Below are 72,089 nucleotides of genomic sequence, written 5' to 3' on the forward strand. Positions count from 1 at the left end.
CAGTCCTATTACACTTGCATAGCTTTCGTTGGGCAACACCCGGTGTGCTGGCCTTGCAGGAGGTGGGGGAGGGTTTGAAATATTATCATGAGGCGGTCGGCCTCTCCTTTGTGCTTGAGGTTCGGGTTGAATCTCATCCACGTGATCATCATCTACCTCCTCCCCCAATGGTAAATTTCCAAGGGCTTCGTTGTTAAGATCCATTTGGTACCTAAGAGCAATTCACACACAAATTAGAAAAATGGAAGAAAAGAAAAACAAAACACACAAATACTCAGATATATAGCTAAAACCGTTTAACTCCCCGGCAACATCGCCAAAAATTGATCGGGTCCAAGCCTGCACTACCATTAAGTAGCAAGGATGGTCGATGCAGTTTTACCCAACAAGGTCGGGATCGAATCCACAAGGAGTTAATTTGTTTGGAGTTAGGTTTATATCCATGTCTAGATGCGGGTTTTGCTCTTAATTACACTTTCACAAATGGTTGGTCTTGTTTTCTACTTCTACTTCTATTCTATATCATGCATTATTTGAAACTAAGTACAATGTTTTTGTTGTTGATTTTCAAGGGTTTAAAGCAACTAGGGTAGTGACTTCTACCTAGGTGGATATTTAATGGGTAGCAAGAATCTAGGACAATCATGTGATTAATTAGGGTCGTAATATAGCTATCACACCCGGGTACTCACTCGGTACCTCTCGGTAGGTTGAGTGATTTTGCCCAATTTGGCTTTGTCAAGTCCAAATGGGTATTCATGCAATTCAAGTGATTTTAGCTCAAGTTGGGTATTACTATCTCTAGGTTTAACCCTATAATTGAGGCTATCAATTTCTTGAATTCACCCCAATTCCTTGTTATTCTAGTTTTCGTAGACTTAGTCCCTCTTTCTCAAGTAGAGACTAAGTCATAAAGGCATGAATCAGTGTTTGCAACCACTAATTCCATAGTTCTAACAAGAACTAGACTAAATACTACTAACTCGTACACATTCAAATCCTAAAATTCAAACCCATCAAATACCCACACTAGGGTTGGGTCACAACCCTAGCTATGGATTTAGCTACTCGTGGAAATAATAGAAATCAAAGATGAAATAAAGATCAAATCCATAATAATAGATTAAAATATGAAAAGCTAATGTTAAAAGATGAATCTAATACAAAATTGCTCAAAATGGAATATCCAACCGTCTCACATGCTCAGCAAAAATAAAACTTAACCTAAAAATGTCAAAAAGATATATTTATACTAAGCTGAAATTTTTGGACAAAGATACCCCTGCGGAGGTTTCGCGGCCGCGTAATTCTTACTGCGGCCGCACTTTTGCTTTCGCGGATGCATAATACCGACCGCGGTCTGCATTTTTGACTTCTGGATCTGGGCTGAGGTTTGTTTCGCAGGCTGCATAATTTCCATCGCAGCAGCATAGTTGATTTTCGCGACCACGCAATTCCACTACGGACCACACTCCTTATTTTTGCTTGAAATGTGAACTTTCTGAATCTCAACCACCACGGTCCGCATAATTCCAATCGCGACCGCACATTTCAGGCACGAACCTCGCTCAACATTTGGCCTTAAAATGCACTCTCTTGTTCTTCACATTGCGGACCGCGTATTTGTGGTCGCAATCGCATTGTGGCTTCCGCGGCCGCACAATATTTGTACGGTCTGCAGTTCAGATCTTCTGGCCCAGTCTTGATTTTTGTTCTATATTTGACTCCTTTATGAGTTGATTATGCCTTCTTTGGCTCAATTTGATCAATTCCTGCAAGCAAGCACATTACATCAATTTCCGGGATTACCTTTACGCATTTTAAGCCCAAAATGCAAGTAAAAGAGACAAATAATGGTTAAAATCCCCACTTATCACTCACACGTAGGCATCAGTGCAAATTGGCCGTCAATCTCGAAGGCAACATCCGTGGGGATGTCCAATCAGCCGCTCAAAGCACACAAAGTGGCGAAGATGGCGGGATCAGCCTGCAGGTGATCTTCGAAATGTTGTAGGCTCAGCAGGCAGCGATAGCTCAGCTCCAAAACTAGAATCACCCACCAAGTAGGATCGAGCCCAAGTCATCCAAGGAAGTTGTTCACAGGGTTGAATCGGTTTCCAGGAAATCGAACGAGAAAGAATTGGAGACCAATCCTGCAATTATGAAGATGCTCGAAGAATTGACAAAACGGATTGAGTTGGGGGAGAAGAAGATCGAGGAAAACGACAACAAGGTGGAAACTTACAACTCTAGGGTCGATCAAATCCAGGGGGCACTGCCAATATTGAAGGGATTGGACTCCAAAAAGTTCATGCAAAAACCCTTCCCCTCAAGCGTTGCTCCAAAACCGATCCCCAAGAAATTTTGCATGCCCGAGATTCCTAAGTACAATGGAACAACTGATCTGAACGAGCATGTCACCTCTTACACATGTGTTATCAAAGGGAATGACCTAGAGGATGATGAGATCAAATCTGTCCTGCTAAAGAAATTCGGAGATACCCTGTCAAAGGGAGCTATGATATAGTACCATAATTTACCACCTAATTCTATTGACTCATTTTCTATGCTTGCATATTCTTTCGTAAAGGCATACGCCAGGGCCATCAAGGTTGAAACCAGGAAATCAGACCTTTTTCAAGGTAAGGTAGAAGGACAACGAAATGCTTAGAGAATTCGTGTCTCGATTCCAAATAGAACGGATGGACTTGCCACCGATCGCTGATGATTCGGCTGTTCAAGCTTACACTCAAAGACTCAATGTTCGAAGCTTAGTGGCTTCATAGCAGTTGAAGCAGAATTTGATAGAATACCCGGTTGTTACTTGGGTCAATGTGCATAATTGATATCAATCAAAGATCAGGGTCAAAGACGATCAACTTGGGGCTCCTTCCGGGTCCGTTTATCCTATCAGACCCGTCGATAGAATCAAGAGGGATATTGACCGAGAACCGAGGTTGAACAGAGATCGATATCAGCCGTATAATGGAGATCGTAGGAGTAGTGGATCTGGGCAAAATTCAGCACAAAATGAAAGCAGAATTGATCGAGGCCAAAGCTCTCAAGGGCTCATGAGCAAGAACAACTTCGACAGACCTATCAGACCTAAAGAGGCACCGCGATTATCGGACCTAAAGAGGTTATTTTATGAGTTATTTTAGTCATATGGTAGTTGAGTGTTATGTGATAAGTAGGGTTTTTTCATCGCTTATTTTCTCTCTTTTACTTGTGTTTTAGCTCAAAAATGCTTAAAGGTATTCCCGAAAACTAATAGAATGTGCTTGCTTTAGGAGTGTTGCAATATGAGCCAAAGTAATCAAAATCAACTCATAAAGGAGTCAAAAGTGGACAAGGACCAAAACAAGGCAAAAAGGCCTACAGTGTGGACCGCACAATATTGTATGCGGCCGCAAAACAAGGAAAGAGCCATGTCAGTTTTTCTTCAGAGTATGTGGACCGCACAAATATTGTGCAGCCATAGAAGAGGAGATTCAGAGAGTTGATTTTGGGCAAGCTGAAGATATGTGGACCGCACTATAATTGAGCGGCCGCAGGATGACAAGTGCGTCCGCACTCACAATTATGCGGTCTGCAGAAGAGAAGAATTAGAGAGCTAGGTTCAAGTCCAAAGACAGGGAGTGCGAACCACGCTATAATTGTGCTGACGCAGAATCAAGACTACGGCCGCACTCATAAATGTGTCAAGCCATGTCTATTTGTGCGGACCTCACACATTATTTGCGGCCGCACAACCTCCCATGGGCATTTTCGTTAGATATTTTTAGCTTACTTAAATAGAAGTTTTTGTCATTTTTAGGTTAAGTTTTATTTTGGGAGAGCACCTGAGCCATTTTTCTTTACTGCTTTGAATAATATTGTACTAGATTAGCTTTTAAACATTAGATTTTCTTTCTCTAATCGATTATTATGCACTCTATCTTAATTTCTTCTTTAGTTTCTTCATTTAATCATGAGTAGCTAAATTTCTAGCTAGGGATGTGGCATAACCCTAGTGTAGGCACTTAATGGGTGTTTGATTTGGGACTTGTTTGTGATTGAGTTGGTGATATTTAGCGTAGTTCTTGCTTGAATTCAAGAATTAATGGTTGCAAATATTGTTTCATGCCTAATTGACTTAGTCTCTACTTGAGAAAGAGAGACTAAGTCTAGAAAAACTTGGCTAACAAGAAATTAGGGTGAACTCAAGAAATTGATAGCCCCAATTAAAGGGTCAAACCTAGAGATAGTAAGACCTGACTTGAGCATACATCACTTGTTTTGTGCAATACCCATTTAGACTTGAGAAAGCCAAATTGGGCAAAATCACTCAAACTACCGAGATGTATATAGTGGGTAATTGCATGTGATTGCTATATTACAACCCCGACTAATCAAACTTGTCGTAGAGTTTACAACCCATTAGGTAACCACCTAGGTGAAAGTCACGACCCTATATCTTTTATCATTTTAAAAATAACCAAAACCAAAAAATATTATCTTCTAATTTTATAATTGCAATCAATAGCTTCAAGTAGAAATAGAAACAACAAACAAGAATGTGGAAGTGTAATTTGAGACACATCATACAATTACACTAAATATATACCTAATCCCAATTCTAACTCCATGTGGATTTGACCCCAACTTGTGTTGGGTTTTTATAATTACTTCGACTGCCTCACTACCTATATTTGTAGTGTGAGTTTGGGCGACATCATTATGTTTTAAAGTCAAACAAGTTGTGAAATAAAAGTTGGCAAGTGTCATCACAAGTTACATTCATAAATATGCTGAAAACTAGGTAAAATATAGCTAGCCTTTTCTCCTAATATACTTGGAATTATGGGATGAACCACCTACCAAATTGAATATCTATCAGTCTAGATTCTATTTTCGATACGACATTGGAGTAAAGAGATATTTGTATTTTCGCGAGACCGCGCAAGCATTTGCCAATGGGACCCACTTACGCGGTGGTCGACCTACTTCACTTTAAAAATATTTTGGACGCCTATGTTTTGCTCATTTTCGACTCAACTTCGTCTCCAAACTCCTCCTTACCCTCCGAAATAGGTACCATAAGGGTTTGAAGGGGAATCCATGTGATTACACCATATTTCAACATCAAAAGTTAGTTCTAGTGAAGAATAACACCTCTTTGAGGTTGTGCTGTCATTGAGGATAGTTGTGGGCTGTGTTTTGCTTAAATTTCAAGTAGTTGCTACTGGTTTAGGTATGTATAATACTCTACTACATGTTCTTGAAGTTGTTTGTATGTTGGTTTCTATATTTGAGCAAGATATTACAAGACAAAACTTGAAATAGTTTGAGATGTTATTGTTCTTAATGGACTGTTTTGGAAAAGTTGTTTCCATAAAATTTAAATGGTTGGAAACCTTGAAAAATGACTTTTTTATGCTATTGTTTTCATGAATATATTGTCTAAATGTCAAACTTACTATTGGTATTGTGAATAAGAAGATAAAGGACAACATAACAATGGAAAGTTGTACTTGTTATTGTTGATTATTGGGTTGTTTTGAGTGTGAATTAGGTGATTAATAGGAGGTTGGAAATCCTATGATTTTACTTAGTATCATGCTGGACATGTTGTTAAGTTAACTAATGTATGATAATGGGATTGAAGGGCACTAATTGGATGTAGCCATTTCAAAGTCCTGTGATGGTCCTCTTCCTCATGATGTTGCGCACACATGTAAATATTGTACATAGCTCAAAGCAATACCAATCAATGCGCAAATGTGTTATTCTTCACCGTCCACGCTATATCACTTCTCTTGAGCATGCGATTTGCCATCAATTTCTCTTATGAGACCTTTGCATGTAGACATAAAAACCAAGAATATGTATCTTCCTTGTGTATCGTAGTTGACAAATATGGTCGGCAGTCCCTCCCAAATAATACCAAACAGCTCATAAAATCATTCAAAAACATGTGACCAGAGTTGATAAACTTGGGTAGTGTATGCTTAATCCGGTCAAGTTCCTCCATTATGCATTGATTCATGTATTTCTTGCTTGTAGTAACATAATTAAACTAAAGAAGCAACAATCATACCAAATTAGCCTCCAGTTGTCTTGATATTGCATGACAACATTGAAGAACAAATTGGGAAACCTTGATTCTAAATGTCCAGTTGTGGTTGCCTTCCATCTTGATATGGTACACCTACAAATTATCAATAGCATACAACATCTGCTAGGGCAAGGTTTTTGTTCCAGTTCATGCTCTAGAATGGCAATTAGTGTACTAATTCCCTACCCTAGCAAGTCTTCTTGATGTACCACCTCCATGCTTGTGCCTATCCTTGCCTCCCCTCCCATGGAATGAGTACAAAGTACTAATACCACAAATTGAAGGTTAGTCAAAAGATAAGGCATGGACACAATATCTTTTCCTACGAAAAAAAATACAATATTGGTAAAAAAACAACCACATCATGTTCTCCTCCCTAAGGACTCGAATAAGGTGGTCGTGTGTACTGCCAACAGCCTTCTCCTCCATCATTGTACTCCTCACTTCCTAACTCCTTAAAACTTTTATTTTCAAGTATGGACATTGGAATTTGTCATCATTTACAATTCTTCTTCCTTGAATATCCAATTGTGTGAAACAATCACACTCAATAGAACCATAGTCAAGTGCATAATTGATAAGATGATCTTCTAGTTTGTTTCCTACCTTAAATATGTGTGACACCCTAGCATTACATGCCTCTAATATCTTCTTTATTTCCTCCACATATCAAATAATCACCCATGGTGGTTTCCAGTTGACCTCAATAACATTTTTAAGCATCATAGAATCAATTTGCAACCAATAGTGAGTGATGTGGTGTTGAGAACAATATCTTAGGGCCTCCAGAACAGCCAATGCCTCAGCCACTGTATTTGTAGTCTCCTATATTTCCTGTCCACGTGCATATACCACATCTTCAAGCTCATTTCTCATACAAAAACCAATAGAACTCCTACCCGGATTCTCCCTAAATGCCCCATCAGTATTACCTTTAACCCAGCTATCACTAGGAAATTCCCACTGTACCTTATGGACCTTCAATTTAAGAGAATAGTTCTCCATCATATGCAACAAATCTGGCCACCTATGCGGTACATGTTGAAGCCTAGGTTTCCTAACTTTGAAAAGAGATTAAATAGTAGAAGAATCTTGATAAATGACCTACTAATAGTCATAATGTCTCCATGCTTGTAACTATTTCTCCTCTTCCACAGTTCCTACATAATGATGCAACGCAAAGCTTGAAAGATTTATTTAAGTCTTGGTATTATCTGGACTGTCCAGAACTTCACCACTGCTTGGTGCAAGTTTAGACCTTCTAGTGATAAACAAAAGAAATAAGACCATACCGTTGAAGCTGCAAAAGACTTGATGAACACATTCCCCCTGTTTCCTTATTTGGATTTACACAACAGTAACAACTAGAAGGCATGAAATATCCCCACCTTCTAAGTGTATCATCATGTGGTAATTTTCCCTTCCAAACATTCCACATGAAGAAAAGATATCGTAAATGGTAGTCCCTTCACCCATATGTTCTTGTAAACAATGATAAAGTCTTTTCTCCTTCTTAGGTACTCCCAGGAAGACTTGATACTAAACTCACCCTTGTCTCCAACATCAAGAAAGGTTTATCTAGGTCATCATGAAGTACCAGAGAGGATTAACATTCTCCAGAATGTGCACTGCTAGGTCTTCTAGTAGTATCTCCCTTAATTTGTCTTCGCCTCAAACTTCATCATATACCACATCATATATTTTGCACATTGTCTCATCACAATAAAAATCTGAAGGATTAACAAATTGGTTCTTGTTTCTCCAATCTAGGTATAACTCTTATTTTGATTCCACGTATTTTGCTATATCCGTATTTTCGTTCATAGTTCGTATCCGAATTGAGGTCAAGGATTTTTATATCAATTCTTGGGTTGCATTTTGATTATCTTCAAATAAAAAAATCACAAAAAGCTGTTTTTCGATTGTTCTTATTTGATTTCCAGAAATAGAAAACCATCATTGTTCGTCTCTTATATTGTTGCGACTAATTTTTCAAACACGAATCAAAATTAAAATTATTCTTTTGATTATTGACTCTCTGTGTTAGAATTAAGATTGAAGTTTGATGAAGATGAGAGTTAGAGAGAAAATAGAAGCTACTGCTAAGAGATAATCTAGGGCAAAAGAAAAAAAGATTTTTCATTCATAATCTGGAATGTTCTTTACAAGACCTATGTATAACACTTAACTCACGTGTAGACAAAATAAGATAACTTAGGGGGTATTGGGAAAATAGCCAAGTGTATATATCAACTCTCAAGGGGCCTAACTGCAAAACCTTTAAACGAAATACTTATTGATTAATAATAACTAATATAACTACCAACAATTCCTCATAATCTTCAATTCACATCAGTCCTCCCTTATTAAGTTCTTCCTTGTCCTCAAGGAAGAAAAGAAGGAAATCTGATCTTCAAGGCTTGATAATCTTCCCAAGTAGCCTGATCAGCTGATAACTTCTCCGACTGAACTAAAACTTGAGCAACTGCTTTATTTCCTTTATGCACCATCCTCCTGTCATGAATCTTGAATGGTTGAGGGCAGTAAGAGCTGGAAAGTTCAATCACAGGTGGGTGAGAGATGACTGCGGGTAACTTGTGACAAGGTTTAAGCTGTGATACATGGAATGTGAAGTGTAGTAAGAGCTGAGTAGGTAAGGATAGTTTGTATGCTACAGAACCTATCTTTTGTAGAATCTGGTATGGTCCATAGTATTTGGCTGAAAGTTTGATGAAATGATGACCTGACATGGTCACTTGGCTGTATGGTTGGACATTTAGGTAGACCCAGACACCTTCTTGAAAGACTCTATCTGATCAATGCTAATTGGCATGTTCCACCATCCTATGGTGTGCCCTTGCAATGTGATACCTCAGTAGTTGGGACTTGAATTCTCTAGTGAGTAAGCTTCTGTAAACTTCTTTAAGGGATGAATCTCCAGCTACATATGGTAAGTGAATGGGTGGTGGTCGACCATAGAGTTCCTCATAGGGGGTTACTTGAATAGAGGTGTGAAAGGTAGTGTTGTACCACCATTCTGCCGCAGCCAAGTAGATGAACCAATCCGTCTGAGAGTCTGAGCAAAAACATCTTAAGTAAGTCTCCAAACACCTATTAATCACTTCTGTGTTCCCATCTGTTTGGGGGTGATAGGAAGTTGAAGTGTTAAGAGTCACTCCCAACATAGAAAATATCTCTTGCCACACCTTACTAGTGAAAATTAGATCACTGTCACTCACTATATCCTCGGGCATTCCGTGAAGCTTATAGATGTGATCAATGAACAGTTTTGCAATATCATAAGCTGAATATGGATGAGATAGACCCACAAAGTGAGCATACTTAGTTAGCCTATCTACCACAACCCAAATTACAGTTTTCCCTTTTGACTTTGGTAAACCTTCTATATAAAGTCCATGTTTATACTTCCCCAAGCTACAACTGGTATTCTTAAAGGCTGCAAAAGGCCTAGGTATGGTGAGTTATCATATTTGTGTCTCTGGTAGATAGCACAATCTTTGACATATTGCTAAACATCATCTTTCAAACCCTTCCAGTAGAATAGGGCAACTATCTTCTTGTAAGTGTGATCAATCCCTGAATGTCCTCCAATTAGAGAATCATGCCAGAGTTGCATGATGTCTTTCCTTAATTGCATATCAGGCCCGATCACCAGTTTCCCTTGACTTTTCAATTGCTCATGTACATAAGTGTAGCCCTTACTCTCCAACTCCTTTGCTTCCAGAGTTATGATCATTTCTTGTACTTCAGGGTCCAAATCCCAACTTTGCATAATTAGCTTAAGCAGATCTGTCTTAACTGTGGATAAGGTCATAACAGCCAACTCCACTAAGGGTAATCTAGATAAGGCATCAATAGCCTTGTTTTCCTTTCCCTTTTTATATTCAATGTTGAAGTCATATTGCATAAGCTTTGTTATCCATTTAAGTTGGGATCCAATGTGTAACTTCTATTCAAGTAAGAATTTGAGGGCCTTCTGGTCTATTTTAACAATAAATGTCCTGCCAGTTAAGTATTGAGACCATTTGCCCATAGCCATGACCAATGTTAGTAGTTCCTTGTCATAAACTGAAGGCAAAGTGTGTTTTGAAGGCATAATGCCTAGAGTGTGTCTTGAAGGCAGTCTTAGGTATGTCTGCCGAAGCCATTCTTATCTGATGATATCCAGCTCTCAAGTCTATTTTGGAATAGACTTGAGACCCACCCAACTCATCAAGCAACTCTTCTATCACAGGAATAGGAAATTATCTTTTACTGTCACTTTGTTCAAGGCTCTATAATCCACAAACAACCTCCATGAACCATCCTTCTTCCTAACTAATACCACTGGAGAGGCATAGGGGCTCGAACTGTATTGAATTAGTCCCTGATTCGTCATTTTTTGAACCAGCTTTTCAATGACATCTTTTTGAACTGGTGAGTACTTATAAGGTCTGGAGTTCAATGGAATGATTTCTTCTATCACAGGGATGTGGTGATCAAAGACACCTCTAGAGGGAGGTAATTGCTTTGGTTCACCAAAGATCATCTCATATTCTTCCAACAACCCTACAACTGGGGCAGAGTCACACCCCTGCTCATGTTCAGGTGTTCCTGTCGGTTCAGCTTCTGCACACATCACCTTGACCATAAAGAACTATGATGTTTCCACTATCATCTTACTTAAGGATTTAGCATCAACTGTTTTGAACTTTTGTTGAATGCCCTGTAAAGTCAACAGTTTTCCTTGATATTCAAACTCCATAATCAATTTCCTGAAGTTAAACCTAATATCCTCCAATGGACATAACTACTGAATTCCCAGCACCATATCACTTTTCCCTATAGGAAATATCAGGAAGTCATCCTGAAACATGGCTCCTTGCATGAACCACTTGAACCCCTTACACATTCTATCAGTTGGGATTACTCTACCATCTACTACTTGGACTAGTTGTGACTTAGTTTTACTGATCACACAGCCCAATCTCTTAGTTGTTTCTTCATCAATAAAGTTGTGGGTTGATCCACAGTCAATAAAGACTTCTAAAGGCTTCTTTTCAGTGAAACCTTTGAGTCTCAAAGTATTATACCCCATTGTTCCATTTAAAGCATGTAATGAAATGGCACAGTTCTCCATAGTCTCCTTCAGTAGTTCTTTCTCTTCCACTTCTATTACTTCATCACCCTCTTCTTCTTCAATCTCGTGTTCTTCCTTCTCCTCCAATTTTAATGAAAACAACTGTCTCTTAGCCTTACACCTATGTCTCGAAACAAATTTTTCATCGCAGAAAAAACAGATTCCATTGGCTCTCTTTTCATCCATCTCTGTTGGAGTCAATCTTCTCCTTCTACTGTTGTCCATCCTTACAATAAGAGGTTTTCTGAAATTGCTGACTCCTCTTTTGTGCATGGTATTAGGGTTTTACCCCATTGTTCCTCTATTTTGAGTGATTCCTGGACTAGTAGCTTTGATGGCTTTGCTTTGGGCAGCAAAGTTAGACTCCTGCAGTCTGGCTAGGTAGTAAGCCTGGGGCAAGGTGTTTGGGTTCCCCACTCTCACTGTACTGCTAAGTTCAAGCTTGATGTTATTTAGGAATATGCTAATAGCATGCTCCACTGAGAGATTGAGCCTTGTCATCACATCAATGAAGGCCTTCTGATACTCATTTACTGTCCCAGTATGCTTCACATTCACTAACTCTGTCATAGGGTCAGAATACTCTGCCCCAAAAGTATCACATAAAGCCCATATGTATTCTTCCCAAGCTGGAAGAGGCAATGACCCTCTACTCCTCATATACCCTAGGTGCCACTGAAGTGCATCTCCTTCAAAATGTAGAGAAACTAGCTTCATCCTCTGTTGAATAGTGACCTCTTCCTCTGAGAAAAGTTGCTCACCTTATATAGCCATGTTCTCAAGTCCTCCCCATTAAACTTTGGGAACTCTACTTTGGTATATTTGGTGAATGATATGTTTGGCAATAGTACATGGTGATTGTTTGAGTATGTTTGGTTCTGATGAGTTATAGGTGTTGGTTGATATGGGCTGGTAGTTTGTAAATAAGGTGCGTGATGGTAGAGAGGTGGTGGAATGTGGGTGTTTGGAATATTATAGACTAAAGGGAATTGGGTGTGGTGAGCATACAAATTATAAGGAGTTTGAGATTCAGGGTAATTTCCTTGGAACTGATTAGGATGGTTCTGACCTTACCTATTTGGTGCAGGTTGTGATTGATCAAAGTTGACCCTGAGAATTTGAACTTGAAGGTTTTGAAGTGGGATATTATGACTAATGCTGAAATTGTGATTAAATGGTATAGGATTATAAGGATGTATCTGTGTTGTAGTGTTTTGTACAATGGGGAACTGAAAGTTTGAATGACCAGAGCTCCTAGGGTTCATACCAATTGGGGATAGTGGCTGGTTGGGTAGTGTCTGAATTGGAGCAGGGTTACCTCCCTAAGTCGTTAAGCTCGGGTATAGGAGAGAAGCAGGGAGCTGAGGTGGAACAGTCACACTCATCAATGGAACAGTGCTTTGCGGCTTATTCTCATATGGGAAGCTAATTGGCAATGCATTCACAGAACTGAGTGGACTATTTGTCTCCTGAAGAAGGGTCCTTCCCCTTTTCTGGTCTTTCTCTTCCATGAACTACCTCCTGAGATCTCGAAGAGCTGAATCTTGAGCTCGAATAGCTTGCTCCTGTCGCAATTCCATTTGTTCTTGTCTCTGGTTATACTGGTTTATGTCAGCAGACATCTTGTGAAGGATACCCATCACCTCTGTTATTTCAGAAGTCATGGATTTACGGTGCCAAGAGCGCCGCTCTGATACCACTGATGCAAGCTGAGAGTTAGAGAGAAAATAGAAGCTACTGCTAAGAGATAATCTAGGGCAAAAGAAAAAAGGATTTTTCATTCATAATCTGGAATGTTCTTTACAAGACCTATGTATACCACTTAACTCACGTGTAGACAAAATAAGATAACTTAGGGGGTATTAGGCAAATAGCCAAATGTACATATCAACTCTCAAGGGGCATAACTGCAAAACCCTTAAATTAAATACTTATTAATATATATAGAGCACATTCAACTTGACATCATTTTTTATTTTGGCACTCTATCTCTACCTTGTTTCATTTTGGCCCTCCAACTCTATTTTATATGTTTCATTTTGGCCTTCCAACTATATTTTTTATGTTCCACTTTAACACAAAGCTGAAACCAGTGCAAAAAATATAGCGCGTGTGTATACACAAATCTGAGCTGTAATAAATATCCAATTAAATGTTGCCACTTGATTTTTTCATCCATGTCAAACAGGTCAATACTAAAATACCCGTCCCGACCGTATTTTTTCATTCACTATTGCCCCATCTTCATTCTCTAAGTTCCAAAGCTTTCATGTGCCGCTTTCATACCTGGCTCGTTTAGATGAAATAAATCCACAAAAAATATAGTCAGGTTCAGATATTTTAGTATTGATCCGTTTGATATGGATAAAAAAAACAAGTGACAACATTTAATTGAATATTTATTACACTTCAGATTTGTGTATACACATGCACTATATTATTGGTTTCAGCTTTTGTGTTAAACTGAAACATAAAAAATAGAGATAGAGGGCCAAAATAGAACAAAATAGAGATAGAGTGCCAAAATAAAAAATGGTACCAATAGCGCCTAATAACGAGTATAACTACCAGCAATTCGTCTTAATCTTCAAGTCACATCAAACTTTTGTTTGAGATTGGAACCCTAATCGCCATGGCAGAATCGAAAATTTGGGGGTTTTGCTCAAATCCGAAAAGTTTGAGCTCGAAATCGACTGGGGGTGTTCTAATCTTGTTGGTACAGCTTGATTGAGGTGAAATCTGAAGCACTGGATCAGATTGCGGCTGTTTTGGAAAGTTTTGCTTAGAATTTCAACGCGGTTCTCAAAGGAGAAGTCGACTGGGATTTTTCGATTCAGGGATCGTTGGAGCAAATTGAGTACTAGGCTTTTGCTCGAATTGTTGAATGGAGCTCGTATGTCAAAATTGAACTCAGTTGGTGAAGCTTCAGTGCATTTGGGATCGAATTTTTGCAGCTGCTGTGCGAAGAGCAGAGCTTCAGATTTTCCTCTAAGTACAGCTATTACGTGCCCTACGCAACGTATTTACACATCGACGCGTAGCTGATTCCAATAATTCATCATTGAAGATTGAACATGTTAGATTTCTGAAGTTTAATCTTAGTTCGATTTCTGAAAGTTGAAAGGATTTGAGTTTCAACTGAACTACTACTTCGTTCTAAATAATTGATTTGAATGAATTCGACTTGTGTTGCTTAGCTTGATTTCTGAGTATTGATCTGAAATCTGTCGTAGCTACTACAAATTTGAAACTCCATTTGTGTTCAATTTGTTGCTGCCAATTGTGATCTATATCCTTGATTGAGTTTCTGAGTTGTTAACTGAAAACTTCATCGATAGCTTGGTTGAATAATCTCTGTGTGCGATGCTATGTTGAACTGGTTGTCTTCTTGATGACCTGTGTGATTCTTGAGTTTGAATTTTGAATTAACACTTGTTGATTGATGCTACGATTGAACAATCGTTTCTGTTCTTCAGAATTGCAGCAGTAGAAATTTCACTGTGAGCTTCGACATTCAAGTTGTATACTGTAAAATCGGAGGGTCCAATTTTCCATCGTTATCACACCTCGAAGGCTCGGAATCACGGTCGAGTTTCATCTCTCGAGGGCCATCGACGCTCGACCTCGGGACAGTATGAGGCCGACGATCATGGGAAGAAAATGGGGAGTTCCCAAGGCGTGGAGCTAGAGCCGACAAAATCTGTCAGGCTAGTCTGAGCTCGTATCGTGGCATTAACTAGGTGTCCCATCTCCATATCTTTGTAATAAATGCACTTGTACTATGTTGGGATCCTTGTCATTTTTTAAACATCTGTTGCCTCCATACTAAATATACAAGAACATTCCCTCTTCTCTCTAACACATTCTCTTGGTCTCGTTATCTCATTTATTGCCCATATTTATTGTGTTCTATTTATTGTTCATCATTTACTACTTATTATTGGCCATAAAGAGCCCCCTTTGATTTATTTATAATTGTTAGTCTCCATCGACCACTTTCGATAGTTCCCAGCCGAGCTTCAGACTCGACCCCGAGGCCCTCGAATAGGCAAGCTCGAAGCCCCGATTGGCAGCGATTCAGTTTGATTAACATCTCGTTTTTAGGCTTTTATTTCGTATCTAAGTCTTTCACATAGCATCAACTACCTAACAACTAGCATAAAAACAGATCATGTATTTTTAGAACCACTAAATCAAATTTAATTGTTATTACCATTTTCACGAGAAATACAAGTGTTAATTGTGATTCCCTGCAGTTGGGATAACTGAAGCTCAAACTGCTCAATATTGAATTTTGGTAAAAAGCTACCGTTATACACCAGTTCTTGCACCAGTTTTAGGCTATTTTTCTGCAGCTTGGGTTCTCTGTCTAGTTGAGAGAACTTGCAGTATCTTTCCCAGTTGCTTCAGATTGTTGAATAGCATGCAGTTTATGGTGATTTTTTTGCACTAGTTGAGCATAGTTTTTGCATCAACTTTTTCCATCATTAGCTACTGAAACTAATTGAAACATGTAGATTGGTGATTGACTGCAGGTCTACAGTAGAAACTCTGCCTTGAGCAGGTTCTTGTGCAGAAATAGAAATCCTGGTTGCGTGAGTTTTTTAACTGACCAACAACTGTGGAAAAGAATTTTGGTTTCCTGCTTGTTTTGACAGTAAAGTTGCTGCATTTTCTGAGTTTTTGAACTGCCAAATATCCTTGTTCTACTGCTGATATGTGAGAACAGTTGAAGTGAGTACTGGTTGAGTGCTAAGTTTCTGCTCAACTGTGCTTTCTGCATTATTTGACAGCAAAATTGCATTAGTTTGGTGCAGTGTTTGACGAATTTTTTTTGCACAGTTTCAGTTAGAATGACTGTCCAGTTTAACTGCAGTTGGTTTGACTTTTGAGTTAGGGCTGCTACTGGAAACTTGAAATTGTGAAGTTTTGAGTTGCAGCTCTACTAATTTGCTGCTGAAAACTTGGTACCCTGATTTGCTGCTGAAAAAAAATTGCCTAAGCTCAACTAATTAGCTGCAAGTTTCTACTAGTTGACTGCATTTCTGCACTGCCCTGAAGCTGCACTGTTTAGCTTGCTCTGAAGCAACAAACAAACCCAGTGCAATCCTACACAGTGGGGTCTTGGGGAGGGTAGTGTGTACGCAGATCTTACCCCTACCTTATGAAGGAAGAGAGGCTGTTTCCGATAGACCCTCGGCTCAAGAACAATGAAAAAGACACAATAAACAAATAGTAACAATGGCAAGTAAATAAGATAACAGAAACAAATAGCACAACATGTAATAGCAAAGGAATTAGGAACCTGTGGAAGTTTGTGAAATCCTTCAGATTGGTGACCTGTTGAAGAACCTGTGGTTGAAGTCTAATTTTTTTTTTCTTTGGACAGCTGATTTCCGAGCTTGAGCTGCAATTTTCTGCGCCTTTTCTGCTGAAATTTTGGTGTGCTGCCTGGGAATCCATTGAACAGTTTGGCACTACTACTCTCAGCTTTGGACTAGCATTTGAGCCTTTTCCTACAACTCAATTGAGCAGTATTTGACTGCAAAATTACTGCCCTATTCCTTCACTTTTGAAACTGTCGGGAAGCTGCAGATTAACAGTCAGTTTTTTACATCATATTTGCAGCAGCTCTTGTACCTATATCTTCCCTGTTTGCTGCTGAAAATTACAATCTTGAGCCAACAATTGAGCTTGAAATCAGTAGCTTGGGGCTGAGTTGGAGCTGATAAACTGAGGGATTGACCAAGCATCTTGCATTGTGAAGTATCTGCGCCTGTGATCCCAGATTTCCTTTGACAGTTACATTAGGTGCACAACCAGTTGATTCTTTGTGCTCCATTGATTGTTTGGGACAACTGGTTATGGTGAATGGTTGGATTGCAGAAGTTCAGGAGTTCTGTTTTCTGTCCAATTTTCTGCCCAAAGTTTTCTTGTTTATTAACTCTAAACTAGTGTAAACTTGATATTAGTTCATATTGAGTATTATTCTAGTTTCTTTGTGTACTTTGTTATTTCATGCAAATTTTTCGTGTTTTTCTCTTTTATTTTCATTGTGAATTGTTTGGTTCAAGTCTGTTTGCTTTTAATTGTCCGTCCTTGTGAATACACAACTTCCGCTCCACCCCGAAGACGGTTGGAACCGCTCCACCCCGAAGACAGTTGGAACTTATTGTGAAACCTTGGGACTTAAGTTTGCTAGCAATTTTGGCTTCACTACTTGAGAAGAAAAAGGCAAGAGTGAATAGGACTTGAAGATAGCAAACACCAATTTGTGCAAAGTGTGATACACGAGCGCTGAGCGACATCAAGTGATCTTGGTGAGGGCTTTACTACTAACTTGTTTGCTCGTTTTGTAGGTATCATGGAGTACGTACAAGCTTCTAGTCCTAATTGTGATCCAAGGAGTGAGACTCCAATGCATGAAGTAGCATTGATGCTTTATGACATAAGTGAGAAGGTTACTAATCATACCATATGGCAACACAAAACGAATGCAAGGTTGAATTTCATATTGGGGGAATCTCACTTGAGGCAACAAGGAAGGGAGAGTAGTATGACGCTTACTAATTCCTCTGCTACCTCTCATTCACAAGTGCGACAAATGCTTCAAAGAGGAAAACCGCAATATAACCAACATATCCAAATACCATAAAACTTACCAAAGCGATTACAATCACCAAAAGGACCTTATTTTCCTACATAAAACTACGGACCACCTACCTACTACCAACACCAACTACAACCCCCAACTACACTTCAACCACTGCAAGTACCTCAACTACAACCTTATCAAACTTCACCACTATACGAACAAACAATTCCCAATCATGGTCCTTGTGGATCGGATCATCCATATAATATACAAAAAGAAATTCCAGATATTTGAGATCTTTCTCTTTGAATAAGATCTCAATTCCAGCGACAGTTTCATTAGATATATTACAACTAGAATCCCTCTTTTTTCCGATCCAGTTCCTCCACCAACGCGAACCCCAGTTAGATTCAGGCATGCTACACTTTTTAGTTATTGGGAGAACCCAAGTACTCTCTTTCGGATTCAGGAAACAACTCTCAGAGATCTTTTTTCCTTTGGGAAGATACAGGAGCGAAACAATCAACCTATTGATATTGGAAAACCCAACTAGACCACAACTAACTTGTCAAGATCCTCGGATGATTAACAACCCACTTTTTCCACATGATTAAGAGGACACCTTGAATGAGTTGGATAACATCCAACAAGTTTTCAATGACAAATATAGGGGGGATGAAGTGAACCAAAGGGGAAGAGTCCAAATGAGTTTGACAGCATCCAACAAGTTTTCAATGACAAATATAGGGGGGATGAAGTGAACCAAAGGGGAAGAGTCCAAATGAGTTTGACAACATCCTTGAAAAATGCAAAGAGAAAAAGTAAGGATGAGAGACAAATGATAGAGAGAAGTAATGGAGTGAAAAGTGACAACTCAAGAGTGAAAAAAGGAGAGAAAGTGTGGAGTGAAGTGAGTGAGTTGTCACAAGAAAAGAGTGAAGAGCTTAAAAAGAAAATAAGAGAAAAGAAAGAGGGAAAACAAAAAGAGATTGGGGATTTTCCTTATTCTATTGCTAATATCCTTTCTTATTTCTGTAATTGTTTTGTATCTTGTGAAGGAACTTTTGGAGACTAGCCATTAAGTGAAGTTCAATCCACATTGCTGAACTTGGAAGAATATCAAGCTACCTTTTTAAGAGAACTTTTGAAATTCAATGAGCAAGTTCAAGGTAAAGAGAATTTCACTTTAGAAGAGCTTCAAGGTGAAATAACTTATTGTTCTGCTCATGATAATTTAGTTGATTGTGGTGACACTTTGAGTGTGACATATAATTATGACATTGATGAGTTTGATACTTCTTTATCTTCTAATGAGAAAAATAGTTATGGCTTGGAACTAGCTAGGAGTTTTTGTGCATTATTGGATGATTCTAGTTCTTTGTTTAATGACTCCTTAGTTAGTGATATGTGTGATATTGAATCTTATGATAACCCCCCCTTTATGGGATGATGCATGTGATGATTCTTTTGATTTTACTTTAACTTTGTTGGAAGAAAATTTTGACCTTTATGAAGAAATGAGTAAAGAAGAATGTGTTGATGATTCTTTTGATTCTATTTTCATTCCTTTGGCCCAAAAATTTAATTTTTATGGTAAAATAAGCAAATGTGAGTGTGGAGATGCCTTGTTGAACAGTGAACAAGTTACATACAATGACATAAATATAGAACAAGAAAACTTGCATTTGTATTCCAATGACTTCTCTTGTATTTGATCTTGATGACTCTTATACATATTTATGTGATGATTCTGTTGAGTATGAAAAGGAAAGTAAAGTTTTTGATGCTAGCACTAGTATTAATTGCTTTACTTATCTTATTACTACTTTTGAAAGAACATTCTTATTGGATTTTGCTAATGCTTCTATGAGAAAAGGTAAGAATATTTCTTTTGGTGTTTTGAGTGACCATTTTGAAGAAAAAGAACCTAACTTTATTGATTATTTTATGAAGGTTCAACAAGAGAAAGTTGCTAAGGGTAAAAAAGGCCTTAAACTAACACTTTGTCATACTTTTTATCAAGAGCTTTTTCTTTTGCCCTAAATCAAAACTGGCATATACGTCTGGCTTATGCTTATCTTGTGCTTATCTAATGCCATTGAGGTAAAAACTCTTAACTTTGAGTATTGTGAAATACTTTATATGATGATTCATGATTAGTTTGGCGTATCTCTTAATTGTCATGTGAAGTTGTTGGAAAGTATGTAGATATTTGGGAATTAATATTTGTGTTTGATCCCAGAGTTGTTTCTTATCATGGTGAAGTGTCTTTCTTTGAATTGGAGAGTATGTTTTTATCGCTTCTTATGACATTTGGTTATACCAAAGTGTGCACTTTGTTGAGGATTTTACAAGATTGTGATATTGTTGGAAGCATGAAACTTTACACTCTCTTGATTCTTCTCATGAGTATTATTTTTCTTACAGTCAAGTTTGTGCTATTTGTGTAGGAGATGTGTTCTTTATAGATTATGACACTTAGCAATATAATAAGAGTGTCAAATTTGAGTGCAGGATTGTGACCTTTGATCTTTTAGCTTGGACATATAATGCTTTGATTGTGATTGGCTTGGTAGTATGTTTGCCCCTTTCTTTGTTTTGCAAGGTACAAATTCGAGGACGAATTTCTTTCAAAGGGGAGAAGATGATACACGCCGTATGAGCATGCCTAACTAGGATGATTTCCAAGTCAACATCATAGCATTGGAGTTCTTTAAATGAGTTAATATCAAGAAGGCTATTATGGCAATTTAGCTATTTAAGTTAGTCTTATAATTTAAGTCTACTTAGCTTCCTTTACTAGCTAAAGGTATTTTGGTTATTTAGCCTAAATAGCGCTCTAGTATAAATAGCTAAGCATTAGTGTATTTAGAGTTAGATTTGATGAATGATAAACTTGAATACATGCAAGTTTCACACTCTTTCCTTATCTTTTAATTAATGCATTTACGAGTTTATGACCTTAATTCCTTTATTGTTTTGCTTATGCTTTCATTAGTGTTAAATTAATCTTAGTTGGTGAGCAATTAATAGTGAATTCTTAATTGCTTAATTACTTTATTCGGGGTTTCATGAGTTGCTAATCTCTTGAGGGTTCTCTTAGCTTAGGGTTACAATTGATTGAATTCATAGAGGTAATTAAGTTTCATAGTCTAATTGGTTCTTGTTTCTCGAATCAATTTTAGGTCTAGCTCTTATTTTGATTTCGCATATTTTTTTGTATCCGTGTTTTCGTTCATAGTTCGTATCACATAATAACAATATCCAACCGCATCGTTCCGCACTAACACAATAACAACATCCAACAGTATTGCTTCGCCCTGACACAATAACAATATCCAACTTTATTGCTTCGCCCTGACACAATATCAATCACAATCGCACAGCAGAAACCTCATTCCAACACCCAAATAATCTGCTCAACTTGTCCACATGTTCCACAATAATCACAAAATAATAATGCCAAAATTTCATCAAGGATATGAGTTCATAATTTATCAACAATGTGAATAAGGACATAAAAATAGTAAAAATACGGATAGCGTTTAACATATAAAGCATTAATATGGCTAAAATAATTGTTGTGATCATGTTCACGTAGCTATAAAGTGATTAAGCATGTTTCATATAAAACACATCCTCAAATTAAAGTATATTAATAGCCTAAGATCTGATTTGGTCATAAGCCACACATAGTTGTGTATTATCTTGTCACCTAGTGTACACATTATTTTTTTACATAACACGAATAAATAATTAAGGTCAAATCCTAAGAGGTATTCTTCCACACAAGGTTAGGCAAGTTACTTACCTCAAACAAGCCAAATCAGTACTCTAAAATCCCCTACCTCTCGAACCGGCCTCCGAATGGGTCAAATCTAGCAAAAAATAACTCAATAATATCAAACATGGCTATAGAAATCAATTTCAAGTAATAAAGCTCTGATCTTTATCAAATATCAAAAACTCAACCCAGGCTTGCCTCCCGTAACCCGATAAAAGTCACAAATCTAGATTACCCATTCGAATAAAAGTCCATATATATAAGTTTTATCCAAATCCGGCTCCAAAATTAGGGTTCAAATCTCTATTTTTTATTTTAGAAAGTTTTGCCAAAACCCCTAATTTTTTCACTTAGATTGACCAATCAAATGCCAGATTAAAAAATGGAACCGTGAATAATAATCAAATACGAGTCAAAACACTTACCTCAATCCAAGTAGTGAAAATCGCCTAAACAATCGCCCTAATATGAGCTCCCAATCCCAAAATATGATAAAAATAATCTAAACCCTCGATAAAATATGTTATGCCCAGCGCTTCTGCGGTCCATATGTCACTTCGCATCTGCGAAAAAACTATCGCGTGTAATTCACTTGAACCCCCCCCCCAATCCGCTTCTGTGTCCAACACTTCACTTTTGCGAATCCGTTTTTGCGGAAGAAAGTTCGCACATGCGCCAATGCATCTGCACTTAAACAACCACATTTGCGGACTAGCCTGATCCCATTCAAACAGGCATCTTCAACCCCAAGTCATCTTCTACGAACCAAATCTCACAGGTGGGAAAACATTAGGTCTGATCAGCCAATTAACTCCAAAATAATTCGAAGCCTATCCGAAACTTACCCGAGGCCCCGGCACCCCGTCCAACCACACAACCAATCACAAAACATAACACTGACCTACTCCATGTCTCAAATCACACAAAATAACATCAAATATACAAATCGCATCTCAATTCAAGCCTAATGAACTAATCAACTTTTAAACTTCTAAAACCATGTCGGACCATGTCTACCCAACTTGGAATGACTTCAAATTTCGCACACAAGTCCCAAATGTTATAACGAATCTATTCCAACCTCCAGAACAACAATCCAAACCTTATAGCCTCAACTTCCGGTCAAACTTATGAACTTTTCTAACCTTCAAATTTCCAACTTCTGCCAAATAGAATCAAATCAACCTAGTGACCTCCAAATCCAACTTTGTACAAACATCTAAGTCCAAAATCACCATAGAAACCTACTTGAACCATTAAAATACCATTCCGGGGGTCGTTTAAACAAAAGCCAAGTCGCGGTTGACTCTTATAACTTATGCTTCTAAACTTGAAATTAAGTGTTTTAATTCAATCCAAAACCTTCTTGAAACCAAACCAACCATCCCCTCAAGAAATATAACAATAAATACACATACGAGGAGTAGTAAATGGGGAAGTGGGGCTCAAATACACAAAATGACCAGTTGGATCGTTACAACTAGCCCTCGTACCAATGACACAAGCTCTCAGCATGTCCTCCAAGATCTATATGGTACGCTCGGACTGCCCATCTGTTAGGGGATGAAATAAACATGCACAGAAAATGCAAGAAATTAACACAAATTCCTACAAAATCCTATAAAATTGTAAATAATTGGGAGAAATTTATTTCTTTAATTTGTAGAAGTATTTCACATAGGGAAAAAATAACACGCTCACACTCGCTCCCGTGGTCCCGCTTCTGCGGTCTAGACCACCGCACCTGCGGTTTTCACTTACTTGACCATTTCCGCATCTGCGGTTGAAATATCGCACCTGCGCCACGGCAGGTGCGCCTCCTCGATCGCTTCTGCGGTTCTAGCTAACCTTCTACTTGGCCGCATCTGCGGCTGCCTTACGCTTTTGCGGGCATCGCACCTGCGGCCTCTCTACCGCAGGTGAGGTTATGACATCAATAAGAATACTTCAGCTTCCAAACTCAACTCCAACTTTTCCGTCAATCATCCGAAATCACCCCGAGGTTCCCGGGACCTCAACCAATAGTACCAACAAGGCCTATACCACTATCCAAACTTATACCAATCTTCAAAACACCTCAAACAACATCAAACCAATCAAAACACATTGGATTCAAGCCTGAGGTTCCAAGATCTTTCGAATTACGCTTTTGATAAAAAAATCTACCAAACCATGTTTGAATGACCTGAAATTTTGCACACACATCCCAAATGACACAACGGACCTACTGCAACTCCCCAAATTCTATTCTGACCCCTATATCAAAATCTCACCTATCAATCGGAAAATGCCAAAATTCCAATTTTGCCAATTCAAGCCTAAATCTACTCCGGACCTCCAAAACACGTTCCGATCACACTCCTAAGTCCCAAATCACATCCCGAAGCTATCCAAACCATCAGAACTCACATCCGAGCTCTTTAACACATAAGTCAATATCCGGTTGACTTTTCCAACTTAAGCTTCCTCAAAAAAGACTAAGTGTCTCAAACCTGACCAAAATCTTTCCGAACCCGAGACAACCAACCCGATCACACATAGAACTGATAAACAAAGCAATAAGAAGCAGAAATAAGGGAAACGGAGCAGTAACTCATGAGACGACTGGCCGGGTTGTCACAGACACGGTGCACCGAGTGCGACATTTTTATTAAAATCATAAAAAGTACAAAAAGATGCCATGCATTGAATTTAGATCTTTGTTCTATTATTTTAGGATTAATTATTTTATTAAAAAATGAAAATAGCTCATGTTTACATTTTACCTTTTAGTGTTTAGATTTATGATTTTAATTTTATTTAGGATCAAGTAATCTTTATAATTACTTTAATTAGATAATTAGTATAATTTTACAATTTAGATAATTTGAGAATTTAATTCTAGGATTTTTATTAATTAAAGAAAAGGAAAAGAAAAACAAAAAGAAAAAGAAAAAGAAAAAGAAAAAAAGGAATTAGAGAAAACAAGAAAGGGATGTCTTAACTTGGGCCAAAAATGCTGAAGCCCAAACCTCTTTACCCCAAACCCGCCCCAAGATTTCCTCCTATCCATGACCCAAATCAGAATACCCGGTCCAGTCCCACCCTATACCAAACGATGTCGTCTTCCATAGCAATTAATCACATCCAATGATTTCGTTTAATCAAACAGATGAGAACTAACCCCCATTCCATATAAGATTGTCCTAAGCAGCCTCCCCCCATTTAGAACACCCCAGTTCATCTCCCACCAAACCCTAGTCATTCCACGCCGCTCCTAAATCCCCAAACCCCACCGGCCGGCGATGTAACTCCAATCAACCCCAAGTTCATACCACACAATCACCACCCACCCTATTTCCTAATCCATCACCATATTCACCAAAATCCCCATCAAATGCTCTCAGAGCCAGATCTAACAAAACATAAAAGTTCGAGTGTGTTTTTCCTTTGACAATTCGTTGGTTTTTCAAGGTTCGTGTTGGCTCGAAGTCAATGCTAGTTGATTGTTCTTGGAAAGAACAACCGATTAGCGTTCATTTCGGGTCACCCCGGAGTTATTCGAACCCTTTGTTTGGCCAGTGCTTATCAAAGCTTTCTTCATCTTTTGTTTAGGTAATAACCAGTTTCCCTTCCTATTTTCCCCGATTTTCGTGTTTTAGCAATATCTAGCTTTTGAATTTTTGCATTGCATGATTCCAGTTTAAATTATTATGTTAATTTCAGTGTTTATTTAAGGTTGTTTGAATCTCCATTTTAGTAGCTTAACAATTAGGTTAGTTGCATTTGTTAAATAATTATTGCCTTTCGAGTATTTCTTTTAAAAGTTCATTTTTCGTTTAAATTTAGAGGATGCTTGCTTAAATTTTCGATTGAACTCATTTCTGATTATGGTTTGGGATTTACTTTGGGCTTGTTAGTACAAAAGCCCAAGGGTAGGTTTGAGCATGTTTGACTATATGGCCCAACTGCTGATATTTTTCTGAAAGGTAAAAACCAGATTGTCAGGGGTACTTTAGGAACTTGGGTCTAGAGAATCTTTTCAATTAGGAAGGAAGCTTCTAGAAGTAGGAGAAGGCTTGCATGCCAAGAAAAGGGGGGTTGAGATATTTTTTAAAAAGGGACTTGGGGGGTTAAAGTAAAAGAGGGGGAGGACCTAAAGGTGAAAAAAACAAAAACAATCTCTGCTGCCCTAATACTCCTCTATAAAGAGTCTCATTTCCCTAAATTCGAGGGCAAGAGATCAGAGCATGCAAAATAGAAAAAACGGCAGAAATTTTCTTTCTATAATTTTGAGCTAGATTTTTCTTTTCTCTGGAAAAACAAAGTTTGGAAGTGGTATTCTTTGGGAATTTTCTAAATTTCTAAGCTGAAATGATACTGGATTTTGAGGCTGTTTGATTTTGGTTTTCACTGTTGATCTTTACTGTTGCACCTGCCATCTTTGTGCTGCCTTAAGTTGATTTTCAAATCTCTTTGTTTACTTTTGCTGTAACATGTATGTACTTCTGAACCTCTTACGGTTATTTGAGTCATATACATGAAGCTTTTTGTCTCGTTTGCTGCTGTCACTCCCAGATATTATAGGAGCCTATGGATTAGTTTATAGATTCTGAGCTTATCTTGTTCTGTTTCCTTTCCTTCTATGTTTTTCTTGCAGCATATTAGAAGTTTAGCTTAAAACGTATGTACTGGATACCTTATTGGTGTATGAATTCATTCTGTGAAGTCCTTTTGAGGTGTAACTTGATTGCTTTGTTTCTCTCCAAGTATGGACTATATTATGATATGCTGGGAGGTTTTTTTGTGTATCTAAGTTTCATTTTAGGGGATCTGGTTTGAAGTTTTTTGTTTATTTTGATGTTTTGTTAGTCCTAAGAATAGAGTTTGCCTATTTTATTTAGTTATGTTGGTGATGAGTCATTAATAATCTTAACAGTTAATAGATTCAAAGTTATTTACCAGTTATGTGATTAAAGGCATGAATACTGATGTATGGAATTGCTGTTTGTCATATATGTAAGTATGGTTTAGGCTGAATAAGTAGTGACAATTATATGTGTGTGTGGACTATGGTATCTAGTTGAGGTCATTCTAAAATCTGAAGTTAGAAGGCATATTTTCTGTGCTATGGTGTATATAAATGCAATAGTTCGATATTAGTTATTCCAAATGCTTTGAAATAAAATTGGTCAGGCGATTTCTTTTTGAGTACTGCAAATGCTAGGTGATAAATATCTACATTCACTAAGTAATCAGTGTCTAGTCAGTGATGAATTCTTTCACTAATGTTTTCTTTCTCTTTATAAAAGATTGTTAAATAAGCCTTTTGTGTCCCTTTATATAGTTGTTAAATCAGTATACTCACTCGTTGCTTGAGCCATCGAGCTTTGGAGGTGCAATTGGAATCTTCGCAGTATTAACGATTCTCTCAATTCCAATAGTTAAGCCTTACACATCTTGCCGTAACCTCGCAATAATCTCGAACGTAGGAGATGAACAACCGTGAACATCTTTAGTTTGTTGTAGTTCAATACAATTCCTTTAAAGAAAAAATGGATTGAGGTGTGCCATCTAAAATTAGATCATCCATGGCCCTCATCAATTAGATCAAGATCTGAACGTCTTTAGTTTATTTAGCTAAATACAATTCCTTTAAAGAGAAAATGGATTGAGGTGTGCCATATATAATTTGATCATCCATGGCCCTCATAAATGTTGTAACTTAGATATTAAAAATGAATCTTCGTAGTTTGCTCTATGCACGTTACAATAAATTATCATGGCTACGGGTGCGATTCCCGTGACGTAGTTATGATTTGTAATTGCTAAAATTCGGGTGTACATTTCATGTGACCCGACTTCAATTTCCAATAATGTTAAGTAAAATAAACGTGTCGCGAACCGCAGGTACATTTCATGTAGCGTGGTTTACAATGTGTTTTCAAAAACAATCTTGAATTTTCCCAAAAATATTAAAAGCGGTTAGAAAGTTAAAAATGCGCAAAAGGTTTAAAACATGTATTAATCCGATAATTTGGCCAATTATTAATAGTTAAGCGACCGTGCTAAAATCATGGAACCCGGGAATGCCTAACACCTTCTCCCGGGTTAACAAAATTCCTTACCCGTATTTCTATGTTCGCAGACCATAATTAGAGTCAAACTTTCCTCGATTTGGGATTTTAAACCGGTGACTTGGGACATCAATAACTTATCCCAAGTGGAGACTCTGATTTTAATATAAATAATCTTATTTTGATTGTCACTTAAATTGAAAAAACTCCCTTATACCCTTTCGGGGTAGAAAAAGGAGGTGTGACAGCTCTGGCGACTCTGTTGGGGACAAGAACCCAGAATCTCTGGTTCAGGGTTCACGAATTCGAGCTTAGAATAACTGTTATAGTTGGCTTTTATTTATTATCTGATTTTTTATATGTTTGAGCCTAATGTGCTAATTGCCGTTTCTTACCGCTTTGATATTGTTTGGACTGTGTATAAATTATCACAAAACCTCCTCTCTCTGAGTCTTCTAAATCATATGGGAAGGGTTCACTTCGTGTGACTCTCTTCTGTTAGAGTCATATCCCAATTTTAGAACGAGGTTCGGACAAGTTGCAAAGCCGATGAAGCTTCTGTATTCCTGGTACGCTACCCCTCCCCCTCCCCTCTTCTCGGCTCAAGCTGTCCGCTCGGGTAAGCCAGGTCTAGAACAATACACCTAGCTTTTAAACCTAGTATAACGTAGCCTCATGCCGGATCCCTAGTAGGAACGCTTGATTGCATCACGTGCATTTGACGTTGGGGACTCAACACAAGGGTTGGGTCCGTCTAGGACAGGTGTACCCAAAATCAAAAGACCATCCTGATACATTTTACTTGCTACTTGTACATTTATTTGCTTCGGATTGCATGTTGACCGGCTTCTAGAATAGGGGAGAAAAGTTGGAAAAATTAAATTGAGGTATGAGAGAGATAATTACCCGTCTTTGGAAAATCTGGTACCGAAACTCTGTCAAAATTTTGAAAAAAAAAGAAAAGCAAAAGAGAAAAAAGGAATCAAAAATATTTGGTGTTGTTTTTCGTTGCGTCAAAATTTACCGAACTACGCAAGTTTGATTCCCACCAGATGTGGGATACGTAGGCAACCCTCATCGTGTCCAACTCCATTTTTGCAAAAATAACCCGAAAATTGAAATGTTGTCGTTTTGTCATAAATAAAATTAGGCGATGCCGTTTTTGTCTAAATAGCCAAAATGTCCCCAAAAGGGTGCCGGAAGGCTGTTTTTGCAAGAATAGCCACCTATGGCCTTGTTTCAAATTTTTGGTCAATTAGCGAACACAACCCTAAAATCTTCATTCCTGAGGCGTTGAAGGGTCGTATTTGCAAAGGTGTTTTGTTTTGAATTGCAATTTTGAAAAATTGATAATCTTCTCTTGAGTCAAAATAAATCATGGTCTTTTAACCAATCACTTTAAATAAATGTGCAGGATGAGCACTATTGAAAATGAACCTTTTCAAGTTCTAGAGAAAATCCCACTAGAACTCCATATGTTGTGGAATTACCTAGGAGAAGTCAGCAGAGGTGCTGCGATAAAAGCCTTGGGCGGCCTCATTGGTCTTTTGAAGGTTAAACCGAGGTTGGATATAATTGAAGCTTTAATACCCTTTTGGGACCCGGCACATAACGTATTCCATTTCTCTGATTTTGAGCTAACCCTTACATTGGAGCAAATAACGGGTTGTGTTGACCTTAGTGGAAATCTCAGGAACCGCTACCCAGTGGCACCAAGAGCAGTGACTCCTCACAAGTTTTTTGACCTTCTAAGTATCAGTCGGGAATTCAAAGATGGAAATTTGGCTGAGGGATTTTGCACATTCTACTTCCTGTACCGTCGTTATGGGGATCCCCACAGGTTTGAGGCTCCGGATACTGGTCTAACTCATTCAGGGAACAAAGGTAAATGGGAAGCACGTTAGGGACTGGCCTTTATAGTGGCATTCTTGGGCACCTTAATATGCCCGAAGAAGAATGGGCATATAGAGTTGAGGCTCGTTGGAATGGCCGACTTCATGATTAAAAAGGCTAATGGCACTATTGTACCGATGATCCTAGCAGAGATTTATCGAGCTCTAACTATTTGTCGAGCAGGGGGGGGGATTTTTTGAGGGTTGCAACATGCTTTTACAACTTTGGATGGAAGAACACCTTTGCCATCGTCCGGGGTACATGAACTATGGTATAACCGGTCTTAACTGCATTGAAGAACATGAAAGCCGGGTAGAGGGTCATGAGTTTCCAGAAGGTACGGAGGCATGGTTCGCACATTTGAGTTCCTAAACTGCAAGCAAAATTGAGTGGACGTTCAGTTGGCTCCAAGTCACCGAAGTCATTTATATGTTGGCCGAAGTGTTCTTTCTTCTATTAATGGGTCTTCGGAGTATTCAGCCGTATGCTCCACACAGGGTTCTACCCAGCTAGGCAGGTACCAAAATGTCCCTCATGATGAAGATTTGAGTCAACAAGTCATTGATCTAGGTACAAAAGCTACATTCTCGAAAGAAAAGGTTCGCCAGATTTGGCATCAGTGTAGGTTCCTGGAGCCACAGACTCGGGTACGGGATTTTTCCAAAGGTGAGTTAGAGACTAGTTATACGGCCTGGTATGGTAAAAGGTATCAAGTCCATCAAGAGCCCGAACGACCCGCCAAAAGGCCCCATCTCCAACAATTCACTAATGGGGCGCAAGACCAATGAGGTTGGTTGGCAAAAGAGACAAGCTACAGGGCCACGATAAGCAAATTGGAGGGGCAAATCAGAGATCTTAAATTTGACAATAGCGTACAGGCTGTTGCTGATGAGGGGGAGAAGAAAAAGTTGGCCCAAGAAAACAAAGCCCTTCGAGCCCAGATCCAAAAAATGAAGATAGCTATTGAGAATTAGGAAAGGAGCCGAACGGATGAAAGACTCATAAAAGGTCTTAAGAAGAAGATATGTGAGTACGGGAATGATTTGGAAAAATTCGAAGGTAGTCTAGCAAGAGCTCGAGCACAGTTGGCAAAGAACACAGAGGGACGGGCAGAGTTTGTTCGGCAATTGAAAGGGAAATATGATAGAGAAGTCGCAAACCTGAAGAAAAAGCTAACTACTCTCGAGAACGAAATGGCCAAACAGATAAAGAACTTTAAAGTAGAGAGGGAACATTGTTATGCACTAATGTCCCAGCTAGAAGAGGATATGCAACAGTTGCAGGGTCAAATCCATCATGACACCCAAGTGCTAGAAGCTAGGTCTCAACAAATTGGACGTTTGCTCCAAGAGAAAGGCATCATCAGGGAAAAGGTTAGAGTAATTGCCGACTACATCGTCATGAAATGCCATGAATGTGAGGACATGAGTAGAACCACCTTCTTCGCCGCAGTGATGACCTTTGTTCGCCAAATAATGAATGACCTGGATCGCCTACAAGGAGATCTTGCACATAGGCCCGTGGAGAGACCGAATGATGTTCCTTGGGCCCCTGGAGCAGTAGTTGAGGCACTTATTTATTCCTGATTTGTATTGTTCGAGTTTGTATTTTCAGTCCCTTTTGGAGTTTGTTAATCCTTTTTCGAGTCTGTATTTTCATCTTTCTTTTGGAGTTTGTTAGACCATTTTCGAGTCTGTATTATCACTTTTCTTTTGGAGTTTGATAGTCCACCTGTCGAGTCTATTAGTTTTTATGTTTAAACTTGTAAGGGAAGTCATTGTAATCAGATTGTTTTGTTTTTAGTTTACTTTATGAAAATTTGAAAACCTAAAAAATGTATTTTTCTTTCGCATTTATCCCCTGAACTACGTAATGATCTAATTCATGTGACATCATGATACATAGGCAATCCTCATATGATTCGATCATAACCATAAAGTGAAAAGGAAAATAAGAGAGAGAAAATAAAAGAAAAATTGAGCGGAAAGAAATAATGGCAAAAAGAGAGAGAAGAGAAAGCGCAAAATGAGAAGAGTTAGTTAAAAGCCGGGATGAAGCATGCAGCCGTTCAAATACACGGTCGGAGCTTTAACTATTTAGGTGCATTGCATCCCAAATGTACGATTGCCTATTTGTTAAATCCTAAACACTAACAAGTTCGCTGTTGTCATTAAGAGCATGAATTATTTTGTTTGGCATTCTGGCAACCCACCCATAAAACACCAGGTCTAAAAACAAGTTGATCATGGCTGGCCAAGAACTGGATGCAAGTATTATTGATCCACTGAGAGAGATGGAGGAGTCTGAGCCTGGTCTGAAAGAGGAGTTACATAAGTTAAAGCACCAAATGGCTGAAATGTACCAGGCATGGATGAAAGGGCATCCCCTGCCATCATACCCCGCCAACCCTGCTTTCATCCCACCACTGGCTCAATCTCAAGAACCTCCCACCGTTGATTCATCCCCATAACACGCACCAAGCTTCACCCGTTACCACCACTATCATGGCACCACTTCCCAAACCATCCAAGCTCCACCAGCCAAAATAACCCCATACCCCCCTCTGCCAGCTACCCCTATTTTTGTAGCACCTCCACCAGCTACACTCCATCGATCTTCCAGTGAGCCGTTATTCCAGACCTAAGATAATCAGTACTATCACCTAGAGCCTACCTTCAAGGCCCCAGATCATTACTCCTACACTCCTCATTTCAACCTTCCTGTTAGGACTGAGGACCCACCTAAGAACCCGGAACAGGAGGAGATGTTTAGGAAAGTGAGAAGCATGGAACAGTCTCTCATAAATATGCAAGGGTTGGGAGTTCAAGTGAGCATAGCCTACAAAGATCTGTGTTTGTTCCCTGATATACAGCTACCTGTTGGGTTCAAAATGCCTAAATTTGACTTGTATGACGGGCACAGAGATCCCGTAGCCCACTTAAGGGGATTTTGCAGTAAAATGAGATGAGCTAGTAGGAAAGATGAGCTGTTAATGGCATACTTTAGCTAGAATCTGAGTGGCGCAACATCAGAGTGGTATACTCGTCAGGACCACAACAGATGGTATACCTGGGATGATTTGGCCCAAACATTCGCTCGACATTTCCAATACAACATAGTAATTGTTCCAGATCATTTGTCTTTGACTAAGATAGAGAAGAAGTCTAGTGAAAGTTTCAGGGAATATGGTTTCCGCTGGAGAGAATAGGCAGCAAGGGTCAACCCTCCAATGGAGGAGGATGAAATGGTGGAATACTTCCTTCAGGCCTTGGACCCTACCTACTTTGGTTATCTGATCTCGGCCATAGGTAAGTCTTTCAATGAAGTAGTAAAAATGGGAGGAATGGTAGAGGAAGGGCTCAAATCAAGCAAGATCATGAGCTATTCTGCCATCAAAGCAACTACGCAGGCAATCCAGAATGGCAACGGAGGCGTGTTAGGGGAAAAGAAGAAAGAGGATGTCGCTATGGTCATCTCAGGATCGTGGCACGGCCCGGAGGGTTCTCCTACCCACTACACCCAACCTCGACCCCAGCTTCAAACCTATACCCCAACTCCATATAATCCACCCCAACACTACTTCCCACCACAAAAGCCTCAGTATTCAGTCAGGCCACCCCAATACCATGTCCATCACGCACAGTTATATGACCAACCCCCTCCTCACCCGCAATGGCGTGCACCATCTCCACGGAACCCTTACCCACCTCTATAAACATACTGAAACCCTGATGGTCCAAACTTTCGGGCCAAGCCAGAATTCAAGAATGAAAGGTTGTAGCGAAAGAAAACTTTCCCCCTGCTTGGGGAATCTTATACCAGCCTATTTCAATGGTTGAGGCAGTTGGATGTTCTGAGGTCAATTGAGTCGAAACTACCAAACCCCCCTCCAAAGAACCTGGATTATTATCTTAGATGTGCGTACTATTCTAATACTCCGGGGAACGACACAGAAAAGTGTTGGCATTTGAAGAACACCATCCAAGAGCTTATTGATACGAACCAGATTGTGGTCTAGAGCCCAGAAGCACCCAACATCAATCAGAACCCATTGCCAGCCCATGCCAAAATGTACATGATTGAGATAGTGCACAGGGATGGGAAGCCCAAGAAGCCTTCACAATTTGCCATGATGATACGGTCTAGTGAAAGTAAGTCTGTCAAGGACCCGGTTGTCACAAAGGAAACCTCTTTGATAGTTGAAGGATTGGCGGACAAGTTGAGCATGCCAAATGATAAGCCAGTTGTGGTAATTGAAAAGAGGTCCCAAAGTAATGTTGTAGCAAAGCAGGAAAAGCCAAGGGTGATCATGTTGGGGGTAGCAAGTAAGCTGGTCATAATTGTGGAGGGTGCTCGCACGGACCCTATCATCATCAAACCTATGACCCAACTACCGGTAGCTAACACAAAACTGTCCCATGGAACTATGAGCGAGTGATAATGACCTATAAGGGGAAGGAAGTGAAAGAAGAAGTTAACGAGGCCTAGGGATTAACTCGTTCGGGGAGGTGCTTTTCCCCGGAAGAGTTAAGGAAAGCAAAAACACTCAGAGACAATCTAGTTCTAGTGAATAAACCGGTCACTGAGGAAGAGGCGGAGGAGTTTTTGAGAAAAATGAAGGTACAAGATTACTCCATCGTGGAACAGTTGAGAAAGACTCCTGCTCAGATTTCCCTGCTATCATTGTTGATCCATTCAGATGAGCACCGCCAGGCTTTGATGAAGATTCTTAACGAAGCTCATGTCCCCGACAAAATCACAGTGAACCATTTGGAGAAGATTGCCAATAGATATTTGAGTCTAACAGGATCATATTCTCGGATGATGATTTGCCTCTGGAGGGTACAGAATGCAATCGAGCCCTTTATCTCACAGTAAAATGCAAATATTCTGAGGTTACAAGGGTGTTAGTTGACAATGGTTCCAGCGCAAACATCTGCCATCTCTCTACTCTGAACAAGTTAAAAGTTGATGATGAAAGGATTCACAAGAACAATATATGTGTCCGGGGTTTGACAGAGGGGGAAAAGACTCTGTTGGTGACATCATGCTCGAGTTGACAATAGGACCAATTGAATTTACCATGGAGTTCCAGGTACTGGATGTGGCCGTTTCTTACAATTTGTTGTTGGGAAGGCCTTGGATACATATTGCCAAGGCAGTTCCATCTTCTCTACACCAGATGGTGAAGTTCGAGTGGGATAGACAAGAAATCGTTGTGCATGGTGATGAGAACTTATGTGCTTTAAATGATACCTCCGTCCCATTTATTGAAGCTGAAGAAAATAAGGGGCCGCGAGTCTATCAAGTTTCTGAAACGGTGTCAGTCGAAAAGGTTCCGGAAGGGGAATACATCCTAGGTCCAAAGTTAGTTGTTGCAACCGTCATGGTAGCAACTGAGATGTTGAAAAATGGTTTTGTGTTGGGCAAGGGCCTGGGTGAATCTTTGCAAGGTATCGTACAGCCAGTGTCTTTGCGTGAAAATCTGGGTACATTTGGTTTGGGGTTCAAGACTACAAGGGATGATGTGAACAAGGCTAGAAAGCTGAAAAAGAAGGCATGGTCACTCCCTAAGCCAGTCCCACGTCTCTCCAGGTCTTTCATCAAAGTAGGGGTCGTGAAGCGTCCAGTGACAACAATTCCAAAGCCTGTGGTTGATTTTGATGAGGAATTGGTTAAAAGGTTCCAGAGTCTGTTTGATGAGGTGAACATGGTAGAAACTGGGGAAGGTTCCTACAAAGCAGATGTGCAGTTTATTTGGCCAAAAGTGAAGCTTAACAATTAGGATGCCACTCATCTCCCTACCCGGAAGAAGTTTTGGTAGTTTGCTTTGTTTTCCTTTCGGTTTATCTGGATTATTCCAGGTTGTAATTCAGATTTTATTTTCCGTCTGTTTTGATGTACAAACCCTTCTATCATTTATTTTCAATGAAATGCAATTTCCCTTTTCCATTACTCCTGATAGTTTCATTTTCTTTTCTTTCTTTGTACAATTCTTTTTATGTTGGTTTCAATGACATGACATACATGAGGAATCTTCAGCCAAGTCTTAAAAGCCAATCTAACTCGGAAATAATAATCCAAGAAATAGAGTGTGATGATGAAATAGAATATGATGAAAAGGAAGCATTTGAGGAAATTAGTAAAGAACCAAGTCACTTTGAAGAGAACCCAAGCCTAATTTGAATGAAACTTAAGCAATCAATTTAGGGGATCCAGATAATATTAGGGAAACCAAGATAAGTATACACTTGGAACCAAAAATCAGGGAGGAAATAATCAAAGCATTGTTTGGATATAAAGACATTTTTGCATGGTCATATGACGACATGCCAGGTCTAAGTACTGACTTGGTGGTTCACAAATTGCCCACTGACCCGACATTCCCTCCCGTCAAGCAGAATTTGAGAAAGTTCAAAACTGACATGAGTGTGAAGATCAAGGAAGAAATCACAAAGCAGTTGGACGCAAAGGTCATTCGAGTCACACGATACCCCACTTGGTTAGCTAATGTTGTGCCAGTGCCAAAGAAGGACGACAAGACCAGGGTGTGCGTTGATTACCACAATCTCAGTAAAGCAAGTCCAAAGGATAATTTTCCATTGCCAAATATCCACATTTTAATTGACAACTGTGCCAAGCATGAGATCGGGTCTTTTGTGAATTGCTATGCGGGATACCACTAGATCCTGATGGACGGAGAGGATGTAGAGAAGACAGCATTCATCACACCCTGGGGAACTTATTGCTACCAGGTAATGCCATTTGGTTTGAAAAATGCTGGAGAAACTTACATGAGGCAATGACCACTGTGTTCCATGACATGATACACAAGGAGATTGAGGTTTATGTAGATGATGTGATCATAAAGTCAAAGCAACAGTCTGGCCATGTCGGAGATTTGAGGAAGTTTTTCCGAAGGCTTCGTAGGTACAATCTTAAGCTTAACCTGGCCAAGTGTATTTGGTGTTCCATCTGGAAAACTATTGAAATTCATAATTAGTCGTCGAGGCATTGAGTTGGACCCGTCAAAAATCAAAGCATCTAAAAATTGCCACCTCCGAGGAACAAGACTGAGGTGAAGAGTCTGCTCGGGCATTTAAACTGCATCAGCAGGTTTATTGCTCAACTCACAACAACTTGTGAGCCCATCTTTAAGTTGTTGAAGAAGGATGTTGCGGTCATATAGACGGACGAATGCTAGGAGGCATTTGATAAGATTAAGTGGTACTTGTCAAACCCACCTGTGTTGGTCCCGCCAGAACCTAGAAGGCCTTTAATTCTTTATTTGACGGTCCTGGATAATTTATTCGGTTGTGTGCTGGGTCAACATGACATCACTGGCAGGAAGGAGCAAGCCATATATTATCTCAGTAAGAAGTTCACATCCTATGAGGTTAAGTATACTCCCGTTGAAAGGACATGTTGCGCCCTGACTTGGGTGGCACAAAAGTTGAAACAGTATCTGTCATCCTACACTACTTACCTCATTTCTCACCTGGACCCTCTAAAGTATATCTTTCAGAAGCCTATGCCCATAGGAAGACTTGCAAAGTGGCAGCTTTTGGTCATAGAATTTGACATCATCTATGTGACTCGGACGACAATAAAAGCCCAAGCATTGGCCGATCATTTGGCCAAAACCCGGTCGATGAAGAGTATGAAACATTGAGAACTTATTTTCCCGATAAAGAGGTGATGCATATTGACAAGGTGGAGCAGATTAAAAAACCAGGTTGGAAACTTTTCTTTGATGGAGCCACTAATATGAAAGGTTTAGGGATAGGGTCTGTGATCATTTCTGAAATAGGGCATCACTACCCCGTTACAACCCAGCTTCATTTCTATTGTACCAACAACATGGCTGAGTACGAGGCATACATTTTGGGATTGAGGTTAGCTGTAGATATGGGAGTTCATGAAGTCTTGGTCTTGGGAGACTCAGATCTTTTGGTGCACCAGATTCAAGGAAAATAAGAGACTCGAGATTTAAAGCTCATACCATATCGGTAATGTTTGCATGATCTTTGTCAACAGTTTCGATCAATAGAATTTAGGCATATTCCAAGGATCCATAATGAGGTTGCCGATGATTTGGCTACCTTGGCGTCAATGTTGCACCATCCGGACAAAGCTTATGTTGACCTTCTGCATATTCAAGTTCATGATCAGTATGCCTATTGTAATGTGGTTGAGGAAGAACTTGATGGTAAACCGTGGTTCCATGATATCAGGGAATACATCAGGATGGATGTATATCCGGTACAAGCCACAGGGGATCAAAAGAGAACAATTCGACGTTTGGCTAGTGATTGTTTCTTGAGCAGGGGAATATTGTACAAAAGAACTCCAGATCTTGGGTTGTTGCGGTGCATAGATGCTAAGAAAGCCACGACTATCATGACCGAACTACATTCCAAAGTTTGCGGGCCGCATATGAGTGGGTATACGCTGGCAAAGAAAATTCTTCGAGCAAGGAATTATTGGCTCACCATGGAACGAGATTGCATCAGCCTTGTGCGCAAGTGTCATCAATGCCAGGTACGCGGAGACTTGATTCATTCTCCGCCAGCTGAGTTGCATAAAATGTCCGCACCATGTCCTTTTATTTCTTGGGGCATAGATGTCATTGGACCAATTGAGCCAGCGGCACTGAATGGGCACAGGTTCATTTTGGTAGTCATCGATTATTTTACTAAGTGGGTTGAAGCTATGACTTTCAAATCTGTCACCGACTGCCAGCACGCTGAGGGGAACGAAGGAGAACACCTGGCAAAGGCATTTTTACTAGTGAACCTACGCGAACTGGAGGATTTGATCAACGAGAGCATTCAACTTGAGGAAGGTCCTTCTGATGCCAAATAGATTAGGTTTACTCGCTTTCCAAATGGAATAAGGCCAAGTTCCAGTAGTGACTTATTATTATCTTAGTATCGTTTTGGGATTCGTCTATTTATATTATGAAATGAAGCATTTATTAGAATTTGAAGTTCTCCAAATCAATTTGTCGCTAGGCCTACCTCGTGCACAAAGAGGTTCCCAAATTAGGACACGCCTTACATTCTCACACTATGTGTTTAAATATTGAAATACTTTTTATAATCCTCACTGACTTGATTACTTTTTATTTTATTTTGTTTTTATTATTACCCTCCCCAAAGCATTACTATTAATTGTCTTGATGAACTAATGACTGTGACATGCAATGAGACAACACAACAAATGGACATGGATTCGGAAGAAGATGACATACCTGACGAGATTGTCAAAGAAGTTGAGAACTTTGAGAACAAACCTAAGTCCAACCTGGACGAGACCGAAATTATCAACCTAGGAGATGCAGAAAACGTCAAGGAAATGCGAATCAACATTTACCTATCACCATCAGAGAAGAAAGAATACACAATATTTCTAAAGGAGTATGAGGACATACTCGTCTAGTCGTATGATGACATGACTGGTCTGAGTACGTCTATTGTGGCTCACAAACTGCCAACCGATCCAATGTGTCCACCGGTTAAGCAAAAGCTCAAAAAGTTCAAGTCTGATATGAGTTTGAAAATCAAGGAAGAAGTCACCAAACAGATCAACGCTAAGGTTCTCAGGGTAGTAGAACACCCGACATAGTTAGCCAACATTGTGCCAGTGCCAAAAAAGGATGGGAAGGTCAGAGTCTGTGTCGACTATCGGGATCTCAACCGGGCCAGTCCGAAAGACGAATTCCCTTTGCCAAATATACACATCTTGATTGACAATTGCGCCAAGCGTGATCTATAGTCATTCGTAGATTGCTTCGCTGGTTATCATCAGATCTGGATGGATGAGGAAGATGTTGAGAAAACGGCTTTCATTATGTCGTGGGAAGTGTACTGTTACAAGATGATGCCATTCGACCTGAAGAATGCAGGGGCCACCTACATGAGGGCCATGACTACCATCTTCCATGATATGATACACAAGGAGATAGAGGCATATGTGGATAAAATTATTATCAAATACAAGAAGACCACTAACTACATAGAAGATCTGAGGAAGTTCTTCAATAGACTGTGGAGATACAACCTGAAACTAAACCCCGCAAAGTGCGCATTTGGGGTTTCTGCTGGGAAATTGCTTGGGTTTATTGTGAGCCGCCGAAGAATAGAACTAGATCCATCGAAAGTCAAAGCCATTCAGGAAGTACCACCGCCAAGGAATAAGAAGGATGTGATGAGTTTCTTGGGAAGGCTTAACTACATCAGCCGATTCATAGGACAGTCTACAGTTATCTGTGAGCCATTGACGCCGCCACCAAATGGACCATTGAATGCCAAAAGGCCTTCGACAAAATCAAGGAGTACCTATCAACACCACCAGTCTTAGTCCCGCCCGAGCCAGGTAGACCCTTATTACTCTACCTTGCAATGTTAGATGGATCTTTCGGCTGCGTTCTGGGGCAGCATGATGAAACAGGGAGGAAGGACAAAGCCACTTATTATCTTAGTAAGAAGTTCACCTCGTATGAGGCCTGGTATTCTCTAATGGAACGCACCTGTTGTGCTTTGACTTGGGTAGCTCAGAAGCTGAGACATTACTTCTACGCCTATACTACATATCTCATATCGAGAATGGATCCCTTGAAGTACATCTTTCAGAATCCCATGCCCACCGGCAAGCTAGACAAGTGGCAAATCCTGTTGAGTGAGTTCGACATTATTTACGTGACTCAGAAAGCGGTCAAGGGACAGGCACTAGCAGACCACCTTGCTGAAAACCCCGTGGATGGAGGATATAAACCCTTGAAAATGTATTTTCCTGATGAAGAGATATCATTCATAGGAGAAGACATTGCGGAATCCTATTACGGTTGGAGAATGTTCTTCGATGGAGTAGCAAACTTCAAAGGAGTTGGCATAGCAGCAGTCTTAATATCATAAACCGGTCAGCATTATCCGGTGTCTGCCAAACTCAGGTTTCCCAGCACCAACAATATGGTCGAGTATGAAGCCTGCATCTTAGGATTCAAAATGGCCATTGACATGAAGGTTCAAGAGCTGCTAGTGATTAGAGATTTAGACTTACTTATACATCAGGTACGAGGAGAATGGGCAACCAAGAACTCCAAGATACTCTTGTATCTACATCAAGTACAAGAATTGAGAAAGAGGTTCATGAAGATGGAATTCCAGCATGTTCCAGAATCCAAAATGAGTTCGCCGATGCATTGGCTACCCTATCATCTATGATACAACATCTCAACAAGAATTTCATTCATCACATTCCAGTGAAAATCCATAATCAACCAGCTTATTGTGCCCATGTTGAAGAGGAAGCAGACAGAAAGCCTTGGTTTCATGATATCAAGGAATATTTGGCAAAAGGAGGATACCCGAAGTTTGCGAATCCCACTCAGAAATGCACACTTTGGAGATTGTCCAACAACTTCTTTCATAGAAGAGGAATCCTGTATATAAGGACTCCCGATTTAGGATTACTAAGATGTGTCGATGCAAAGGAATCATCCAGGCTACTAGAGGAAATTCATGCTGCGACCTACGGTCCACATATGAACGGTTTTGTCTTAGCAAAGAAGATACTCTGGGCTGGTTACTTTTAGATGACTATGGAAACGGACTGCATCCAGTATGTCCGAAAATTTCACCGCTGTCAGATACATGCAGACATGATAAAGGTACCTCCAAGCGAGCTTAACACAACAAGCTCACCGTGGCTGTTCGCCGCCTAAGGAATGGACGTTATTGGACCAATCGGGCTTGCTGCTTCCAACGGACATAGGTTTATCCTGGTAGCCATTGACTATTTCACCAAATGGGTCGAAGCAGCATCTTGCAAAGCAGTGACTAAGAAAATCGTGGCAGACTTTGTCTGCGATCGCATTGTTTGTCGATTCGGAATTCCAGAGTCAATCATTACTAATAATGGCTCCAACCTCAATAGCGACTTGATGAAAGCTATGTGTAAAACTTTCAAGATCAAACACAAGAATTCCACAGCCTACATGCCTCAGATGAATGGAGTTGTTCAAGCCGCCAATAAGAATATCAAGAAGATATTGATGAAAATGATAAAGAATCACAAACAGTGGTACGAGAAGTTATCATTTGCTCTACTAGGGTATCGCACCACAGTCCGCACATCATACGGGACAACCCCCTATATGCTGGTTTACGGTACAAAGGCTGTCATTTCTGTTGAGGTGGAAATTCCTTCCCTAAAGATCATACAAGAAGTTGAGCTCGATAATGCAGAATGGGTAAAAAGTCTTTATGAGCAACTAGCCTTTATAGATGGAAAGAGAATGAATGTGGTTTGCCATGGTCAACTCTATCAGAATAGAATGTCTAGAGCCTTCAACAAAAGAGTCAAGCCAAGACAGTTCACACCGGGGCAGCTGGTGTAGAAGAAAATTTTTCCGCATCAAGATGAAGCCAAAGGGAAGTTCTCTCCTAACTGGCAGGGTCCATACATGGTTCACCAGGTTTTGACAGGAGGAGCCCTCATACTTGTAGAAATGGACGGAGAAGTCTGGCCAAAGCTGATCAATTCAGATGCAGTCAAGCGTTACTATGTGTAATCTTTATGCTTTCTTTATATAATGTAAATTGAACTATGCCTGACCTGATTCCCGTTTAAGAGGGGATATGTAGGCAACCCTATGGGTTCGGTCACAATTCAATAAAAAATTCATTTCTTGTTCAATTGGAAACTGGGGCAGAATTTTGAGGAGGACCCTCAAAATTCCGAAGTAATTTCAGCCGATCGTCGCACGAGCAACAGTCAGACATGTCAACCCATCAAACTGGGGCAGGATTTTGAGGAGGACCCTCAAAATTTCGTAGCAGGAGAGGTTGCAATGTCCTGAACTACGTCACAGTCGTCGGTTCATCTAAAAGTTATTTTTAATTTATGTCATACTTTTCCAAAATCATGCATGTTATTATTGAAACTGCTTTGTTTAGAAATGCTACCCCAATGATATAGACGATACCACCAGATCAAAGCCGAATGAGTCAAGAAAAGCCAGTAGGGAAACGAACTAACCTTCCCCTTACAAAACTCATGATTTTCTTTGGATGCATACACTAGGATTGTGAAATCATTAGACATATTGTACGCCCACGGGACAAACATTGTTCAAAATATGTTTCTCAGAACCGTTGCACTTGCCAACATTTGCTATCAGCACACACCAGTGATATTCCGTATGTCACAATGCTCCCAGTAATCACAACACCGCAATTTGCTATCAGCTAAGAAAACTCTACTGTCATTTGTTACCTTATTTCTTGCATAAGGCTACTATTCTGCCTTCCGATTTGCATAAGGCTACCATTATGCCTTCCGAGACTAAACGTTGTCTCCATCTGCATTTGCATTGCATAAGGCTACCATTCTGCCTTCCGAGACTAAACGTTGTCTCCATCTACATCTGCATTGCATAAGGATACCATTCTACCTTCTGAGGTTAAGCTCTACCTCCATCTGCATCTGCATTGCATAAGGCTACCATTCTGCCTTCCGAGGTTAAGCTCTACCTCCACCTGCATCTGCATTACATAAGGCTACCATTCTGCCTTCCGAGGTTAAGATCTACCTCCACCTGTATCTGCATTGCATAAGGCTACTATTCTGCCTTCCAATCTGCATAAGGCTACCATTCTGCCTTCCGAGGTTAAGCTCTACCTCCACCTACATCTGCATTGCATAAGGCTACCATTCTGCCTTCCAAGGTTAAGCTCTACCTCCACCTGCATCTGCATTGCATAAGGCTACTATTCTGCCTTCTAATCCGCATAAGGCTACCATTCTGCCTTCTAAGGCTAAGCTTTGCCTCCAATTTTCTTCAAAACTAAGCACTATCCCAAGCACTATTTATCCCGCTTCTCTTACGGGCTAAGCTCTGCCCTTCAATTCGCAAGATTGTGCTCTGTCTTGTCCGCATCATACAACTGCATCCTTCATGGGCTAAAATATTGCCAACTCATCCAAAGGCGTCATCGTTCGGAGGCACCATCTTTATAGCCCGAGAACACCATGTCATGGCCTGAGGATCTCTTTCAATCTTTTGCATATCATTATTCAAAGGCGTCATGGTTCGGAGACACCACCCTCATAGACCGCGAACATCATTTCATGGCCTGCCAATCCTGCATCAAACAACCCATGGCCCAGGACATCATGGTCTGAGGACGCCATTCCTAACCGTCCAAAGACAACATTCATGGTCCGACGAGAATTTGCATCATGTTTAAATTCATGCACAGTATACGCGTGTATTGCTTCTATTTGTAGGTAAAATGACGAGCAACGGCTATCCCAACAGGAGCGATCCCACTCCAGTTCCCTCAAGCCATATCAAACCTAACCATTCCCATAAGTCATTCACTCACCCAGCCCTAGATGATGCGTCCGTTCTTGAAATGGCTTCATCGGTATACTCCGCCGATGGATCCTGAACTACATACGGCCTGATTCCTGTAAAATGAGGGATATATAGGCAACTCAGAAACCAGGGTGCAGCCTATATCTCTTCAAACCATTTCGCTCGGTCAAAATTGGCCATCATATCTTTACCCGACAACTCTTTCATCCTTCCCGGTTAAAGAGGGGCAGTTGTTGATACCCAATTTTTCCTCAAATTATTTTAAATTTGCATATAGACCATCAAAATTAGGTTTTCATAACAATTGGCATTGTTCTATAATTTTCCTCATATTTTTACTAATTCATTTTTATTTATTTTTTATTTATCCAATATTTTTATCTTTAATGATTAATTATAAAGTGCATTATAAATGATTTCAAAAGAATTCCTTGATTTAATATATCATTTCTCACAAATTAGCCAAATTGGCACTATCTTGTTATAATTGCAATGACTTTGCAATTATGGCCTCATTATATATTTTGTGCTATGTTTTTACTCAATAATTAGTCATTTATATTTTTAATACTAATTAATCAATTTAATTTAGTTTATTAAGAATCAATTTCATTTTTTATAATTATTAGCCATTTTAATAAATTATTTATCTATTTTATGGGGTATTTAACAACTAGCCATTTTTAAATTTCAATTCTAGCCCAATTAACCAAGACCCCTAACCCAATAAACTAGCCCAATTACCCAATCCAAACTTAAAATCTTACCCGGCCCTACCCTCGTTCGATCTGAGCCGTTGATTAATTCAAATCGACGGCCCAGATTAATACTTACCATATTAACCCCTAAACGACTACCCCCCTTTCTCATTTTCCCCCGTCTCACTTCTCAACCGTTTCCCTAAATCCTCTTAACTCTCTCAAGAACCTTCGTCTCCTGAGCTCTGTCTCTCCCCTCTCCGACCATCTCCTCGCCGGAAACCATGAAGTTTCCACCTCTCATCGACCTTATGGATCCGTATTTCACACCTATATCACAGGTGGAGGCTCTCAAGTGACCCTGAGGCAGTACCGGTCTCATGCCATGTTTTCCGGCCACCTATGGCCGTTCGAGTAAGATCTCTACATTTTTCGGCCAAAGGCCGGTGACATTTTAAACTCTCTTCTCTTACTTTGGGTTTTCTCTAGAAACCCTAGCTTTAAATCCGCCGATCTTGTAGATCTGTGATGGATCTATGTGTCTTTTAAGGTTCTCACCTGTTTTTCTCAAAAGATTTGCCTAATTTCAAATGATTTCCTCATTTTCCAGACTAGGGTTTCAAAACCCTTTTGCAAAAACGATTTCTTTCTGATTTTTAGCAATTACTTTGTGATTTTTAGCATGTTTAAACATCACCTGAGTCTTTCCTTTTGCTCGATTCATTTTGTTAAGAAACCCTAATACTTCTGGGTTCGATTTGAAGTTTGAGTCTGTTTGCGATGTGTTTACATATTTCTCATGAACATTCTAGGTTTCATGTATGTTCTATATGCTCTTGTGCTTCCTGCTCTAATTTGTTCTTAGGGTTTCTCTGATTTTGTTCAACACATGTTATTTATCGTTTAATAGGTTTGACTATTGGTTTTATTGATTTTTCACATAATAATTTATATTGATTTTTGTGTAACCTTCTTAGACCTGCGATATCTTCCCTGAATCTATGATTTTGTGTATTTTTTTTGTAATTCTGTACTGATTTTTTGAATTTCTTCCTTACTTTTGTGATACTTTCCTTAGTTAATGTTGATTCCCTATGATTTTCAATCTCATTCGTGATTCTTTGAACTAACTTTCAGAATTAAAATCGTACTCTACCTTATTTATGTGCACAAATGTGTACTTTCCTTACTTGAAAACATTCTGTACTTAGTCCTTATTACATGCTACATGCTTTTACTACTCCTATTATGGTAAAATCAATCTTATAAGTAATTCGTTTCCTTATTTATTACAACTTGTACCCGTTTGAACTATGACTCCCTAATTGAAGGGAGTCCGGGTCTTTAATTGATTCTGATTAGTATTATTTCTATAATTGTGCTAAGTCTGTACTTATTACCTTATTTATCTGCCTGTTCTCAAACTATAAATACTCTACCCTCTCTTTAGCATAAGGGGGACAATTACACTATTTTGAACTCTCTCTTACACACATACATACTCTCTTTCTTCTCTTGCTGTTTACTTGATACACAGTCGGCTGCAAGCCAAAACTGAGTAATTACATTGCTATACTGCTCTATTCTTCTACTGATCTACTACTCTATACACTATTGTTCTACTTCCCTTCATTGTACTGCTCTTCACTCCTCACTCTGCACTTATTCTCTCATTTTTACTGGTATGTTTTCAGTTTAACTTACAGCATCCAAAACAATATGTCTCTATTTGTATTGTACTTCCTTTTGTTTCTCTTATGCTTCTACTTGTGTTTCTGTTGTCTCCCTTGCAATTAGCATGCCTATTTTGCCATGTGATTACCCCTTCCCTATAATGCAGCATGTCTACTTCTTTCTTACATTTTCTACTACTATTCTTCCCTAGCCCCTCACCACCAATACATTATAAGCATGTGTTCGTGACACCTAGGTACTATGTGATCCTGAACCCTTCCCCCTAAACCTAATGTGTAACTCTGTTTAACACCCCTTAATCTAATGTTGTTAAGCTCCTGGCATGAACACTTTGTGATAGACTATTGTTGTGACTATTTAAGTTCTGTAGTGTAAGCACGTGATTTTTGCCCTATATGAGAATTACTCCCAAAAAATTCAAAAATAAAATGATTTTTCTTGGTGTGCAATTTTGTGATATTTTGTGATATTTTTGAATAATTATTTGTATGTTCGTCTGTGCATGTTTATTTGTTAAATTATTAAAAAATACAAAAAATATGTCGCATTTTGCATGTAGGATTTAATTCTACAATTGTTAGTAATTAAGTTTGTTTTACAAAAAAAATAAAAATTACAAAAATAGGCATCGTTTGCATTTTTAGCATTTAATGTCCAAATATACAATTTTATGCTTAATTATTACTTAATTGGGCGTTAATTGTTATTGGGAGTTAATTTGCGCTTTTATAACTTAATTTAGTTCTTAATAATAATTTAAGTATTTTTGTAATTTAGTTTTAGAAAAATAAAAGAAGAAAAGAGAGCGAAAATATAAAGAAAGTCGGAATTGGGCCTCTTCTTCAATTTCAAGCCACATGCCCAAAAAATGGCCCAACCTTCCCTATGACCCGGTCCATTCCAAACCGGGTCGACCCAGTCCAGTACCAACAACCCAACTCCCCCTCTTCATTTTCATTTTTTATTTTTTACAAAACAAACAAAAGAAAACCCTAAAAAAAAGCTAAGGTATCCGCCCCTCCCCCTCTCATTTGCTTCTTCTTCTCCAAACACCAACCTCCCCATCAATGGCTACCCTCCTCTTCATCACAAAGCCATGGACTGCCCGCTGCCTTCGTCTCCGACCAAGCGACCACCATCGCGGCTTCATCTTCGTCGTTCGACGTCAAGCTCGAGTTTGAGCTCGACGTCCATGGTTGCATTCAACCTCAAGTCCAAACGACCAGCTGCTACATCCAGTCATCGACGACGAATGGTTCGTCGACCTCCAGCAGCCCCGCACGTTCACTATTTCTGCTTCATCTTCCTCGTCATGTTGCATCGTTTGCTTTACTGCTGCTGCGTCCTTTTCTCTTCGTCGTGCTGCTGTTTCTTTTCCTCCATGGTCGTTGCTGCGGGCTGCTCACGTTTCCGCCATGGCTGCCGCTGCTACTGCTTCAACTTTCTTCTTCACTGCAAGTTGCGGCTGCTTGCTCCGTCGAGCTCCACCATGAAAACCTAGTCTGTTGTTGCTTCATCTTCTTCGTTTCTTCGTCGTTGTTTTGAACCGGTTAGTTGGTTTAAGTTTCAATTTCGTCCATATTTTTGTTTGGTGTTTTTCGGATCCAAAATCGATAAATGATTCAATTCTTGTTTTGTTTGTTCGTCGTTGAAATAATTTTCTAGTTTGTTCATATGTTTTGTTGATTTAATTTTCAGATTCAAATGGAACTTTGAGTAATTAGTTTTTCAGTTTATTTCATGTGCTTTTATTTTGTATTTTTGAAGAAGAAATTGTTAGTTTAATTTTAATATTGTTAGATTTGGTTTAAATCATTTGAATCCGTCATGTTTATTTAATATAAATCTAATGCATGTTTATTCTTTGTTTGAAGATCATCCAGTAATTTAATGTGAAGTTATGTTTTGGTTTTAATTTTTGGATCATGTATCTTTGTTATAATTTTGTTGGATTTGATTTTAAAAAGATTAATTGATTATTTGAAGATTAGTGATTTGAATATGTTTATTTGTTTTGTTTAAGTTTAATTCGAAGTTTGAATAAAGCTTGTTTGTTATTGTTGTTGAATCTTTTCATTTATGTTCATACTTTGTTTGATTGATCTTGAATCCGAAATTAGTATAGTTTGATCTTCTTGTTTGTTGATTATCATTTTTGATTATTTCTTCAGTTTGCTTCATGATTTTGTTTAGTTTTAATATAGGAATTGTTGGTTGTAAAGTTGTTAGATTTTAAGTTCAAATGATTATTGAATTTAGAAATCTGAATATACTTGTTTGTTGTTGTTGTTGAATCTGAAAGTAGGTTTGTTTGTTGCTAAAAATATTGTTCAATCAAAATTTTAGTTATTCTTTGTTGTTCAATTTGTGTTCATGTGATATTGTTGTTGTGTTGTTCATCCGTGTTCATATGATTTGTTGTTTGAATTTGGTCATATTGGCTATATTTTGGTTGAGTTTGATTAATTGATTTGTTATAGCTGATGGGGGTAGTTTGGTAAATCGCAGTACGTGCAGGGGTAAAATGGTAATTGCAATAAGGTCGGAGGGTTAGTTTGGTAATTAAATATTTTGTAATTCTTTATGTTAAGCATGAGGGACAAAATGTATTGGGGTGTGAGTGATATAGTTGTTTAATATAAATGGGGGACAAGACAAAATATAATGGGATGTGGGTGATATAGTTGTTTAATATAAATGGGGGACAAGACAAAATGTAGTGGAGGGAAATATGGTAATTGTTTATGGTAGGCAAGGGGGACAAAATGTAATGGTTTGGTTTGATATATTAGTTTAATATAGTGGGGGATGAGTGGGAAGATAATGAGTTTGGTAGGAGAAAGTGATTGATTTTAATTGATTAAAGGGTTTTGGGATGAGATATAAAATAGAGAGGTCTTGAATCAGATTTTAGGAGACACAAGAGGAGAATAAGAACAGAAGAAAGAATAAAGAGAGAATAAGAATAAGAGAGAGACAGAGAGAAAAAAGGGCTGAATATTTAAGAGAGAAAATTTCCGAAAAATATTAAAACTTTCAAATAAAAAGAACTAAAAGAAAATCTTCTGCTTTCTTTCATTGTTTGAAATCAGCATTAATTGTTGTTGTTTCATCAAAGCTTGAAGCTTTTGTTTTGGGATTACTGCTCCACTGGTTTGAAAACTCTATTCCTGGGTTGTTACTGTTGCTGGACTGTTGTTGCTGTGCTGTATTGTTATTACTGCTGCTGATTCTCATCTTCATCTTCTTCTGTTTCCAATATCAGGTACACAACTGACACGGTGATTATTTTAAACTGAAATAGGAAGCATGAATACGAAAATGAAGAGTTGAAATTCTAAATTTACTTTAATTATATTCTGAATTTTATTTGTATGTATAATTTATTTAGCTTGCAAAAATCAGAATCGTGTAGCTATTTAATACATATAGTGGAACATCCGACGATAGCTTAACGGATGAACTATCTATATATTGCCTAAAAATAAATAAATGGTGTAGTAACTCCGTCAAGTAAAAATCAAACGAATAGGCCATCTAGTAGGAACTTGGTAGAAATATTGTTTAGTTAAATAATATTGGTTAATTTCAGCATGTAAATGGTCTAGGATTAAAATTAGATTGCTAAGTTTTTTTTTAATTTGACAAACTGAGAACATGCCTAGTATAATGTAACTAGGTAGTAACATGTGAATAACACGGCCCAGGTCTAGTTTTATGTCATACACGTTAGGCCTGGGCCCGCAGTGGCAATGGATTGTCCGGTTTGCATCATTTTCAGATTTATGAATCATATTCGAAATCCATCTATAAAGTATGTAAATAAATTAAGATATTTTCTCTTTTATTTTGTAGAGACAAATTTAATAAGAGAAAAAATGTAGGCATTTTAGGACTGTCCTTAAAAAATAAAAATGAGATGAGCCTCGCCCAATAAAATGCACCAATTGCGGGGCCCTCAATAAATGTTTAATTGAGTATTTAGAATTCGGGATGGACTGTTTAGTGAATTCCACGGTCTTACCCAGAAATAATAATACTTTAATCGCCTTAGGCACGATTTTAATAATAATACATTCCTAAACACGGGTGCGTATTTATGCGACCCAAATTCAAATCCCAAAACATTGAATAAAAACACGTTCCGGATCGCGGGTGCATTTTATGTGACGCAATCCAAAGACATGTTTTTAAACGATGTTCACATTCTTGTAAAAATAATAATAACAATTATGAAAGCGGTTAAAAAGATAAAATTTGCACATAAGTTCATATTTGTATAAAATCAGATAATCAAGCCGAATATAACAGTTGAGCGACCGTGCTAGAACCACGGAACTCGGGAATGCCTAACACCTTCTCCCGGGTTAACAGAATTCCTTATCCGGATTTCTGGTACGCAGACTGTAATATGGGTCACACCTCCTTTTTGCGCGCCCGCCCCGAAGGGTTAAATGCGCGAGGGAGTTTTTCCAATTTAAGTGACAATATTCGAAATGGGATTATTTATTTAATTCAGAGTCGCCACTTGGGAAAGGTTTGGCTTTTGGTGTCCCAAGTCACCGATTTATCTTGAATCCCAAATCGAGGAAATTTTCGACTTTTCCAAATGAAGTCTGCGAACCAGAAATTCTAAGTAAGGAATTCTGTTGACCCGAGGGAAGGTGTTAGGCACCCTCGAATCTCGTGGTTCTAGCATGGTCGCTTAAATTGTTATAATGGCTAAATATCTGATTTAAATACATGTTGTGACTTATGTGCTTTTATTAAGTTTAAACCGCTTTTAGAACCACTAGTTCAGGGTTCAAGAATTCGAGCTTAAAATAACCGTTATAGTTGGTTTTGTTTGTTATCTGATTTTTTCACATATTTATGCTTAATGTGCTAAATGTTGCTTTTTACCGCTTTAATATTATCTGAATTGTGCATATAAAACTGCTACGAAACCCTTCTTCTTTCTGAGTTTTCTGAATTTATGGTGCACACGTGTGCGTGGCCCACCTTTCTGTTAGAAGTCATACCAAATAAGACGAAGTCGGGACAAGTAACTAGGCCGGGTAGACTTTCGTGCTCCCGGTACGTTGCCCCCACTTCGGCTCAAGCTGTCCACTTGGGTAAGCCATGTCTAAAACAATATGCCTCAGGTTTTTCACTTAGAATAACTCAGCTTCATGCCGGATCCCTAGTAGGAATGTTTGTTTGCATCACGTGCATTTGACTTTGGAGGCTCAACACAGGGGTTGGGTCTGTCTAGGACAGGTGTACCAAAAAATGAAAATGACCATCCTGATGCATCTTACTTGCTGCTACTTGCTCATTCATTTGATTCGGACTTGTGTGTTGACTGACTTTTGAATATCAGGAATAATATTTTGAAATTGAAAAAAAGAAGGAAATAGCGGTTAGGGAATTGATTGTTTATTTTTGAAAAAAAACCAATGCCCGAATACCGTCAAAACTCTGCCAAAAATTTGAGAAAATGAAAAAAAATGTCTTATTAGTTTGTTTTATTAAAAGCAAAGAAAAAAATAGAAAAAAAAGAGTCGTTGTTCTGTCTTTTTTTAAAAAAAAATAAAATAAAATAAAAAATAAAAAGGGAAAATAGTTTGTCTTCCCCTGAAAAATGACAATGAAAAAAGAGTCTTATTTTTAAAATAGTTTTTTTATTTGTTTCTGAAAATGCCAAAATGAAAATGAAAGAGTCGTGCTTGGAAAGTGGTTTTGTTATTTGCTGCTGGAAAAGAAAAAGAAATCCTGTTTTAAAATAGTTCGGTTAATTTGCCCGAACTACGCGGGTTTGATTCTCACCGGATGTGAGATACGTAGGCAACCCTCATCGGGTCCAACCCCCCCTTTTGCTAAAAAAATCCAAAAACAAATAAATAAATAAAAAACGTGTCAAAATTTTAATTTTTTCATAAATAAGTCGGGCGGTGTCCAACCTCCCCTTTTGCTAAAAAACATAGCCAAAAATAATATGTCAAATTTTAAGAGTCATAAAGAAGTCGGGTGACGCTGTTTTATCAAGACATAGTCGAATGTTCCCGAAAGGGACGCCGGAAGGCTGACTTTGCATAAACAGCCACCTTTTGGGTCATGTTTAGGATTTTTGGTCCAGTTGACCCACACAGCCTTAAAAAATCTTCGTCCCCGAGGCGTTGAAGGTCGTGTCTGCAACAATAGGTTTTTTGTAATTTGAAAAGAAAAAAAAACAAAGAGTCAACGGTCAGGTGAATACCGTTTGGATTTTTGGTCAAAATAAGCCGAGCCAGCTTCGGCCGCGACTTAAACCGTTCTTGCCGAAATAGCCTTAGAGTATCTTTCCGTTATCGAAAGGTTATTTTCGTAAAAGAACGGACAAGTTTGTAAAGTGTCAAAATAATCCTCCCCGGCCTCAAAATTCATGTGAGATTTGGAAGGGGCCACATTTGCAAAAATAGCCGTTTGGTTGCATTTGTCAAACGGGGAAAGGAAGCTGGCCTTTTTGTTTTGAGAGTATAAATATTTTGGCTAGAATATGTGGGTTGTTTGATTTTTGAGTTTGTTGGTCATCTTTCAACCTTTGAAACCCAGTTTGTTTTATTATAAATATTGATAAAGAAAAAAAGTGTCTCATTGTTGTTACCTTTCATTTTGTCCGAACTACGCAAGGTCTGATTCATGCGGGGTCATGATACGTAGGCAATCTCCATAAGATTCGACCACGAAAAAAAAAGAAAAAAAATGATGAAAAAGAATGAAGAAAAAAAAATGAAAAAAAATGAAAAACAAATCGAAAAAAAAAGAAAAAAGAAAAAAAAAGAAAAAAAAGATGTTGTTAATAATGGGGACCGACTGAGTCCATTCTAACCTGTTTTGTTTTGAATCGCAAAGAAAGAAGGTGGTTGGTTTGTGGTAAGCCGGAAATACAAGACCCAGAAGCACACTTTGCGGGAATCAGGCCTAATAACAGAAGCACTCGAATCCTATTGGGGAATTGTTGACTAAGGATGATGATATCGAAGTTGGAAATGGTCTGGACAATACTGATGCAAAGCTCAGTGGCTAAAGATTCCAATTTTGATAAAGTGGGAGGACGCTCCGTTCCTTGGTCAGCAAGAGAGAAGCTTGTGGTGGCTTATTTTGTTGTCATTTCTGGTGTTCGGATTATTAGGGTTGTAATTCAGATATTGTCTTGTGTCAAACTGTCTTATCTTTCCGTTTTGTCATAACGGTTTGTTTAAGTTTGTCCAGGCTGTGTTAGGATTTTATTCTGGTTGTTTTTGTTATTCAAACCATCTCGCCGGTAGTCTAAAGAAAATCCGGTCCTTTATTATTTCCAGTTTTTTTTTTGTTTAGTCCCTTTATCATTTTTATTCAACGCCGATTCTAGTGTCATGACATGTGCACACAATTTGGGCCTAGTCTTTAAAGTTAATCATAAAACCCTGGAGAGGTGATCAGAACATTTAAAGGAAATAAGGACGGTTTGAAATTATTCGGAGCTCGAGTCATGTGGAACTGGGGCAAGTAAAACATAAAGAAAACCGTTAAAGGCAAGATTCGCCAAATTGACATAAGGGTCTTCATGATAATGAGAAGTGAGAGTGTCGCCCAACGATGCTTTAGAAATGACAAATGAAAAAGCAAACGTGTGAATATAATTGTCAAGTCTAGCACCATCGGAAGAGACTATAAATCTATGTTCAATTATGTTGTTTGCACTTGGCATGTTTTGAAGACTGGAATGATGAAAGCATTTTGTTCTGCTACCTAAACACTTTATCCTTTGTTACCCCTTTTGAGCCTTATTTGTTTTTCTTTCGTACCCCTCGTTCGGAATCAATAGCAACGACTAGGAAATACGAGCCTGGAAGGTAAAGAAAAAAATCAACAAAAAAATGAAAAAAAAAAGAAGAGAAAAATGATAAAAAAAAAACAAAAGAAAGTCAGAAGAAAACAGAGGAATTAGGAACTACGTTTGACCTGATTCCTCAAAGAGGATACGTAGGCGCTTCACGGCTCAGTCATAGGGTGCATAATGGCCACAATGGTCACAGTGCGCATGGTGTAATAAAAAAAAATAAAAAAAAAATTAATTATAAATAAATAATCCCCAAGTAAGAAACTGGGGCAAGGGTTGCGCTTGTGGTAAGCAAAATTGGTTCCGAAGGTTGTAATTTTAAACCCCAAATTTATTTTGTTTTTGAGCCTTTAATACCCTTTCTTTCTAGCCTGTCCAAAAACCCACATTACGGTCCAAAGAAAGACTTTCTGACCAGTCTGCAAAAGATGCCAAGTGAGACAAATGAGAGTCGTACCGGCGAACATAACATTCTGTTCCACAGCAGAAAGGACACTAATCTCCAGCAGAGAGAGTCATACCGGCAACACTCCAAATCCCCAGCTGGAAAGTGATACAAATGAGAGAGTCTTATCAGTGAAAATCTTCACGGACACCATAAGGCGATGAAAGCTGAGAGAAAAACCAAAATGAGAGAGGCTTGATAGTGAAAACCCTTCGGGCACTACAAGTCGAATAAGATTGGGAATCAGATGGGGGATAGTCAAGGGAAGATCTTGAAAGACGATTGACGACGGAGGATAGGCCACATATGCATGTCATGACCATTAGAGTCGGTGTCTGCGTTTGATAGGTTTTTATTTATAGTTTCTTTTGTTAAAGAGTCATCTTTTTCCTTTGTCTTTTATTCTGTTCCTTTTTATCTTTCTCCTTTCATAGAAAATTCCCCAGTAGAGTCTGTTTGGTCAGAACCAGTGGGAAATGACTTCAAAATAGGCCATCAGCTTTCCAATTATGCAAGATGAGATCTGGCTAGTACATCCAAGTGGTGTAATCAGCAAGGAACAAGCGCTAGGCCAGTGTCAAGAAAGATATCCCAAGCAAAAGGGAATTGACAAAAGGATTGACGAGTGTCAAGAGGGATACCCTTGCCAAAATCAAAGGTTATAAACCTCAAGGCTAAGGCCCGTGGACAAATCAAGAAGAGCAATGAGCGTGATTTGGGAAATTCATACGAGACTAAAAGGTCGGGAAAATGACAGTTTCCGAAATATGCCACAAAAGAAGAGGGATATCCTCAGCAGAAAGGGATCATTCCCAGCAAATAATATCATCCCCAGCAAGTTTTTTGGAGCGCAGAGCAGGGAAGGAGAAAGGGAAAAACCATCCCCAGTAGGAGTATCACAACCAACCACCGCGTTTTAAACTAACAAATTTTGTTTAATTTGAAACAGGTAAAGGAAATGGCATTGATGACATAAATGCATGCCATAAGGGAGATTGTCAAACTGGGGCAGAAAATTTTCCTTTCATTTAGAAAATTTTCTGAAAGTCAGGTACCCATTCGAGGAAGAATAAAGATAACACCAGCCTCAAGGGAAGTGGTCTTTGAACCAGTTTTACCCCCATCATAACAAGTTTTAATAAAAGGAGTTGTATCCCCAGCAGACAGAACCAAAGAGATGAAACTGGTGTTTAGAAAAAGCAAAAGCCATTATCATCCCCAGCAGCTTCCAGAAGAATGAAGCATCGATTTGAAGGGATAAAATTCCCCAGCAGCGTTATCCTCAACAACGTTATCCCAAGAAGATAACACTTTTATCCCCAGCAGTGTTGAGAGAAAAAAAATTGAAGGAGGGGAAGAAAGGAGACTCCCACAGTGGTATTATCCCCAGCAAGCAAGAACAAAACAGCGCAAAGGAAAAAGAAAAGAAAAGAAGAAATTACAAAGGTAAGTTTCTCAAATCATTGATCTTTACATTTTCCTCCTAGGATAAAAAGTCCTAATCTGATGAATTTCCCTCCCGATACAATCTTAGTCCGATGGAATTTTTTCTCCCAAGATAAGATATCAAATCTTAGTCCGATGAATCTTTCTCCTAAGATAGAAATCTTAGTCCGATGAAATTTTCTCCTAAGATATCAAATCTTAGTCCGATGAATCTTTCTCCTAAGATCACAACAAAATGGACCTAGTTTGACGATTTATCTCCTAGAGTCACAATCTTGGTCCGATGGAATTTTTTCTCCCAAGATAAGATATCAAATCTCGGTCCGATGGAATTTTTTCTCCCAAGATAAGATATCAAATCTTAGTCCGATGAAATTTTCTCCTAAGATACCAAATCTTAGTCCGATGAATCTTTCTCCTAAGATCACAACAAAATGGACCTAGTTTGACGATTTATCTCCTAGAGTCAAAATCTTGGTCCGATGGAATTTTTCTCCCAAGCTAATATAATAAAATCTTAGTCGGTTGAATCTTCTCCTAGGATCAAAATCTAGTCTGATGAAGTTTCTCCTAGGATAATTTGAAAAAGAAGAAGTTTGAATTTGAAAAAAAGGAGTCATTTTTTTAGTTTTCTTAAGATTATCAATGTTCAGTTGTTGTTAAAGTCAGGAGCCCGCCTGAAGAGAGGAATGGCGTTTATTTTAAAAGTTGTTGTTGAAGTCACGAGCCCCCCTGAAGAACAGAATGGCGATTTATTTTTGACATTATTGGATGAAGTCAGGAGCCCCCCTGAAGAACAGAATAGAATGGCGATTTATTGGTTGAAGTCAGGAGCCCCCCTGAAGAATAGAATGGCGATTTATTGGTTGAAGTCAGGAGCCCGCCTGAAGAAAGGAAAGGCGTTTTATTTTTAAAAGTTGTTAAAATCTCGCCAGCCAAAGAAAGGTATGGCATTTTTGAAAAGTTGTTGAAGTTAGGAGCCAGCCCCCCTGAAGAACAGAATGGCGATTTATTGGTTGAAGTCAGGAGCCCCCTGAAGAACAGAATGGCGATTTATTGGTTGAAGTCAGGAGCCCGCCTGAAGAAAGGAAAGGCGTTTTATTTTTAAAAGTTGTTAAAATCTCGCCAGCCAAAGAAAGGTATGGCATTTTTAAAAAAGGGTTGTTGAAATCTCGCCATCCAAAGAAAGGAATGGCATTTTTTGAAAAGTTGTTGAAGTCAGGAGCCCCCCTGAAGAACAGAATGGCGATTTATTGGTTGAAGTCAGGAGCCCCCTGAAGAACAGAATGGCGATTTATTGGTTGAAGTCAGGAGCCCGCCTGAAGAAAGGAAAGGCGTTTTATTTTTAAAAGTTGTTAAAATCTCGCCAGCCAAAGAAAGGTATGGCATTTTTGAAAAGTTGTTGAAGTCAGGAGCCCCCTGAAGAACAGAATGGCGATTTATTGGTTGAAGTCAGGAGCCCCCCTGGAGAACAGAATGGCGATTTGTTGGTTGAAGTCAGGAGCCCCCTGAAGAACAGAATGGCGATTTATTGGTTGAAGTCAGGAGCCCGCCTGAAGAAAGGAAAGGCGTTTTATTTTTAAAAGTTGTTAAAATCTCGCCAGCCAAAGAAAGGAATGGCATTTTTGAAAAGTTGTTGAAGTCAGGAGCCCCTCTGAAGAACAGAATGGCAATTTATTGGTTGAAGTCAGGAGCCCCCTGAAGAACAGAATGACGATTTATTGGTTGAAGTCAGGAGCCCGCCTGAAGAAAGGAAAGGCGCTTTATTTTTAAAAGTTGTTGAAATCTCGCCAACCTAAAGAAAGGAATGGCATTTTGTTTTTAAAGTTGTTGTTGAAGTTGGGAGCCCGCCCATATAACAGAGGAGTACATTTCATTCTTTTCATTTCAAGTGTTGAAGTTGGGAGCCCGCCCATAGAACATAGACATACATTTCAGTCTTTACATTTCAAGTGTTGAAGTTGGGAGCCCGCCCATATAACAGAGGAATACATTTCAGTCTTTTCATTTCAAGTGTTGAAGTTGGGAGTCCGCCCATAGAACAGAGGAATACATTCAGTATTACTTTTCAAGTATTGAAGTTGGGAGCCCGCCCATACAACAGAGGAAAAAATTTCAAGATCAAGTCAGAAGACAGTAAAACAGAGGGTTACCACAGGAATCCCCAGCAGGAAACAATAAAAATCCCCAGCACCGGGAAGCAGAAGGTTGCAACAAGAGGTCCCAGCACAAACTCAAGTGCATGTGTCAAAAGGAAGAAAAGCACCGGAAGAAACGCAAGCAGACAAGAAAGCAAGGCAACAAGAACAAATTGCAGTCTAGCCTAGCTTCTTGTTTTTTTTAGGCACGGTGTATCAAGGAGATCGGTAAGCAGTGGTAATAGAATGCAATAACAGTAACATTGCAGTCCCACGGTAGTCCCAGCTACCAAAACTTCCCGAACTACATCGACCTGATTCCTGTTCAGCCCAGGATATGTAGGAAACCTCTGAAGCAAAGGTTCGGTCAAATCTTTTTCAAAAAAATGCTTCATACGGAGTACTCGGATGGGCAAAAATCGCTCGCTTTATCTTTGCACGAAAACCCTTCATGTCTTCGGGCAAAGAGGGCAGCTATAAGCACGTGATTTTTGCCCTATATGAGAATTACTCCCAAAAAATTCAAAAATAAAATGATTTTTCTTGGTGTTCAATTTTGTGATATTTTGTGATATTTTTGAATAATTATTTGTATGTTCGTCTGTGCATGTTTATTTGTTAAATTATTAAAAAATACAAAAAATATGTCGCATTTTGCATGTAGGATTTAATTCTACAATTATTAGTAATTAAGTTTGTTTTACAAAAAAAATAAAAATTACAAAAATAGGCATCGTTTGCATTTTTAGCATTTAATGTCCAAATATACAATTTTATGCTTAATTATTACTTAATTGTGCGTTAATTATTATTGGGAGTTAATTTGCGCTTTTATAACTTAATTTAGTTCTTAATAATAAGTTAAGTATTTTTGTAATTTAGTTTTAGAAAAATAAAAGAAGAAATGAGAGCGAAAATATAAAGAAAGTCGGAATTGGGCCTCTTCTTCAATTTCAAGCCACATGCCCAAAAAATGGCCCAACCTTCCCTATGACCCGGTCCATTCTAAATCGGGTCAACCCAGTCCAGTACCAACAACCCAACTCCCCCTCTTCATTTTCATTTTTTCATTTTTTACAAAACAAACAAAAGAAAACCCTAAAAAAAGCTAAGGTATCCGCCCCTCCCCCTCTCATTTGCTTCTTCTTCTCCAAACACCAACCTCCCCATCAATGGCTACCCTCCTCTTCATCATACAGCCATGGACTGCCCGCTGCCTTCGTCTCCGACCAAGCGACCACCATCGCGGCTTCATCTTCGTCGTTCGACGTCAAGCTCGAGTTTGAGCTCGACGTCCATGGCTGCCTTCAACCTCAAGTCCAAACGACCAGCTACTACATCCAGTCATCGACGACGAATGGTTCGCCGACCTCCAGCAGCCCCATACGTTCACTGTTTCTGCTTCATCTTCCTCGTCATGTTGCGTCGTTTGCTTTACTGCTGCTGCATCCTTTTCTCTTCGTCGTGCTGCTATTTCTTTTCCTCCATGGTCGTTGCTGTGGGCTACTCACGTTTCCGCCATGGCTGCCGCTGCTACTGCTTCAACTTTCTTCTTCACTGCAAGTTGCGGCTGCTTGCTCCGTCGAGCTCCACCATGAAAACCCAGTCTGTTGTTGCTTCATCTTCTTCATTTCTTCGTCGTTGTTTTGAACCGGTTAGTTGGTTTAAGTTTCAATTTCGTCCATATTTTTGTTTGGTGTTTTTCGGATCCAAAATTGATAAATGATTCAATTCTTGTTTTGTTTGTTCGTCGTTGAAATAATTTTCTAGTTTGTTCATATGTTTTGTTGATTTAATTTTCAGATTCAAATGGAACTTTGAGTAATTAGTTTTTCAGTTTATTTCATGTGCTTTTATTTTGTATTTTTGAAGAAGAAATTGTTAGTTTAATTTTAATATTGTTAGATTTGGTTTAAATCATTTGAATTCGTCATGTTTATTTAATATAAATCTAATGCATGTTTATTCTTTGTTTGAAGATCATCCAGTAATTTAATGTGAAGTTATGTTTTGGTTTTAATTTTTGAATCATGTATCTTTGTTATAATTTTGTTGGATTTGATTTTAAAAAGATTAATTGATTATTTGAAGATTAGTGATTTGAATATGTTTATTTGTTTTGTTTAAGTTTAATTCGAAGTTTGAATAAAGCTTGTTTGTTATTGTTGTTGAATCTTTTCATTTATGTTCATACTTTGTTTGATTGATCTTGAATCCGAAATTAGTATAGTTTGATCTTCTTGTTTGTTGATTATCATTTTTGATTATTTCTTCAGTTTGCTTCATGATTTTGTTTAGTTTTAATATAGGAATTGTTGGTTGTAAAGTTGTTAGATTTTAAGTTCAAATGATTATTGAATTTAGAAATCTGAATATACTTGTTTGTTGTTGTTGTTGAATCTGAAAGTAGGTTTGTTTGTTGCTAAAAATATTGTTCAATCAAAATTTTAGTTGTTCGTTGTTGTTCAATTTGTGTTCATGTGATATTGTTGTTGTGTTGTTCATCCGTGTTCATATGATTTGTTGTTTGAATTTGGTCATATTGGCTATATTTTGGTTGAGTTTGATTAATTGATTTGTTATAGCTGATGGGGGTAGTTTGGTAAATCGCAGTACATGCAGGGGTAAAATGGTAATTGCAATAAGGTCGGAGGGTTAGTTTGGTAATTAAATATTTTGTAATTATTTATGTTAATCATGGAGGACAAAATGTATTGGGGTGTGGGTGATATAGTTGTTTAATATAAATGAGGGTCAAGACAAAATATAATGGGATGTGGGTGATATAGTTGTTTAATATAAATGGGGGACAAGACAAAATGTAGTGGAGGGGAATATGGTAATTGTTTATGGTAGGCATGGGGGACAAAATGTAATGGTTTGGTTTGATATATTAGTTTAATATAGTGGGGGATGAGTGGGAAGATAATGAGTTTGGTAGGAGAAAGTGATTGATTTTAATTGATTAAAGGGTTTTGGGATGGGATATAAAATAGAGAGGTTTTGAATCAGATTTTAGGAGACGCAAGAGGAGAATAAGAACAGAAGAAAGAATAAAGAGAGAATAAGAATAAGAGAGAGACAGAGAGAAAAAAGGGCTGAATATTTAAGAGAGAAAAATTCCGAAAAATATTAAAACTTTCAAATAAAAAGAACTAAAAGAAAATCTTCTGCTTTCTTTCATTGTTTGAAATCAGCATTAATTGTTGTTGTTTCATCAAAGCTTGAAGCTTTTGTTTTGGGATTACTGCTCCACTGGTTTGAAAACTCTGTTCCTGGGTTGTTACTGTTGTTGGACTGTTGTTGCTGTGCTGTATTGTTATTACTGCTGCTGATTATTATCTTCATCTTCTTCTGTTTCCAATATCAGGTACACAACTGACACGCTGATTATTGTAAACTGAAACAGGAAGCATGAATACAAAAATGAAGAGTTGAAATTATAAATTTACTTTAATTATATTCTGAATTTTATTTGTATGTATAATTTATTTAGCTTGCAAAAATCAGAATCGTGTAGCTATTTAATACATATAGTGAAACATCCGACGATAGCTTAACGGATGAACTATCTATATATTGCCTAAAAATAAATAAATGGTGTAGTAACTCCGTCAAGTAAAAATCAAACGAATAGGCCATCTAGTAGGAACTTGGTAGAAATATTGTTTAGTTAAATAATATTGGTTAATTTCAGCATGTAAATGGTCTAGGATTAAAATTAGATTGCTAAGTTTTTTTTAATTTGACAAACTGAGAACATGCCTAGTATAATGTAACTAGGTAGTAACATGTGAATAAGACGGCCCAGGTCTAGTTTTATGTCATACACGTTAGGCCTGGGCCCGCAGTGGCAATGGATTGTCCGGTTTGCATCATTTTCAGATTTATGAATCATATTCGAAATCCATCTATAAAGTATGTAAATAAATTAAGATATTTTCTCTTTTATTTTGTAGAGACAAATTTAATAAGAGAAAAAATGTAGGCATTTTAGGACTGTCCTTAAAAAATAAAAATGAGATGAGCCTCGCCCAATAAAATGCACCAATTGCGGGGCCCTCAATAAATGTTTAATTGAGTATTTAGAATTCGGGATGGACTGTTTAGTGAATTCCACGGTCTTACCCAGAAATAATAATACTTTAATCGCCTTAGGCACGATTTTAATAATAATACATTCCTAAACACGGGTGCGTATTTATGCGACCCAAATCCAAATCCCAAAACATTGAATAAAAATACGTTCCGGATCGCGGGTGCATTTTATGTGACGCAATCCAAAGACATGTTTTTAAACGATGTTCACATTCTTGTAAAAATAATAATAACAATTATGAAAGCGGGTAAAAAGATAAAATTTGCACATAAGTTCATATTTGTATAAAATCAGATAATCAAGCCGAATATAACAGTTGAGCGACCGTGCTAGAACCACGGAACTCGGGAATGCCTAACACCTTCTCCCGGGTTAACAGAATTCCTTATCCGGATTTCTGGTACGCAGACTGTAATATGGGTCACACCTCCTTTTTGCGCGCCCGCCCCGAAGGGTTAAATGCGCGAGGGAGTTTTTCCAATTTAAGTGACAATATTCGAAATGGGATTATTTATTTAATTCAGAGTCGCCACTTGGGAAAGGTTTGGCTTTTGGTGTCCCAAGTCACCGGTTTATCTTGAATCCCAAATCGAGGAAATTTTCGACTTTTCCAAATGAAGTCTGCGAACCAGAAATTCTAAGTAAGGAATTTTGTTGACCCGAGGGAAGGTGTTAGGCACCCTCGAATCCCGTGGTTCTAGCACGGTCGCTTAAATTGTTATAATGGCTAAATATCTGATTTAAATACATGTTGTGACTTATGTGCTTTTATTAAGTTTAAACCGCTTTTATTATTATCATTTATTTTTATAGAATTGCAACGTCGTGAAAATGCATCTCGAACCACGTCACAGTCAATGCACCCGTGGTCGTCGACACATTTTGACTCCGTTGAGATTTGGATTTGGGTCACATCAATGTGCACCCGTGTTTAAGAAGGTTAAATTATTAAGTCGCGCCTAAAGAGTCTAGCGCGTTATTATTTTGTAGAAGGCCATGAAATTCACTAAACGGCCTATCCCGAATTTTAAGAATTTATTATGGTTATTTATTGAGGGCCCCGCAATTTTGCTTTTTATTTGGCGAGGTTCGTCTCTATTTTTAGAAAGGATATCCTAAAGTGGCTACATTTCTAATGCTTTTGTCTCTAAAACTAGAAGAGAAAGGTACATGCTAATTTAATTATATACTTTGGCCTAATCCGGATTCTTATGGTTAATTATTTACAAAGTTGAGAAACATTATACTTCAATGGAAAAATGCTTTAATTTGACAAAAGAAATCCGTTTATTCTAACGAAATACAACACTTAATCCGAACAAACATCTTTAGGTCGAATTTAGATTAACTTGCTTAAACAGGGTTAATAGAATTCCATATTAAAGAATACTACCGATGATATTCAAAACTAGTCCTATGAAATGCCTAAAGAAATCGAAAACTGGGCGATTAAAAAAAAACTGTATTATATTTGGCTAGGTTTAATAGCCATTTGCCCCTACTTATTCAAAGCATGCTGAAAGAGTGAATTTAATTTTAACAATCGCATTGAATAGTTTCACATTCCATGAGTTATATTTACATCCTGTATGCTACTAAACGAATCAAACACCACAGTTTCAAATCAACATAAACATTAATTAAATACAAGCTTACTAATGTATTCTCTCTCAGGCTACAAGTTAAAGGATTTATACATCTTTAACAATATTCGCAAAGCTATAAGTAAGGCAACAGATGATTAAAAATTCTTCAGATCTTTCGATCCAACTTTCATTGCGACATCAGTTACATCAAACAGATTCGAAATGTGTACCTGAGGAGATGCTTACAATGAAGAAAGCAAGAGAGTCAGTTGAGAAACAGTGCAAGCGAAACAGCAGTAACAGATGAACAACAGTGGAACAAATTCCCAGTGCAAGATGCAGTTTAGAGCCAATGAAAAAATGGCAGAATGTAGCAAATCCCCAGCAATATGAATCAGAACTTAGGCAGAATAGATCCAGAAATGAACTGATGCTACACACAACTAGTAATCTCAAACAGGCCTCAGAAGAAATCAATATGGAACAAGGAAAATCCAGACCAGTGAGAATCAAGACAAAGATGAAAATGCAGTTCCTCTTTTCTGTGTTATGCCTCTCTCTATCTATTTTTGTCTGTGTGTGTGTCCTTCAAAATCTTTCTTTCCCCCCCTTTTCTTATCAATCTCCCCGTGTGTTTGTATATTCCTCTCTTCTTCTCCTATCAGATCTCTCCCAGTTCTCTCTGTCTGTCTGTGTGTGTTAATGTGTGTGTATCTCTATGTCTATATGTGTATATCTTCAGGTTTCTCTCTTATCTTATCCCCTGATCTCCTGATCTTCCTCTTTTAACTGATGGAAGTCCCCCCTTTTATAGCCTAAATTCCACCCTTTAACAGCCTGTTTAGACCATCAGAACACCCTCCCATGTGCTACCCCTTTTTAGTTTCCACTCACTATTTAAATAAGAACACAACCCCATGATATTCCCTTGGCAGGCTTACCTTTTGAGTAATGCTTATTATTTCTGAAACTAAAGCAGAATATGGGCAGCAGAATGTATTCTGACAGCACATGTTGTCCATTACTTTGTAATGCACATGCTGCCCAAGGCTGAGAGATGAGTAAACAATGCTATCAACTAAATTAAAATCTGAAACCTAGCTAATAAATCAATCCTTTAAATGTCTTTCTGATTTGGCTAAACAAATTAATACCGAGTGGCAACAACATTAATCTGATTCAACAATGCTTCAGTAAATCACAAAAGCCTGAGTCAAATTCCTACCATTCTAACATGAAACCATTTGACGACGTATATCGATTCGACTATACTAGTTAAAACACATACAATCGAAGCCAAAATCAGACATTTAACAGTATCAAACTTATGATTTGAATTGTACTGACTAAGCAAAATTGTACTCGAGGAATCAGTTGATCAGTCAAAATTTGAAGTTCAATTGTCCGCACAGCACATACACATATACACATTATCAGTAACAAGTAGAGGAAAGACTCAATCAAACATAGAGGTTCAGGTAAGGTGGACAGGACACAGTTGGTAAAATTCAAAAACACGAATTAAAACAAAACATGAACAGACCTTTAATCAGCACATGGAATAAAGAAAAGAAAACAAACTCACATTAAATCCCGAAAAGTCAAAGAGCCTTAGCTTGGATTCGAACAGGCCTTTCTTAAGGCTGAACGGACTTTAATCGAAGTGTTTCTTAGATGAGAAACACTTCGATTAAGGTCCATTAGACCTTAATCTCTGTGGCTTAAACAGATATGGAACAGGCACGAGGTTTAAGCCTAATCCCTTGGTTTAAACAGGCACGGAACAAACACGAGGTTAACCCTAATCTCTTGGTTTAAAACAGGCACGGAACAGGCACGAGGACAGGCACGGAACAGGAAAGGAATAGACACGAGGACCCTAGGGTTCAGAACATCAGATCTGGGATTTGTGTTTCCCTGGTCAGATTCGGACCAAACCAAGCATGGTTTGGTCACGAGAGGGGTCCAGGGACTATCTGGTATGAAACTGGGGTTAATAGGTGTAGGTTAAGTTCCGACTCGAATCTTCAAATGAAGATTCGAGAAGTGGGAGGGGATTCGAGCTAAGTGGTTAACAGATCCATGTTCAGGGTGGCAAGGGGGTTCTATGGTGTTAAGGATGGGGTCACCGGCGTCCATGCCGCCGGCTTTCATGGTGAGAGTATACAGGGGCGGCTCTAGGGTTCCGGGGGTTCTTGTGAAGATGATGAAAGCTGGGGTATTGGATGGGGGGGCAGGGTACGAGTGGGAGCTTATATATGGAGTGGATGAATGGATCCTGGCCGTCGGATGAGACACGATGAAGGGCCAGGATCCTTCAACTAATAGGAACGGTGTCGTTTCAAAACTAGAAGGGTTTGGGTCGGTCCGGGTGGAATGTGTCGGGTTTTGTTTATGGGTTATGGGGAAGTGATCTTGGTCGTTGATCAATCTGAGATCAACGGCCCAGATCAGACCAGGTTAAAACGGTGTCGTTTGGAAGCTCTGGGTATCAGCTGGTCTGGACCGGGTTACATAGGGGTTTTGGGTTTGAATTTTGGGCCTCGAATTTAAAATGAAAAATAAGCTCAACTGATTTTTAACCCAATTTTGCACTCTCTTTTATTATTATTATTTTTTATTTTAAAACAAAACCTAAGTAAATCAAATTAAAATCAAATAAACACTTAATACAATTATTTGCACACACATATTAAAATATTTAAAAAGGTAAAATTAAACAAAACAAAAATCACGGATGAAAATGCATATTTATGATTTTCTATTTAACAACCGAATTACGGTTCAAATTACGCATGACACATACATTTTGTATTTTATTTTAATAAAATGGGCAAAAATCATAAATAATTAACAAAATGCCACGTAAAATCCGAAAATTGTACAGCAGGACCAATTGTTATTATTTTTATTTCTTTTGGAGCGATTGTCGCGTAAAACAAAAATCACGTGCTCACAGCTGCCCCTCTTTGTTCGGAAACACGAAGAGTTTTCGTGCAAAGATAAAGTGAGCGGATATGAGCGATTTTTGCCTATGGACTACTCTGTGTGAAGCATGTTTTTGAAAGATTTGACCGAATCTTTGCTTCAAAGATTTCCTACATATCCTGGGCTAAACAGGAATCAGGTCAATGTAGTTCGGAAAACTTCGGTAGCTGGGACTACCATGGGATTGCAATGCTTGTTGTTACTGCTGTTGTTGTTGTCAATGCTGCGTCACTGACCGCCTTATTACAACCAAAAGAAAATTGGAACTGAACTAACTACTTATATGCATGTCAACTGCGAGTTACAAGATTCCTATCTATGATTCTTTTGCGACTTGATCTTGGGTCTTAGCTGATTGTGCTTGGAGACTTTTATCCGAATCTTGATGCTTGCGAGTTGCGGCGACTTGTTCACTCTTTAGGATACTGAGTGAAACGGGACTGGCAGAGTTCGGGATCTTAATCAAATGTTGGAGTCGATCTGCCTTCCATTTACTCCGATATCTCGGGACATCTTCTTTTTTTGTCTTTTTCTTCTTTGATTCTGAGCTGAGACTCATCTCGTGGGTCATTTCGATCCGTGTGGCTCGAGGTTAGACCTGCGGGAGAAAACAAACAAACGAACGAAATTTTCTTCCCCAGTTTCACTAGGAAAATTTCGTTAATTATTCGCCAGGAAGTTCATAAAATTGATGAAGGAAGATAAAAATGCTCAGTTCAGGGTTGGAGCCCTAATACCTACTAGCTGGGGAGAAGTTCAGTTTTGGAGTTGAAACTCTAATACTGACCAACTGGGAAAAAGTTCAGTTTAGGGTTTAAAACCGTAATGCTGACCAAAGGAAAAATTCAGTTTAGGGTTTAAAACCCTAATGCTGATTGCATGGAAAAGCTCAGTTTAGGGTTTAAAACCCTAATGCCGGTTGCATGAAAAAGCTCAGTTTAGGGTTTAAAACCCTAATGTTGGCTGAATGGAAAAGTTCAGTTTAGGGTTTAAAACCCTAATGCTGACTAAAGGAAAAATTCAGTTTAGGGTTTAAAACCCTAATGTTGTTTAAAGGAAAAATTCAGTTTAGGGTTTTAAAACCCTAATGCTGATCAAAGGAAGAATTCAGTTTAGGGTTTAAAACCCTAATGCTGATAGCATGGAAAAGTTTAGTTTAGGGTTTAAAACCCTAATGCTGGCTGAATGGAAAAAGTTCAGTTTAGGGTTTAAAACCCTAATGCTGACTAAAGGAAAAATTCAGTTTAGGGTTTAAAATCCTAATGCTGACTGCATGGAAAAGCTCAGTTTAGGGTTTAAAACCCTAATACTGGCTGAACGGAAAAAGTTCAGTTTAGGGTTTAAAAACCCTAATGCTGACTGCATGAAAAAGCTCAGTTTAGGGTTTAAAACCCTAATGCTGGCTGAATGGAAAAAAGTTCAGTTTAGGGTTTAAAACCCTAATGCTGATTGCATGGAAAAGCTCAGTTTAGGGTTTAAAACCCTAATGCTGGCTGAATGGAAAAAAGTTCAGTTTAGGGTTTAAAACCCTAATGCTGACTAAAGGAAAAATTCAGTTTAGGGTTTAAAACCCTAATGCTGATTGCATGGAAAAGCTCAGTTTAGGGTTTAAAACCCTAATGCTGGCTGAATGGAAAAAAGTTCAGTTTAGGGTTTAAAACCCTAATGATGACTAAAGGAAAAATTCAGTTTAGGGTTTAAAACCCTAATGCTGATTGCATGGGAAAGCTCAGTTTAGGGTTTAAAACCCTAATGCTGGCTGAATGGAAAAAAGTTCAGTTTAGGGTTTAAAACCCTAATGCTGACTAATGGAAAAAAGTTCAGTTTAGGGTTTAAAACCCTAATGCTGACTAAAGGAAAAATTCAGTTTAGGGTTTAAAACCCTAATGCTGATTGCATGGAAAAGCTCAGTTTAGGGTTTAAAACCCTAATGCTGGCTGAATGGAAAAAAGTTCAGTTTAGGGTTTAAAACCCTAATGCTGACTAAAGGAAAAATTCAGTTTAGGGTTTAAAACCCTAATGCTGATTGCATGGAAAAACTCAGTTTAGGGTTTAAAACCCTAATGCTGGCTGAATGGAAAAAAGTTCAGTTTAGGGTTTAAAACCCTAATGCTGACTAAAGGAAAAATTCAGTTTAGGGTTTAAAACCCTAATGCTGATTGCATGGAAAAGCTCAGTTTAGGGTTTAAAACCCTAATGCTGGCTGAATGGAAAAAGTTCAGTTTAGGGTTTAAAACCCTAATGCTGACTAAAGGAAAAAGTTCAGTTTAGGGTTTAAAACCCTAATGCTGATTGCATGGAAAAGCTCAGTTTAGGGTTTAAAACCCTAATGCTGGCTGAATAGAAAAAAGTTCAGTTTAGGGTTTAAAACCCTAATGCTGACTAAAGGAAAAATTCAGTTTAGGGTTTAAAACCCTAATGCTGACTGCGTGGAAAAAGTTCAGTTTAGGGTTTAAAACCCTAATGCTGACTGCGTGAAAAAGTTCACTTTAGGGTTTAAAACCCTAATGCTGACTGGCTGGGGATAAAATTTGAGAACAATAAGTGACCTCTTTTTTTGAATTTTCTTGTTTTAGTAGAAAATAAAAGGGAGTCTCGTGGAAACTTACCTTTTGAGTGAATTCTTTATTGCCAAAATATTTCTTGTACCCATGTACCTTCTTCTTTGGGGCGACACCTGCTTTTTGCACGGTTGTCTTGGATTATACCTGTTTCAACTTTTCAGACAAAGAACAATTGTTAGTTCGGAGATGACGGTCGGTTTGGTGACCTTGATCGTTCCCAGTTGCTTTGTTGCGTCTCTATCTCTGTTGCGAAGTCCCGCCATTGATTTGATTCAAATGGCGAAACCCTTTAGACTGCTCAGGCTCGTATTTCCAGATTCTGTGATGATTCGCCTCGTAAGGCTCTCTATTTTTTTTTCTTTTCTCTTTTTTTTTTGTGTCCCATTTTGTTTGGAGGTTCTCAACGGGGATTTTACTGGAAGTATTCTGCGGGGATTTGTACAAAAGGAAGCTCTGTGGGGAAATATTTATAAAGTGGATTCTTTGTGTGGATTTGTACAATGGGGCATGCTGGGGATTTGTTTCGAAGCGGGTTTTCTAGGATTTGTTGGGGTAAGCTTGTTGGGGAATTTTACAAAGGGGCTCGCTGGGGATGTGTTGGGGAAATTCCAACGGGGATTTTTTTTTTTATATATCGGGGAGACTTTGTGGGGGATTGTACAAGGAGAGACTCTGTGGGGATTCGTCCGAAGGCGGACTTGCTAGGGGAAATTTCTCTTTTCCCTTTTTACTTCGAACGCCATCAAACATCATGATTCATCACGTTTGGACAGACGTACCAAACGAAACGGGGTGTTTTCCTTCATGAAACGGAATTCCGTGAAAACAAACCTGTCACCTGCCCTTTTCGGTGTATCCTGAACTCGGGGTTAAAACACAAAAAGGATTCGAAGAGAAACAAAGAAAGGAGAAAACAAATTTCAAGAAGGGAGTGTCCCTTTTGGGACGAGAAAGACTTATCTGAGGAAGATAATGCTGGCTTTAAATGACATGACATGCTTTTTGGACTGGACGCCTGATCTTCAATGAGCTTGCATTTCCTGTCGAAACAAAACTGATCTGGGATTCCGAACCAGTGGAACTTTGCCGAGACTTCCTTGGGATGGAGTCATTCTTTTCGGCCAACAGCGCCCTTTTGCGGGTTTTCGCTGGCTGACCTCTCTCATTTCTCTTCCTGTCATCGCTTGATAGCACTCTTTGCGAGTTTTTACTAAACAAGCTCTCTCATTTTGGTTTCTCTACTCCCGTCGCCTCGTGGTGCCCGAAGGTTTTCACCGACGAGACTCTCTCATTTTATCTCTCTCAATTCAGAGTGTGCCGGTCTCCATTTGTGACGCTTATTGGTTTCCCACTATCTTTGGTAATTGATCTGAAGGCTTGTGCTTGGTAAAGAGAGGTAGATGATACTAACTTCTAAACTGCTCGACGTGCCCCGGTTTCAATTTCAGGGTGAATGGGATTTTATTGTTGGTGTGACTGAACCTCAGGGAGAGGCTGCCTACGTATCCTTTCGGAATCAAGTCAAACGTAGTTCAGGCCTCAATCAATGTTTTTTTTGTAAGCGGCTCAAAGGTTTGTAGAGAGAATTGGGCAGTGTTTGGGGAGTAGTGGGGAATAAAACCTTCATCATTTCAAATGTGTCAAGACTACTGGAGTATAATTCAGACGTAGTATCTCTTGACTGCATCCGCATTTACTGCTGTGTCGGGGTCATTTCCTTCGATATCACCTAAATACAATGCTCCTCTCGGCAATATCTTCCTTATGATGTATGGGCCTTTCCAATTTGGAGCAAACTTCCCTTTTGCTTCCTCATGATGCGGCAGAATACGCCTCAGTACCAGCTGACCTACTTCGAAATTCCTGGGTCGGACTTTCTTGTTGTAAGCACGGGCCATTCTTCGTTGGTACAACTGTCCGTGACAAACCGCGGCCATTCGCTTTTCATCAATCAAAGTCAATTGCTCTAACCGAGTCTTGACCCACTCGCTGTCTTCGATTTCTGCTTCGACAATGGTTCGAAGCGAAAGGAATTTCTACCTCTGCCGGTATTACAGCCTCGGTCCCATAAACCAGAAGATAAGGAGTCGCTCCTACTGATGTGCGTACCGTAGTGCGATACCCCAACAATGCAAATGGTAACTGCTCATGCCACTGTCGGGAACTTTGGATGGTTTTCCTCAAAATCTTCTTGATGTTTTTGTTTGCTGCTTCCACAGCACCATTGGCCTTTGGCCGATAAGGAGTAGAATTCCTATGCGTTATCTTGAATTGCTCGCATACATCTCCCATTAAGTGACTGTTCAAGTTTGTTGCGTTATCTGTAATGATAGTCGCAGGAATACCGAAACGACAGATAAGATTTGAGTGTACGAAATCCACTACTGCTTTTTTAGTGACCGACTTGAGGGTGACAACCTCTACCCATTTTGTGAAGTAATCGATGGCAACCAGTATGAATCTGTGTCCATTCGAAGCCTTTGGTTCGATTGGTCCAATAACGTCCATGCCCCAGGCGACAAATGGCCAAGGTGCAGACATGGGATGCAGTTCCGTGGGAGGTGCATGAATCAAATCACCGTGCACCTGACACTGATGACACTTCCGAAAGCAATCCTTTTCCATGGTCGTCCAGTAAT

General features: G+C 38.8%; 1 long non-coding RNA gene across 1 annotated transcript; it reads left to right on the forward strand.

Annotated features, from left to right (window-relative positions):
- Positions 1-13,763: 13,763 nt before the first annotated feature.
- LOC138891236 (uncharacterized) lies at positions 13,764-15,096 on the forward strand. The gene is made up of 2 exons (XR_011407603.1): positions 13,764-14,313; positions 14,714-15,096. It is a non-coding gene; the product is annotated as an uncharacterized lncRNA (long non-coding RNA).
- The last annotated feature ends 56,993 nt before the right edge of the window (positions 15,097-72,089 follow it).

Source organism: Nicotiana sylvestris, chromosome 5, assembly GCF_000393655.2.
Source record: "Nicotiana sylvestris chromosome 5, ASM39365v2, whole genome shotgun sequence".
NCBI lineage: Eukaryota > Viridiplantae > Streptophyta > Magnoliopsida > Solanales > Solanaceae > Nicotiana > Nicotiana sylvestris.